We start from the raw sequence: 64463 nt of genomic DNA, 5'->3' as shown, positions 1-64463 counted from the left end.
ATGGGACTCATTTCCGAAACAACCTTATAGACACTTGGGCCAAAGAACATGGTATTGAGTGGGTGTATCACATCCCTTATCATGCACCAGCCTCCGGGAAAGTTGAACGATACAATGGACTGTTAAAGACTACACTGAAAGCAATGGGTGCTGGGACATTCAAAAACTGGGAAACACATTTGGCAAAGGCCACCTGGTTAGTCAATACTAGAGGATCTGCAAACCGAGCTGGACCTGCCCAATCAAACCTGTTACGCACTGTAGAAGGGGATAAAGTTCCTGTAGTGCACGTAAGAAACATGCTGGGTAAGACAGTCTGGGCTACTCCTGCCTCAGGAAAAGGCAAGCCCATTCGTGGGATTGCTTTTGCCCAGGGACCTGGATGCACTTGGTGGGTAATGCAAAAGAATGGGGAGGTCCAGTGTGTACCTCAAGGGGACCTAATACTGGGTGAGAATAGCCCATGAGTTGAATTGTAGTATGTTAATTATCATATAACACTGTATGTCATCACTACCATGGTTGCTATATATCATAGACGAAAATGGTGATTAATTAGAAGGTATTGGAAAGAGTGTAACTTGAGCATGACATAAATGGTATGGAATAAGGGGTGGATATCTGTCCTGGTTTCAGGTAGGACAGAGTTAATTTTCCTCCTAGTAGCTGGCAGGGTGCTATGTTTTGGATTAGGATGAGAAGAGCGCTGATAACATGCTGATGTTTTAATTGTTGTAGAGCAGTGCTTACACCAAGCCCAGGACTTTTCAGCTTCTCGCTCTGTCCTGCTAGCGAGCAGGCTGGGGGTGCAGCAGGAGCTGGGAGGGGACAGACCCAGGACAGCTGACCCAAACTGGCCAAAGGGGTATTCCATACCATCTGACGTCATGCTGAACAATATATAGGGGTGGCTAGCCGGGGTGGGGGGCCGGCTGCTCGGGGATAGGCTGGGCATCGGTCAACGGGTGGTGAGCAATTGCATTGTGCATCACTTATTTCGTACACATTATTACTATTAATACTATTATTATTATTATTGTTATTGTTATTGTTATTCTTTTCCCTGTCTTAATAAACTGTCTTTATCTCAACTCACAGGCTTCACTTTCCCGTTTCTCTCCCCCATCCCGGAGAGGGAGGGGGGAGGGTGAGCAAACGGCTGTGTGGTGTTTGGCTGCCAGCCGGGCTAAAGCACAACAGGTTGGTAAACTTTAATAGATGTGCAGAATGGGGTTTGCAAACATTAACTTACTTATATACGGAATGTATCCTCAAAGACTTGACTTGAAGGGGGTCCTCGGTAACCTGCGTAGCTCATGGAAAAAAACATTTCATTTGCATTTTTAAACCAAGGAAGGGAGATGAGAAGGGGAGGTAGTAAACCATCACACAGACCTGGTGTAATTCCTGTCCAAGCCTTAATAACTCCCATACTCAAAATGTTATTTCTTTTCCTCTTTTATTTTCTTCAGTGTATGGTTTTGGCAGATGAGTTTACAAAGGAAAGGTAAATGGTTTTTAATCACTTAAATAAATGGCACGTGGGCTTTGAAAAGCTGCTCAGTAAGCTGTTCTCTTGGGGCTTCACGTCTGTTATTTACAGTTCCATATTAATGATACAGATTTTTTAAAAATTTCTCAGTCCCTAATGCCATTGTTTAATTCCTGGCTATATACTGAGAAATGGGGTGTTTCTTGACCTTGTAAGGCAGTGAATACTCTTGAGTAATATTTGATGAATGAATTGCCTGCTTGAGAGCTCATCAATCTCCCAGCTTCAGAGCGACTGAAGTTCTCAGCACTGTGAGTGGTTTCATCTCGTCGTGGGAATACAGGGTTTATATTGACTTATGCTGGTTTATCTGTCACCTACTTTCCTGACGTCAATTGCAATTACATTCTCAGATTGGTTTAATAAGGACATTTGGAAAACTCTGTAGTTGTTGATCTACATTCCTTTGCTGAACTTTTTCTCCAGAATCTGAGGAAAGGTGTGGTGTGATGCTGAATGAATTTTCCACGCGTGAGGATGCAGAAGAAACAGGTGTCTGTCTGACAGAATTTGTCAGCTCTAAGCCTGGTAGGATGTAGCCATGTCTGTCAGCAAACAGCATGGCACAGTAGCAATGAAGTTGAACAGGACAGTCGGTACTGCAAACTTGGCATCAGTGCTGTGTGGTTTTGGGGGTGGGGTTACTTCAGCCTAGCTTGAGTGGTTGTGGTGACTGAATGCTGTTTAAACTGCACTCTGAAAGCACAATTTTCAGTTTAATTTCACCCAGCAAAGATCCATTTTGTGCATTGCAAGATCACAATGTGGTGAGAGCCAAAGCACAGTCAAGAAATGCACTTTAAAAGCATTCTGTTCCAGACCTCTAATGTAGATACACCCTGTAGTGCTTCAGATCTGGCCCAACTGACGGATTATTTCCCAACATTTTAGTAAATCTCAGTTTATTCTGTGAGGGAGGGTTGATGAGAACTTGTATTTTTTTTTTTTATCTTCTTAACTTGGTTTGAGATGAGATATATAAACCAGTGTGTACCCCTCCACTTACCACCTTTTTCACTTACACTGTCATCACAGGCTTGCATGATGTGACACAGGCACTACTGGAGATTCCTGGCCTTCTGGAACAGCTGACACAGGACATCTGAGGTATTACTAGGTGTTCCTGTGCAGCAAATCAAACCGAACCCAGTCAATAAACACTTCAGAGCAGCAGCAGAACAGCAGCCACTAGGCTATTAGTCGTATGTTTTAGGGTGAGCTGAATCATATGTTGCTTGTTATTTTTTTTGTCAAGGGAATTAACAGTGCTGGGCAAGGTCTGCTCTGAGCTCCTCATCACTGGAAGGAATAGACAATAATTCTAAGGATGGTGTGTTTCTTATTTGGATATTTCCACACAGGTTTGTCAGTTTAGTTTTTAGCCTCCACAGAGTGACAGGTCTATAGACTATTATTGGGATCTTCCAAATTTTGGGCAAACCAGAGAGATCAGTTAGATCTAACTCTTTTGTAAACCTAATGAGAAGTAGAGGGGTCATAGAGGCCATCAATCTGCAGGAGTTTCCTAATAGCCAAAGAAATGTAAAATGCCTCCTTACTGAGTATTCTCAGTAAGTACTCAAGTACTGAGTCCTTGTACAGGGCTCTAGCAGTGATTACTTAGGTCTTTAGCAGACTTTGATAATGCTCTTAAGACTCTTAAGACAGAGTACTTCAGTTCTCTCACCAGCCTTCAAGACAATAGTAAGCAAAGAAGATACACAGATGTGTGTTGTCATCTTTCCTGCGTTTCCCAGTGCTGCTGGCCCAATACCTATTGGCACAATGCACAATGATCCTAGGAATAATTTCACTCTCAACTGTCCTAAAGCACTTAATTGTTTGACAGTTTTGATGTATTTTGCAAGGACTTAGGTTTGCTTTCAACACTTGCTCTGGCAAGACCCATATATATATACAAAGCAGCTTGCAGCATCATTCTGATAGCCAGGCAGAAGTTGTGCGTAGTGGAAGTAAGTGCTGTGGTCCTACACAACCTGTTTGGGTTTAAAACATTGGCCATCAGTGGAATTGCAAGTCCATTCCCACTGAAAGCAGTAGGAAAATTCTCACTGAAGGAAGGAGCAAAGGAAGAGGAGGAAAGGCCGTGTGGGTTACTGGGACCTACTGGTTGCCTCGGCGTGAACGCTTGTGTGCATTGGCCACTGCTTTGAGGTTCAGGAGGAGTAGGTTCATATTTTGGGGGTGATACATAGGATCTGAGCATCAGCTGCATGTTCCTGCTCGGGCACAGCCTGCACAGAGGAATCCTCAGAGGGCTGCTGGGACTTACACTCACCCTTGGCAATGAGTCGTAGGAAAGCTGAGACAGGAACATGCTGTTTGGCTTTATTTCTCTCATTTCTGATGCACAGCCCCAGCAATGACATCTGGCATGAATTAAGTCAATCCCCTGTAGAGATGCAATTCAAAAAGCTTGTCTTTGTGGAAGATGCCAAAGACAGCTGGCAGATAACTGCTGCTGCAAAGTGGGAAGCCAGAGAGTAGTGTTTAGTAGGTGCCACCAGGCATCTTTTAAATAAGGAGTTGAGCAACCTATTTGTTTATTATTAAAATGGTAACCCAAGAATTGTAAAGTCCAAGGTGCCTGCATATTTATGGCAACATATAAAACATTTTTGTATGGTTAGTAGCAGTTGAAACATGTTTACAGACTCTCTTAACCTTTACAAAGTGTTCATAAACACATCCTGAGTGTGACATGGGCTTTTTGAGGAAGTCATTTCCCTAAAGAGGGAAGAGGACAACAGCATAGGATACTGCTCAGCCACAATATCTCTCCCATGCTGATCAGTGTTTTATTGTTAACATCATACTTAAGATCCTGCTCTTAGTGAAGGCTCTTCTGTATCCCGTTTGCTCTGGGGGAAAATTTCTGCCCTAGGCAACTACTAGGTTGTAGCACGAGCTCCTTTCCAACAACACAAAAGGCATTGAATTAGCCTGATGTTACTTCTCCTCTGTCCCTAGATGGAGCCCTGCTCTTTCAGCAAGTGCCCATGGTGGAGACTGATGGGATGAAAATGATGGAGATATAGGATGAAGATGGTGCAGCCCTGAACCATCCCCAGCAGCACAGCAGGAAAAGTACAACCTCTATGGGAAGGACCTGAAGGACAAAGCCTGGTACCATAACTCTAGACTTATAAGCACCAGGTGCTTAATTTTGCACGATAACTACTTTTATAGTCAGCGGAAAGAAATAGTTATCTCCAGATGGCACTTTATCCGAACTGTAAGGCATGGTTAACCTCTTCCAGCATATGACTGGAAGCATCTGCAAGCCCCCTAGGAGTACGGAGCAGAAATCAGACATATATATACACACCTCCAGCAGCCCCTCCAGGTTTTGACCAAGTCATTGCAAAACTTTCTTCTTCTTTGTCTGTTTAAAATTTCTCATGCTGCAACTTCTGTTGCAGTTCTCTCCCATTCTTTCAGCATGCTTCTCTGAGAAGAGTCTGTTCCTGCCCTCTCTGTAACTACACGTTAGATAGTTGAACAGAGTTATGTCCTCGGCACTTTGCAATTTGACATTTTATGTAAGATTTTATTCATGTCATTTTATGGAACTGAAAGAAAAATTAACAAAGTTTGCAGAAGATAAAAAAGAAAAGTGACAAGAGGGAGGAAATGTGAGATTTGGTGACCTGAATCAGTACGTACACTGAAAATGAATAAACAATGCTGTAGCTTCCAATTTCTTTCTGTTGCTTGCCCTACTATACTTTCCATTTCAGAATAATTTCTACACTGCAGCAGAACCTTTCAAACTCACACGTGGAAAGGTCACCCAAGAGTAGATGGAATGGTAACATTACCTTCCTTCTGGCAAGAGGCAGAAGGAGCTTAACCTTATCCTTCAGCCTGATACTCCCAAGCTTAGCTCAGGATCCCAGCTGTGCCAGCCTACTCAGATACACATTAGCTCATGCACAGATCATCCCTCCACCCCCTTTGTCAAGGAAGTAACTACCTTATCAAACTCTGCTATTAGTCAGCAGATTTGCTGTAGGAGATCTTTACTCTCGGGCTGACCTTTTGGCCAATCATTTCTGATAAAGTTTGCCTAAGACGGGCTTGCATGGAGACAGCCTTGCAATGAAAGGCGTAGCTCTCACACGTTGCAGAGTATCTCATTGTTTAAGTTCTCACATGCAAAGTATGCCTGCCCACACAACATAAAAAGAAAAAAGGTGCAACATGAGTGTATCTTAACCTTAATTAAACAAGCACATTGTTTATTTTTCTAGTGCCATGGTACCTTCTTGCTCATAGTAACAGGTGTTCATGTGAAGCCGTCCAGGCTTGAGGCTGGAGAAAGTACTTCTGTTGGATCCAGAAAATGTTTTTGCACTAGGAAAGGGACAGACTTCACGGGTTGCATGGTGTCCTGGTCCCTGAAGCAAGAGGCACACCTTTCCAAACCAGACTATTGAAGACAAATGTATAGGTTTAGGCCTCAAAAACTGATCTGTCTTTTCTGGTCATTCTTATGAGAAAGACTAGGAATCTCTGCGTTCAGCTACAACACTAGGGCAGCTAGTGCTGATTTTATTGCTGAAGGTGTCCACAGGAAGCACCTTATAGACCTGAAACATGTGGATGGAAATGTCTGGACAGTAGTTATTAAATCATTTATGTAAGCCTATGGTAAGATTTAACCTACAGAAGGATTCATACATCTTTTTGTATAATGTTGCACAATTTTATTGGTTAAGGTTATGTACTTAGCTATCATGACCAAACTCTGTTTGGAGGTAAGTTAATAAAAAACACTCTCCTAATACACGTAATGTATATAATAAAAAATGCTATCCTAACATAGATTCCCATGTTTGCTATAAAACAGAATAGTTCAGCTGGAAGTGACCTTGAAAGATCACCTAGTCCAACTTTGTACCAGCCTTGGGAGACACATTGAAACATAGCCCCACTTTTATAACGTGAGCGCATTTACACTGTTTTACTTGTTACAGATTTATTACCTTGTATATAAAGATTATACACAGCATCACCCTGGTTCTCAAGTACCCCAAAGCCTTTTTTCAATATTCCTGACCAGGGATGCAGAAATAATCCCGAAATGTAGGTTTAGGTCATGAATATTTCCATCAACTCTGTATTTAATGACTCAATTTTGCTCAGTTTTTAAAATCTTAGAAATTATTTTCCTCTTGAATCAAGCTAGTCACAATTTTATGTCTATCAGTACTGAGGAGTGGGTCACTTTCTTGAATTATAGTACTATCTGCATTAAAAAGTGAGCTCTTTAATGGTCAGGCAGAAGGTGACAGACCACCTCCCCATAATCACAAAATGGACATACAGAAGAGATGGATGTCCATTTTCCTGTTTTGAAACACAAGAGTAAGCCTTCCAGATGATAGTCTGAGCTAAAAGTCTTACTGGATGGAGAGCTTCCAACAATGACCTGTATTTAAACCTTAAGTACCTCCTTTTGGTATGTTTGCATGTTTGATAGCAAACAGCACAGTTCTTACTGTGTTGTCAGAATTTAAGAGACTGGGGACTGAATCAAACCTACCAAGACCCAAAATCTCTTTGCAGTCAATGGAGAGGACCAGAAGTGGATCCTGAATCACGCTCATTAATTCATTAATGAGACCCATCATTAGCTGTACAAGAAGGTAGGAATTTCCCAGCCCCAGGCAATAAATTGCCTCAGTGCAAGGTATCTTCCATTCCAAAGGTGAGTGCAATGTGCTCATTCCTACTTCCTTGTGCTCAGTCCTTACTTTTAGAATCTTAATTCTGCTTTGAGTACATTCCCTAGGTACACTGTCTTAAGTCAAAGAGAAGGATTTCGCCCATGTTTTCCATTGCCAAAATAATCAGGTTTTTCCTGTTTATATACAACACCTAATTTACAAGGTGGGTAAAGGTAAAATATTTTAATAATCTTTTAGCTGAGACTGGAATATGCTGATATATATGAAAATTTCTCCCACTTTCTGTAGATTTTAAAAGATTCCTTGGAATTCCTCGAAATTCCTTGTTGGAAACCAGCTCACCTGGGCAGAAATCCAACTGATGAAACAATCCTGATGGCAGAAGTGAAAGCGTCCACATTATCTCCAAATTTTCTTTGCTGCAGGTAATTAAATCAAATAGTAAGACAGTCATATTCATTCCAAGCTTTGTGGAAGAGAAGTTAAAATACTTCGGCAGTTCCTTGCCGGAATGCAGAAGTAATAGAGAGAGGATCAGGAAACACAGTCTACAAAGTAAAGCACAGAGAACATAAAATAATAGTAATAATAAGTAAAAGCGAAGCTGAGAAATGTATGTGAGAAGTGAATTATGGTCCTATGTGTTTAAAAAGAGACAAACAAAACTATTATATAAATTATTTTTTATGTTTGTGGTTCCAGTAAGAGAGGGAGGGTGATTTTCATATTCCCTGTCTTATAAGTGGAATAAGACATAAAAGCAGCAAAATACAAGCAGAAAAAAAAAAAGGCAACAGTTTCACACTAGGACTGCAGAAATCATTGTCATGATTTGTCAAGAATGTCACTGAGGTCATGAACTTGAAAGGATAAAAGTGATATCAAGTGTATAATAATTAGTGCCGTGGAATCTTGGAAGAAATCATGAACTTTCAGGGGTTAAGCAGCTCTCTAGCTCTGAAAGATTAAATTCTGAAAGGCAGATTATCCCAGTTTTTTGGACATGTTTTGTAAAACAAACTCCATTGTTTTACACCTTCTCTTGCTGGAGCACCTCTCCTATGAAGAAAGGCTGAGAGAGCTGGGGATGTTCAGCCTGGAGAATAGAAGGCTCCGGGGAGACCTCATTGCTGCCCTTCAGTACTTAAAGGAATCTTATAAAAAAGTTAGAGAAGGACCCTTTACTTGGGTAGATAATGATAGGACAAGGGGGAATGGTCTTAAACTAAAAGAGAATAGATTTAGACTAGACATTAGGAGGAAATTCTTCACTGTAAGGGTAGTGAGGCACTGGCACAGGTTGCCCAGAGAAGCTGTGGATGCCCCGCCCCTGGAGGTGTTCAAGGCCAGGCTGGATGGGGCCCTGAGCAACCTGATCTAGTGGGTGGCATCCCTGCCTATGGCAGGGGGTTGGAACTAGATGGTCTTTAAGGCCCCCTCCAACCTGAGTCATTCATGATTCTATGACTTGTACCATCTGACTTGTACCTACTTTTCTCTGAGGTTGTATCATCTACTTCTAGGAAACTGCTCCCTCCCAGTTTTGAACCACCACCTGATGAGGCTTATTTCACAAGTCTTGGCTTGTCATTAGAACTTTTCCCACCCTTCTTCTTAGAAGTTGAATTGTTTCCAATTTTAGGCTTTTAAAGCAAGTGAAAGCAACATTGCCACAATTAAAAATTTCCTCCAACCTGACAAGAAGGTCACCACAAGATGAAGAAGCTGTAGCATTAACACAAAGAATCTTCAACAGAAAATGAAGTGAAGTTCCATCTGCAGTCATTTTTCAGCCCCTTTTCCTAGTTGAACTTTTGATTTTTGTTCTAGATTTATATGATATTGAACATGCAACAGGGACAAAAAAATCTCATATTGAGATTACATTTACTGTTGAATGTATCTGTAAGACAGGTGAATGCAGAGGTAGCATTTTACTCATAAATATCATTAAAACACATGTATCTTATAATTTTGAAGATGACACAAAACACCGAACAAAGATTATGTTAAAAGTCAGATAGTTGTAGATTGTATAAATAATGTGTCATTGCTCTTTCATTGAATCTTTCTCTCCTGACGGATCTGCATAGATGAGTCTAAGGAAATGAGAGAATATTTGTCTTTGAAGAGAAACTGAGGTTAAAATATGTATAAAGAATGCTGGGTCTTATGAAAATTCTGGTGATCTCCAGGGAAACACTAACTTCAATAAAAACAAAGCTGTTTTATAACAGAAGAAATTGTCTTTGTTGTCAATAAAATCTGTTTCTCCTTATATGAGTTGTATAAATAAATCTGGTTTTATAAAGACAATGACCAAAGCAAATAAAAAAAATGTCTCACAGGACAAAAGCCACTTTTAAATATTTTCAAGTAATCATTTTTAATCTTTTATTGACAGCTTTTATTGTCCAGCTTGATCAACATCAGATAAAAATAGGATTGAAAGTTCTATCTTACTTCCCAACATCCCCTTTTGAAGACAATAATTCTTTAAACCTAAATTAGGTTATTATCTGTTTAGGTTGTAACAATGCACATAAACTGGGAGTCTTCACAGCACATGCCAGAAACCATACAGAGGACACACACACAAGTTACTATTGAAATAAGTCATTATGATACCTGACTTATTTAAGATAAATATTTCACAATATGGATTAGAGTTACTTTTCAGTTGGCTTTAAAGCCTTGATCTTGCATATCTCATGCTTACATAATAAGCCTTTTGACCATGCTGAGGTACTTAGGTCAGCAGCCAATAAGTGGTAAAGGATCCAAGTAGTAACATTCTATAAACTGACGTGTCTTAAACTTATTTTAAAGTATTACAAATTGATGGCTAAATACCTCTGTAGATTATGCTCCTTTGGGGCATGTGCGTAACTGGTATTTAGGTTTGCCCCTGACATTGCCCAGAGTTGTAAGTCACATAAGGCATCTTTCCCTGCCCACTAGCTTGTAGCCTACCCTCACGTTGTCCTCACTGTCCTCGTTCCTGGGTGCATCACTAAATGTCGCTCTAGGTTCTGTCCAGACCCCCTCAAACAATCAGTCTGTGTTATTTGTCAATGTCTGTGCTGGTCATATTGCTCCAGGAGAGTTCTCTGACTTTGCAGCCCTTGGCATGGTGAAGCTCAAGTCTCTGCAACCAATCTCAGTCCCCAAGGCAGGGTGGCCACACCTAAACTAGTTATTGGAAATGACCTATGAAGCCTATGCTTCCCCACCTGTGGTGCCTGGGAGCCATGTGGGACAGCACTAGTTGGCACAGGTAAATGCTATGTTAGGAAACTTTTGCTATACGGAGAGGCACATGCCAGTGCTGGGGTCTGTGCGCTGGCCTCTCTTCGTCTACTAGCATAAATCTCGTCTCTGGCTCTCCATTTAAGCTCTCTTAGCTAGCACCGCCATGGGCGTAAATCAGGATTAGGATTTCTGTTCTCAGACTTTTCTGTGCTGGTGGTCTGGACAGGTGCCAAACAGCTTGCAGAGATATGCAGGAAGGTGAACATGGGCTTGGCTGACCTTGTACTTGGGAGCTCGGTAAATCTTCCACGACAGAACCAGAGCAGTCACCGAAGGGTTACATTACGAAAAGTTGGCAAGTCTGGGTTTGCGTGACACACGGCTTGTTCTAGCTATTCACGTGGACTCTCATTTTTTATCACGGCTTGTGCTTCACTTTAAGAGCTTGATCGGAAGCAAAGGGAGAATCTGTTTAATTCTCTTAATTCTCTCTTGCTTAATTCTCCCGTGGCATTTAGCTGTATACGCTGTCTTCACCTCTGGCAGGATGCTGCTGGAAGCTGGAAGCAGGTACGGTCCCGCTGGCCAGCTGCAGGGTGACTTGTGAGGATCACAGGCAAGTTCCTTTAGGGAAGTCTTCGGACTTCTCCAAGCTACATCACAATGAAAGGTGTCTGCAGAGCACAGTGGGAACTTGACATGTTGGGGTACAGTACGTGCATTATTTAAAATCTGCCTATGCCCAACCCAAAGTCATTTAAGTTGTACCTGGGATCCATGCCAGCTGCTTCAATACTCACAGGTGTGGCTTACCAAATGTTTTATAAAAGAAACTCGTTTTCTTTTCTACTCTAGAGGTTCATAGAACAGCTATTCTAGTTATAGATGAAAGTAACCTCATAGGCAACAGATATAGATGTCAAAGGAGCTTTAGAAATTACATTATGAAAGGTTGTGCTGAAAGCAAAATAAAAAAGAGAACAATGGACCCCCTCTTCTTAGCCATCAAGCCCTCCTGCTGCCCTTGGCAGCACTGGAGACTGCAGGAAGGACAAGGAAGACTTGCATGCTTTGGTCACTGCTCCTGAACCAACCCTTGCACTCAGGTACCTGCTGGTACCAGAGACCTCAAAAGCAGGAATAGATTAATCTTGATTTAGTGCTGTCATTGCAGACAGGTATGAACTTATGACCTGTACTCAGGAATTTTCTGGAGGGAGCTAACTGGGTTTGACATGGAAGCAATGCAGAAGCATACATTTAAGGCTGTGCTTTATTCACTAGATGATGAACCTGAGAGAGAGAATTAGGCATGAGGAAGAGCCATACAGTTGTATTTTGCTGACACCATCAATCTCTGAAATGCATAAATTTCAAATTTCCAAGAAGCCTCTAGTGAAACTGCATCCTGTGGAAGAGACTGACAGCAATTTTCAGACAGAGAAACCATCACAAAACCATAAATGTGAGGAAAAAATAAAATAGCAGCTTTTGGGGGATTTCCTCCAGATAGCTAGCTAGAGATTTTTGTCCTGAGATTCCCCATCTTGAGGTGCTATGTTGGTACAGTCGTGGCTTTAGACTGATAAATACAATTTTGACAACAGTGTGGGTTTTATGAACAGATCTTCAGATTATCTGTACTAATATCTAATGCAGGTGTAAAGTGATGCCCAACATCCTGTGCAAGCCTACACTAGAGGACCTGATATTTGGTGTCAAAATCCTGTTTCCCATCTGCCAGACCACCTTTTGTCTGTTCATATCCACTGTTAGTTTTGGTCATTTCATATGACATCTAGATAGCAAAGCTGAGGCAGTCATATCTCACTGAAACAGCACAGGAAAATCATAGTTTATTTTATCTCTACCTGGGTATTTGCCACATACACTCAATTTGCAAAATAATGCTATTGCCTTAAGACACGGGTTCAGTTCTGACATAAGCTGCTTATCTATTTTTTTATACCAAGTTATCACTAAGCACTGGCAAACTGTATTTTGAAGTAGCTGGGCATTGTTTTCCCATACTTCGCGCATATTTTCTGGGCCAGATAACACAGAAAATAAAAAACGTGGTTACTGTTAAGTAGTGAGATAGGCCTAGAAACTTTACGGGTTACTTCTAAGTAGTTGCTATTACCCTAAATAAGATCCAGAAAAATCTATAATGTTCTCAATGTTTTGAAGTGTCTTGCTCCTGTATGTAAGGCATTGGGGTAACACACCCCAATAACTCCAAGAGAGGAGCCTGAATAGATGGCCACGAGAAACTCTGCAACTACCCCCATGGTATAGGTGAATCAGCAAACTGCAAAAGAAAGAAAGTCTCGGCCTTGGACGGAACTTTTCAGACACGTACGCCTTTAAGCTCTGTAGTGCCAGTTTTACAGCAATGGGAGAATATTCTCTGTAATTGGGTATGGCTGGAAACTCCCCAGGGGTAGGAGGAGCTCCAGAGATAAACTAGGAAGGGAAGGCGCCTGTGTTCAGCAGAGGCTAAGCTCAGAAGGTAAGTCCTAACTTCAAAACTATTTTCTTTAAGTGCTTAAGGTACTGTTTCTAGTGAAGCTCCTTCCAGATATTTTAGAGCATTTGTTGAGGTAATGTAAATTCTCTGCTCTCTAAAGTTCATGTGCAGCGTAGAGTAAGCTGGGAGCTGCAGGACTGAGAAAGCAGCCCTGTGGTGTAGTTCAGAGCTGAGTAAAGCAGGATATAAACCACAAAGAGAGGGAATACGATCTAAATATGGCATTTAGACAAAAGCAGCAAACATGTACATAGACACATCCATTTGCTTTTGGACCTGAAGTGCTTTGTGGGTTTCCGCTGAAGTGATGCTGAGAGTTTGACTGAATCTACTGTTTCCTGCCAAGCATCAGGCTGACTTTTCAGGAAAACAGGGGGCCCCAGCAAGTCCAGAGTGCTATCTGCACATCTCAAGTGGCATTAGATGCACAGGCATAGCCAACTGAATTGAGCTCTCAGGTCAAGACTCAGCTCCAGATCCAGGCACCGAAATGTAGGTGTCTGTGTGAGCTCCATGTGTGAGGTCCTTTTGTAGTCGGTGGAGACACACTCAGTGGATCTAAAGATTCAGAAGACTACCAGGAAAACAAGTATTTTTTTCTACATCAGAAGTTTAAAACAATTAACGTCCACTTATGGATGATAGTCACTATTTATTTTTTAAAAACTTAGCTGATGACAGATTTTTATTGTCCATTTGTCATTTTTCTTTTCACATAATTTAAATCTTGCATAGAATTTCTTGTTCATGTAAAATGATAAAAATGATTCCTAAGGCTTTGCACTCCCTCTGCTTTTGTCAGGAAAACAACAGATGATTTTCCAAGCTGATTATGTTTCATATACTTGGTGTTGCAGAAACTGTTGTTTTGCTAGTTAAAGGAAAAGTCCTATTTGCTGTAAATTTCTGCACATCACAAGTTGGGGCAATGTGTGCAGAAATGATATGGTTGTGACGTTTTTGATAAGTGTGATAATGAAGAGGCACTAATTCGGTAGCCTTGAACTACAGAGCTAAGTTGCACTGTCATGTAGTAAATGCTATTCACGCAACATGTGCAGAAAATGATGCAGCTGCTGTTTTACAGGTAAAGCACTGCCAGTAGCAGCAGCTGTTTGCATTCTAAAACTGGAGGTGGTCATTTCTCTTTTGTGTATATTTGGATCATGTCAAATTTACCAAAAGTATCCTCTTTTAGTGTAGAGATAGGACTTAATTCTTAACAGAATTGCTCAAGGGAGAGCTCTCAATCTGATTGCTCTTTGAAATCAAGTTTTGGCAAAGTGTGTTCTGAACACGTTTTATTTTAAGAACACTTTAAAAAGTGTAAAAGAAAACTTCACTAGAGCATACTGAAACTGACTGGGGACATGTTATGTGGGGGCAGCGGGACACGTTATGTGGATATAATCATGACAGTGCTACAGACCTGGTATTGCAGCTTCAGCTGTTAGCACTAGGAAAACTGGGACCATTGGTAAAGGCTTCTGTTTGTTGGTTTGTTTGCCTTTTTTTTTTTTTTTTTTTTTTTTTTTTTTTTTTTTTAAATCAAGCACTTTACTCTTTGGTTTCTGAGACATTTGGACATGCTTAAGTTACCCATTTTTAAGCTTTTTTTCTCCTGGTCATTAGAGTATGATACTAACATGTTTGTGAAGGGGAACGCTAGTCCCATTTTTTAGAAATCAGGGCAAGGAAACATGAGCTGCTGAGAGCCTCTCAGAGAGTGGTGCATGTCTCTGGGGCACGCAGTGCTCTGGTGCCCTGGGGGATGCCTGGGAGGCACCTGAAGCCTGCAGCCAGGCTCCAGGTCTGGTTTCAAGGGAGACCATAAGCAACAAGGGAACAGGCTGTGGGCCATTCAAGGGGACCACCAAGGAAGCTCAGCCTGTTTCGTGGAATAAAGGGAAGATTAATGATTCATTTAATCATTATGGTCATAATAATCCTACTTCAAGAAAGAAGTGGATGGCAGGTGAAGCTTCGTAAGGCACTCTGACATCTGGCAAACAAAGCTAGACAAATTCCAGCCTAGCAATAAAACATCTTGTGCTTCTTTTCAGTGGAGCTATGGCAGTGAGGGTAACTGAATAACTTACCCTGGGGATGTGGCAGGATTTTCAGTGATGTTGTATAACTGTCTTGTAATGCAGCAAGCTTCCCGCAGTAGCTCAGGATCCATAGCGCTTGTTTAAGCATGTCTGTGTTTGCATCATAAAAAAAAAAAAAAAAAAGACTTCCTAGTAGCGCTGGGAAAGGCTTTACCAGTCTGCACATCTTTCCTTTCCTAGCATAAGCTGTGTCACATCCCTGGTGCATCTTTCATTTTATATTTTAAATTAGAGGATGGGCAATTCCAGTAGGCATAGTGAAAATAAAAGGCTTTTTTTTTCCCTTTCTTTTTTTTTGTCCCCGAAATAATGATGCTTACACCAGCTTTATGAGACATTTGTTTTCAGCTTAATATTTTTCAGGGATCCAGGAGCTCAGCAGCATGTCAGGGAAGCCCAGGCTCATCTACATTAATGGAAGGGGGCGAATGGAGCCGGTCCGATGGCTGCTGGCAGCGGCTGGCGTGGAGGTTAGTTGACACTTGGCATCTTGTTCCATGCTGATGTTTCCAACTGGACACTGTATGCAACAATTTAACATGCACACAGAGTGTAAGTGACTGCAGGAGGGTGGTGAAATTTATTTGGCCAGTGGCAATGGACCAACCATGATCAGTGGCTGGTATTTGGGATGCAAACTCTGTGGAGCTTACAGTTGAGTCCGCTGAAGTAATCATAATGGGTAAAGATGGGGAATTTTTTAAAGACCCTTAATGAATCTGAGTTTTCCAGTTGTATATTAAAAAAAAAAAAAAAGGTGGTGTTGGCCTCCTTGCTCTGGGGGTGGTGTTGGCTGATTTACCCTGTGCTTCCCTTGGCACTGGCTGCAACCTGTCTTCCTCCTGTAGATGCCTGTGCTCTGTTTCTACATGCGCTTTGGTTATTTCTGCACCTGTGCACAGAGGCAGAAGTGGCCAGGCCCTTCCGCTCCTCCCGGCTGTGGGAACGGGTGGGGAATCCTCAGGGCATCTGCAGCTGAAGACCCAGCTCATCGTGCCCGGCTTGATTGGGTTGTTCTGTTCGTGGTTAAAGTTGCGACAGGGGAGTTTTAGGTTGGATGTTAGGAAGTACTTCTTTACCGAAAGGGTTATTAAGCATTGGAACGGGCTGCCCAGGGAGGTGGTGGAGTCGCCATCCCTGGAGGTCTTTAAAAGACGTTTAGATGTAGAGCTTAGTGATATGGTTTAGTGGAGTACTTAGTGTTAGGTCGGAGGTTGGACTCGATGATCTTGAGGTCTCTTCCAACCTAGAAATCTGTGTCTGTGTCTGTGTCTGGTTATGTGCAGTCACTCACAGAAGAAAGTTTGAAGTACAGCCATGTAACGTTCTTCTCTCTTCTTTTCCAGTTTGAAGAGAACTTTGTGGAAACAAGAGAACAGTTAGAAAAGTTAGTCAAAGGTAAGAATATGATACCTAAGGCATTGTCTGTCAAAAAATTGCTCCAATTTAGCTAAATCTGTGGTTTAAAATTGGTTTACGTAAACCAATGCAAAATTCTAGGTGCGTGCCTAGCACACCAAAATACTAGTTTCGTGTAACCTGCTCTTTGCAGTGCTAAATAACTCCTGTAAGCTAGAAGTTCCAGCTTCTATGACTGTGTTTTTTAGTAATACATTGAGCACGGATAGCAAACATTCATATGTACAACTTGGATTCTTGTATTCCTAAGTACAAATTGGTTATCTGTTCAGTTGGACTGCTAGCATGGGTCCTAGGCAGATCGCACTCTCTGAGGCAGCTCCTGGGACCTGGCCAGGCCCATCTCCAAGATGTACTTTAGCTGTGACCAGCATATTGTGTAGGCAGAGAGAGCTGAATTGAGTGAGTGTGGCTGCTCTGTGCCAGCTGGCCCGAGGTGTTGTAGAGTTAACTAGTAAAGATGGGACGTGTGATCCCATCCGATGTAGGATCTGAACCCTGGGGAGGTGGAAAGGCTTGCATGGCACCAAAATTCGTAGGAAAGAGTTTTCTTTTGTACTAGGTTCTGTGTGAGCACACCAGTGAGAGTCCTTACATTGTATACCCTTGTGCAAACAACAGGGAGGAATTTTGGATGTCTAAGGTAGGGCTTGACATGGCAGTAAGCTGTCAGGCCAGCTGAGCAGGACGTACCTGAGCCACGAAGCTTCCCCCAGACAAAAAGATACAGGAAGCCAGAAGAGAGACCAGCGGGAAGCCTGACATGGTCAAAGCAGCAAGCCAGAAAGGAAACCAGTTCCCAAACACCAGTGCATAGCCCCAGCCACAGCCTTTCAGACTTAGTCAGATGAAACCCAGCAGCAAAGCCTCCTGCAGCCACCCTGGAAGGAGAAGACCTTGGTGCCTGAGTGGGGAAGGAGTGGGGACTGTGAGGGGCACTACAGAGTGCTCCTGTCCCACAGTTTTCCTGCTGACCAAGACATTTTACAGAAACCTCCCAGCACACCAGAGAGGCATCAGGCTGAACTTGCCCAGACATACTAAGACACCTGGAAAAGGACTTGGCTGTGCTCTGGCTGCCTAAGCAGAAAGGGGAAGCTGTGTTTAAAGAAGAGCGACAGCAAAGCTAAAATGAACAAAGCAACCCAACAAAAGTGGTGTCAGTAAGATCAGAATTACAGCTGCAGGTCTATCTGGTTGGGAATCTGGTGATATGGGAGAGCCATGCAGTGTACAGACAGCAGATAGAGCTCTAAATACGATATCTCAGGTAGTGAAAGCCCAAATCTGAATTTCCTTCTCAGGGATACCTAATCCAGATGGGGTGGTATAATCCTGCATATAGTATCCAAGCCTATCCATCGCCAGAGAGGAGAGTTAAGTGGCAATGAAAAGGACAGGGAAATACTATAAAGAAGATCAAGAGCCTCTACATGTATGTATATTGAGCTTAAGAACCTGAGAACATAAAGGAAAAGGCGGGCTTTGGTACAATGAGTTGGAGAAAGACAAATATTAGTCAACCTGATAAAGGACTGCTGGCATGTTGCCAGCTGTGCAAGGCAGGGCTGAACATGAATAACCCTCCACTGCCTCTCCCTCTTTTTTTTTTTTTTTTTTTCCATGCCAATACACCTTTTGCTGGGGCATGCTGTGCTCTGCACCACCGCGCTGTTACGATGGTCCAGGAGTGACTTTGGCCCATGGCAGCTGACGATCTAAGCAGTTCCCCAGCACTGTGAAGGATTCAGCCTGGGACAGAGGCTGTTTCCACCATGCAGTCTGCAGCCAGCCAGCTGCCTTGGAGGCTGAGAGACGTCAGGAGCATCCTCCTGGTCAGACCCATACCCCTGGCCTGACAGCAAGTAGCTTGGCTCAATCTGCTTGGCCACAGGTTGCCCAAGTTGCTACCCCGATGTCAAGAAGCACTGCCGTTCTGTGACAGATTGGTCTAGATGATTTTTTTTTTTTTTGTTCCTGGTTGCTCACAGACAGCACAGTACAATCAGCAAAATGACTGGCAAACTGATTTAAATCCTGCAAAAATATTCTGTGCGGGGCTTATGTGAAGTGGCCTTCATTGCAAGGTTAGGCAGGCAGCCTGCTGCTGGTCATAAGAGAGAAATTCTTTTCTGTAGATAAAAAACAAACCAGGCATTCACTTTTCTCACATTTGCTACATCACACCTTTTGTCAAGGGACAGAAAGTCAGATTTTATTATCCACTTCATGCATCTTTCTGCTGAAAAGTATCCTTGTGTAGCTGCTGTTTTTCCTATTCCATAGTGTTTGCACTAGATGGGGGCCTTCTTACAGGTGATATTTTTTCCTCAGTCTGCAGAAGTGTGTTCTGGATATGATAACATATGATCCACCTGTGAATGTTTCTGAGAAACAAACACAGGCTATTCCTAGCTACAGAGAGAGCATTTAAACTGCAAATAATGTAGAATGAGTGAAGAAGGTTTATTTCTTTGAGGTTAGCAAAGCATTTTAGTAGCTCTGTGGAGAAGAAAGTGGGCAAAAGTGCCTACGAAAATAAACTTGTTTACTATGAAGAAATGTGCAATGAATAGATTAAGGTCAAGCAATTAAAACCAATGATTAACTTTCAGCAGTGCAAAGTGACAGCTGCCTACTCGAATTCAGAGTTTTGATCTGATTTTAACAAGGCAGGGTTGTTCTTTGGATGCCCTGACTGTGTAAATGGAGCAGGGAGTATCTCCAAAGACAGGGAATTAGTCCAGCAGAAAACTGGTGTAGAAAAGACTGGCTTTTCTGTGCCGAACCTTTATGGCAGCTGAGCTCTCGGCACTGCCTCGCTGGAGGATCAGCCAAACCCCTTCCAGCACCAGGAGAAAAGGGGACTACCAGGGCAGGGGCAGTGGTCTTTATGTCCTGCCAAGAAACTGATCTGTATTCAAAATAATTGAACTTTTGAATTTTTTTTGAAGTTCAGATTTAATATGGCTCTTTATTCTCCTCCGATCCCTTGGGCTGCAACTGCTGGCTGAGTCTTTTCCTGCCAGCAGGGCCAGGGTCCAGCAGTGCAGAGGAGCCAGTTCCCATCAGCCAGCGAAGCTCTGGCAGAGCTGCAAAGCGAGGGGCCCAGCTGCACTGTGGTGACCCAGCTACAAAACTCTGATGCCTATTAGCAGCATTTGATCTTTCCCACAATGTTAAATTACTGCATGGAGTTCAATAAGGGCAAGTCGTCAATGATTTACACTCCAAAAGAAATGCATTCTCCTGTACAGCTGGAAGTCCAGGAGGAACTAATAAGCTTTTCCTCAACTTTCTGCCCTAGATGGAGAACTGCTGTTCCAGCAGCTGCCCATGGTGGAGATCGATGGGATGAAGATGGTGCAGACCAGAGCCATCCTCAGCTACATAGCGGGGAAATACAACCTCTATGGGAAGGACCTGAAGGAGAGAGCCTGGTACTGTAACATTTCCTTTCACTTGATGAGCAATCTGTTATTTGATAGCTGCATTACATACAACAGATGTAATCCTGTAAATCCAGTAGAAAGGCGTGAGAAAGGCTAACACAATAAAGAACAGGGTCTCTAGCCTTTGTTAAGTTTTAACCAAAGCTTCTGAAATCCTGTTCAACAGAAATAGGGTTTTAGTCCTTTTAGTTTGTATTTGTATGGGCTGTGAAAATTGGCACTATGGTGGTGGTATACAATTCCTATAATTTGCCTTAGTTAATTAGAAAACTGATGAAATAACTCCCATGCTCTTGTCTATTGTCTTCCTCCGATAGGATCGACATGTATGTGGAAGGAGTAACAGATCTGATGCAAATGGTTATGATGTTACCTTTCTCTCCAGCTGAGGCAAAGGCGAAAAATCTTGCCTCAATTGAAGAGAAGGCAACAAAGAGATACTTCCCAGTCTTTGAAAAGGTAAGTGATGGTGAGGATGTGCATATAAATCTTGTACTTGCAATTATCAAAAAGTTTCCCGAAAATAAGAACATGCTTGTAGTGCAGGCTAGATCCGATCCCTCAGCTTTCTTGGCTCTCACAAAGAAGGGGAAATGCTACAGCAAACTTTCTGTTTGTTATCTTGTGTTGTCAGGGCTGTAGTATTTGAACAGCTACAAAGCAAAGAAAGCAAAATGTTTGCAGCTTACACAGCAAATATTTTCACTGAAGTAAAAGAAAGCATGTATGATTTTTTTTTTCCTTGAGATAAAAGTTCCGTTCTTCTGTTTGTTCATAGCACACCTCTCTGTTATACTTAATATTATTTGGAGCATTTTCATTAGAAGAATGGAAAAATCCCGTGGAAATAAATCAGATAGAGAGACAAAAACACCATGATATTAGGACTCCTTTAGTAAAAAAAAAAAGTCCTAGATTTCTGCACGTCCCACTTTTAGAGACAACAAACCAAACCCATATGACTCAGGCATCTGGCAACATTTTGCACTTTTGTAACATCCATCTAGCTTTGATGGAAAACAATAATAAAGGCTGAACATCCTAGAAGGTCTTATGACTATAATAACTTGCTCCCAAAGGCAGAGATTCTCTTTGGCTAGCTATTGTAATTTTGCATTTTTAAGTTTGCTTCCTGGACATTGGACATAACCTGAAATGAAGTATCTAAATGGCCATTTTATAAATTCTCTGAGTTACTCTTTAATTCCTCCATTATCCCTATTTCTAATGCTATGACTCTTAATAGCCTACTCGAGTCTGTGGTTTTGTCCATTTTCCCTGTACCTTTTGTCATTCATCATTACCAAGTGACCCAAGTTTGTAATTTGTATACTACAAGATTTTTTTCCGACATTGATGAAGTGACTTGGGCTCACAGCCTTGCAGCTAAAAACTGAAATTTCAGTTACAATTGCTGTTCAGCTCTACAGCTGTGCCATGAGACTTAGCTGTCGGGCATCGTATGTCTAGTTCTCATCTGCAATTCATCTTCTCTTGTATTCTACAGGTTTTGAAACAACACGGACAAGACTTTCTTGTGGGCAACCGATTCAGCTGGGCAGATGTTCAGCTAATGGAAGTCATTTTAGCAGTGGAGGAGAAAATACCTGCTGTGCTTTCAGGGTTTCCTCAGCTGCAGGTAATCTTGTCACTGAACATGCCTGAATTCAGGAACCGTGCAGTACCATGACCTCACAACTTTAATTTTGGGACAATCCTGAAGTGATCATCTCTCCATTCTATGTAAATTGATTCTGTGGGCTCTTCAACAGACTATCCCTGTCTACGTTTGTTTAATATGGAACACAGCAGGGAATGGATTTGGTTGATTCATTGTAAGACACTGTGCCCCTGGCTAACCCTGTTAAGGGTTACCTCTTGGAGGGATACTCCCTTTGTTGTATGGCTTCTCAAAAGAATTAATGTCGACCTAAGGGGATCACTGATGTAAGCTGTCCTGTTTTCATTTTCCTGCTTCCTGCCTGTAGATGCTATCTAATATTAGATAACAAATTAAGGCTGTGATATAGATCGACATGTTGGAGTACAGTGCAGTGTGTCATTTTCTGTACTGGCTGGAATTACAAATTTGGGATCCTATTAACCTCACCACTTCTGACTTCTACAGAATGACTAGGAACCCAAGCCCTGGCATTACCCAGCATTTTCTTTCAAAAATCAACTCAATATCATCAAGAATCAATTCTCTGCTTTTGTGCTATATACAAAGTATGAAACCAAGCAGAAGTAAGGCACTTTTGCTGTGAGATTTGACCAGAAATGAGAAGCTTCCAGATATGCAGCACACTGTAGAACTCAGTGAATGGGTGAGCCTGCAGGAGTCATAAAGAATTGAGATACAGTGGAGCCAAATAGTCTGAGATTGGAAAAATCAAATACTGTTCAGTAGTCCACCCGTGTGCCTGTAATCTTGGTAAATAAAGCAGTGCAGGCAATCAGGCAATGCAAATTTGGGTTGACAATTCTATCATTAAGGTCATTCTTTGTGCTTAGAAACTGTTAACCTGAAGGATGCACTCAAAGACTTTGTCGTTAATACCCTTAACAAAAGAAAGAGTGCAGCATCAGACTACAGCAGCTAGATTTTCTGCTTGGAACTGATAAGGAAAAGGTGTCAGGAGAGGGAGGAGAATGGAAAGAAGGGGAATTCTTTTTTTTTCTTTTCCCCAAGTCTCAACCCCAATAGTTTAAGTCTGAATTTTGTGTGACAAAATGAAGTGCTTCAGCCACAAAGTGGGCAGCAACATGTGCCATACTACAACCTGTATGCAGTTTTTTGGGCCTCAGGAATTGTGGCCTCTATCTCCCATCTTTTGGGAAAATATCTTAGCCACCAGGCATGGTCACAGTCCTGCTGAAGCCGTGGCTTAGTTGTAAGGGATTCCTTCACTGTCAGTAGAGAAAAGTTTCTAAAATTGATGTTTACTTACTTTGCAGTTTTTACTTTTCTTGCTCCTTCTTGCATTCCCCTTTATCTTTCCTGTGCTTTTAAGGAATAGGAAATCATGTTTATACATCTGCCAGCAAGAAATGGCTGTCACTTGGTGAAGCTCCTCTCCCTTAGCCCCACTGTTAGAATTGGTTCTCATGTATGTAAGATTTCTCAACTAACCGTGGGATCTCCAGCTGCTACAGTAAGAGGTCTCAGGAAGCTTGACTTGACACAGGCCTCTCTTGTCACCTCAGATGCCCAAGTCTGCCTTAATCACTGTTGTGGCCTCCAAACACTACCCCAGAAGGGAACAGGTCTCCCCAAAGGCCTGTGTCACATCTGCCAGCTCTGTGTAAATAGTTTGTCTACCCTAATGTGCAACGCATAGTGGACATGTCCTCTAGTGGACAACTGAGATGAGCCAAGGATGCGTCCAGCCATTTCACCTCACCCATGCAATCCTAGAAGAGCTGGCACAATGTGACAACAGTGGCCATGCTAGATATAAACAGAGCTCAGATACATCCATAATGTGGTAAACGTGGAAATCATGTTGTTGTTATAACCAGCAAAGAAAAGAAAAAGAGCACGAGCTTGGTTAGTGTTCATGGACCTTTAAAAACAATCCTTGATGCCCTGGATGTTGAATTTTTGCCTTCAGTTTCTTTCAGGCAGCAGAGTTTTAGATATTGTCTGCTCCAACACTGCTTTTGCTGGTAAGAGCAGGCTTTTTGCAGGTCCTTCTCCTCTTAGTCAGAAGGAAACTGCTTAGATCTGCACACTAAATGAATGCTAGGATCTCTTCAATCAGCAGGGGGAAGTAGTTGTCCTGTGTCCTGTGCAAGGAGCACTCTTTGCTGCTGGATTAGTTGGGATTTACCTCTTGCTTTTATTTTTTAGGCCTTTAAAACAAAAATGAGCAACATGCCTACAATTAAGAAGTTCCTGCAGCCTGGCAGCGCAAGGAAGCCTCCACCAGATGAGAATTATGTGGCAACTGTGGTGTCGATTTTTAATCTAAACTGAATGCCTTGTTACCTTCAGCAAGGCCCAGAATACCAGGGAAAACAACAACAAAACCAAACCCCTTAAAGGAAATAGGAAGCTCGGTAAAATAGCATTGTACTTACAACCAATGGTAAAAATAAATAAATAAAACCTGAAATTCTGATTACTCTGACAATGTGACAGCAGATTTGTCTTTATTTGTATCTAATGCTTGGCAAAACATGAAAACAAAGGACTATGGAAGCAAAGAACCATTTATCAGGGTAGGGAAGTTTATTGCTTTGGAAAAAAGACCGATATAGTGTTAGTTTGATAGACTGTAACTTGAATGAAATATTTTCAGTATGAAAATTTTTTCAAAATCAGAACCATTGAAAAGAAGGAAGAGCTGAAGATTCGCTGAATCACTTATCCTTTAAAGAAATAGACTAGCTTCAACAGCAATTTGGGTAACTCCCTATGTTGAATTATTTTTACAGCATTGTGTGAGATTTATAAATTAATACTAGTTTCATCTACTGTTACCAAAGCCAAATCTCTGTGGCATACTCCTTGGGTACTTCCTGTGCCCTGTCACTATCCCACTTACTGTCACAAACAAAGTCAAAATTTCTTCTCCTCTTCCAGAAGCTGCGCTACACCTGCCTGTTCTGGTGCTGTTCAGGCTGACCCTTCCTTGCTTTGAGTGTCCCCTCTTGGCTCTCCTTGAAAATTGCAGACTGCTCTTTTTATGTCATGCTAAAAAAAATTTTAGCCCCTAACTCTAAAACCCATCCCCGCATTCAACTGCCACCAAATCCTGTAACCACCTGTGAGATAAGTGCAGATATATATGAGCAAGTATTCAAGACTTGGAAGAAGGGAGAGGAGAAGTGGGGTCAGGGAGCAGGCAGGTTTCATGGCTAGGGCAACTCAGGTGCATTAAAAATGCGGTAAGGTTGCATAAATTTCCATTATTATTAATCTCCCCTCTTACATGTAACTTCACTAATCATTTATAATCATTTATGAGTTGTGCTCATTATCCTCAAAAGCTATTTAAAGTTTCTTGAAAAGTGACTTTGGTCCAACGTGAGCAATGAAGAATGTCCCACCCAAAAGATTCCCTGGTCTGGTATTAGGGTCAGAAGCTCAGGCTGAAGGGAAGATCGAACCTGCATGGCTTTCACCCTGGATGGCTTCTCCAAATCCTGAGCTATAGGGCCTGACAGTGGCAGCTGTTGCAGGGTAGGGCTGGCATCGGCACCTGGCTCCAAAAAAAGTGGTCATCCTACTTGGTGGTGACTACCTAACCCTCTGGGAATCACAGGAAGGCTCCTTAGAGGAGCCTCCTGGATGCTCAGAGGGCTGGATTTTACAGGGAAGGTACGTGAAATTGTTAGTAGTTAGCAATGCCAGGGGTGCACCTGTGTGGCTGAGGTGCTGTGGTGCACATTGCCATTTCATGCCACCAGACACAGAATCATAGAGTCATCTAGGTTGGAAAAGGCCTTCAGGATCATCAAGTCCAACATCAACATGACCTACCAAGTCCCATCATTAACCAATGACTTTTATTGTCCCTTCAAGAAAGCTAGTGCACTTGGGCCTGTGCCCAGAGACCTCCTCCCCAGTGAACTCCAATTTAAAACAAAAACACTTGGGCTTACAAACACAGCAAAAAAAAACTGCTTTGAGGTGGGGCTTGATGTGACAGGGCAGCACCTGCACAGAGGGAATATCGAGCAGATGTGCCCAGCCTGCAGCCCTGTGGCAGCTCGTGCCGCTGTCCGACGCAGTGGCCTTGGCCAACTTTTAGCCCCAATGAACTCATCAGCCGCACAGAACTAATATAACACCTCTCAGAAATGGGTCTGAGAATGAAAATCTCTCAACAAAATTAAAAAATAAAATATTCAGTAGCAAAACCTGATGTTTAATATCTCTACAACAAAAGTGTAGAAAGAAAGGAAATTACAAAAGATTTGGAAAATGAATCTGATAGAGAGAAAATAGAAGAATGGACTTTGTTTGCAGATGGCTTGTTTTCCTTCCATGCTCTCCCAGCTAGCAGAAACTACACGCTCCCGTCAGAGTGGTGCCACTATGTGTAGCTGTGGTCTCTTCCTCAGCAGAGAGGCAACTCAAAATTTTTGTCTCCTGCAAGCATTGCAGAAATAAGCAGTAACAGAATCACAGCTAAAATCAGTTGTTGAATTAAGCATACACTTCTCTGTGCTGCTGGAGTAATAAAAATCTGTTTCCACTTACCTGCTCCCCATCAGCTCCTCTTTGTGTTAGCAGTAAAACAGAAGGACAATCGCTTCTGTGAGGGTGCAGCAAGACGAAGTGGGGTTTTTAACAGAATATGCTCTGCATTTTGTCAGAGGCAACTTATCTTTTACTGATATGTCTAGTACAATTCTATAGCCCTGGGGCTATGACCTGCAAACACCAAAACTCTTTTTTTTTTTTTTTTTGCAGTATTTCTTCATCTGAGGCCAAGGCTGTGCCTAATTACAGTTATATCTCAAACAGCCAGTGCTAGCAAATTGTGCACTCAGGTGCACCTTTAGGCATAAAGAGAAGTCAAGTAGAATATGTTCTTATGTGAGTTATTCATGTGTGTGTGTAAGGTGGAGCTATCCTGTAAAATTTTATTACTATTGTAAGAAGGATTTAAAAAGATAATAATAATAAAGCAAGTCCCTTAGTGCTGTCAAGCCTATAGGTAAGTTAAGCAAGAGAGTTAATTTTCTGAAAATAAGTGTGCTGGAAAATCTCTAACAAACCCTATTTGCAGCCTAATTCTGTAGGAGATGTGCACTTATAGATAAAATCGCATATCCCACAGAGGCGAGCTGGCTGGCACAGGACATGCATTGGTTTAAAGCAACGTGGGGCAGAGGGCACAAGCAGGTCAAGGAGCCATAAGGACATCACGGGCTCCGCGGAGCAAGGGGCTGGGGGGCACTGTCAGGAGCAGGCAGACAAATGCAGTTACCTGGTGCAGAAGTCTTTCTTTCCATGCCCACTTTGGGTTTCAAAACAGAACTTGTATTTCCCATCAGTTCTCTGCTGTTATACTCCTGACTCCCGAGGGAAGAGCTAGCAGTTAGGTTGGTGACCTCTCTCCCTCTGGGATAGTGGGGACCTGTAGGGCACACAGTGACATGGTTCACCATAGGCCATGAGTGATCTGAGAGCAGAGATGTTTTGTGTCATATTATTGCTTGGAGGAATAGTTGCAAAGGAAATTAACCCCCTTGTCCCCGATTTCAGAGTCATTACTAGCAGTGTTCTGAGAAAACCTTGAATTTCGATAAATATTATGATCCTTTCTGTGATGTCTGGAGGAAAGCTGAGAAGATATGATGAAAGATGATGCTAAGGAGAGGGTTTTCAGGTATTAAATACTCTGGAAATCCTAAAATTGCCTGCCTATCAATGACATGCTACTTTATCTTTTTGAATTCTGACTCTTCCCATGGGGAGAAAACCACATCCACTGAGGAGAAAGGTCCGGAGGTTGGAAATGCGGAGGGGAAAATAGGGAACAATCATAGGTGAGGAGGACAGCTTGGAAGTTGCCAAGAAGACACAATCTAAGACTACAAACTAAGCAGGAGAGGGAAAGGAAGCAAGCTAGAGGGAACTTGAAGAAAATCTCAAAGCAGCGGATGTGCTTCCCAGGAGCTTAGCGTGCTGTTAATGTGCAGAGAGAGCTATAAACGCAACGGTGAGCAAGTAATACCCCGGGGATATCTTGCGGATAATTGCAAGGCTATCTTTTGTAAACAACATATTCCTGGGTTTATAAGATAGTCTGGTTGCGTACCTACCCAGCCTGGTTCAGCGTGTGTAACTCAGCGTGGAGAAATGTTTTATGGGACACAACGTGTGAGTGCGCTGAACACATGCAGCACTGGTTTGGAAAAACAACAATCAAGTGTTTTAAATCATAGAAAACTCCAGAGCTGCCCTTTATATTTGCAGCAAGGCAGGGCTGGGCATATCTCTGCAGGTCTCATTAGTCCCGGCTGAGGCTCCCTTCTCTACAAGCCCTCTTTCCCCTGTTAATACAGTGAGACACAACAGTTTGTATGTGCACCTATTTCCCTTACCTTTTAAATATTGGCTCATAATTTTGAACGTAGCTCCAAACCAAACTAACATAATTCTGACATGTTTTATGTAGAGAGGAAGATCCACAATGTCTGATGGCACAAAATTTTTCTGTGCTTTGTCAGGAAATTGGTATCATGTCTGAAAAAAAATGTGATTATTATATATATTTATTTATGCCTTACTATTATTTTAAAAGAAGGCACCAAATGGAAGCAAGCTGGTGGTCATCAGCAGCAGCTGTGGTGAATATTCACTCCTAAATCATCAGGGTATATTTGAGATTTCCCCTAGCCTTAACTCCTGGATGATCAGTCTGAACCTAGAAGAACATAAGAGATCAGATGCCTTCAGGCATGCAAGATAGAAATCCCTCTACCTTCTGTGTGCGTACTGCTGGCTTTGGTTTGGCTATCAGCTGTGGCTCAAGTGATTGGTGAGGGATACCTCCTACCTGGATGCAGACAAATTTAAAGGAGGCTAGACAGATGGACTAGATGTAAGTGTCTACAAGGTTAGGTGAGATGAAGTTTCACACAAGTTGTCTACACTGTGATCAACTTTCATGCTCAAGTTCATGTTTTCTTACCTTGCATTCTTTTAGTACAGTGGAGTTAAAGCCCATGTAGGAGTAGTCTCTAGATCTTCTGGGATATTTCCTACAGTTCTGGGCTTTGCCAAAGCCAGGCTTGCAAAAGTTTGGGCAGCTACTCTACCTAAGAGTGAGTTGGCATGTGCACAGACTTCACCAGACACACCTCAGTGCATAGGTCTGCACAGAGAAACCTTCAACCTCCTGCGTTATCCCAGGCTCTGGGTGATAAGTCATATTTGTCCAACAAAGCTGGAACACTTTGGAACACACCGCTTAGCGCGTAAAAAAAAAAAAAAATGCTAAAAGCAAATGTCAGCACTCCCAGAAGCCTAGAAGGGAAAGCAGTCCTTTCTCAAGCAAGCAAGCAAAATGTTCTTATGCAGAGTTCTGTTTCATTATAAAATATGAACAAATTATGAGCAAAATGTGGGTGACTTGTGGTGGGCTTCCACTGCTCTCATCTGGGGCTCTCTAAGGCATGGTCAGAGCTGCAGGACACCCTGCAGGGCCGGCAGCTGGTCTCACCAGAGCAGCAGCAGGAGGCTGGTGGATGCCCTGGGACACACACTGTGGTGTGCTCACCTTGACTAGGCACCTCCTAAAAGACAAGACTTTGATGTGGTGACCATTTTGATGACTCTTCCTTCTGTTCTAGCTCTAAATAATTCTGTTCATTTTATTGTCAAGCACGGACCACATTGGTCTAACAGGCACTGGTGGTGGAAATTGGTGGGATGAGGATCATTTTCAGCCATACAGCAGCAAAGTATATCTGCAGGGAGGACCTGAACGAGAGAGACCTGTACTGCAACAACACACTTCTTTGTTTGACTACAGTTATAACCCTCTCTATGTAAAACGAGAAGAATATCCCCGCTCGCAATCAGAGTCAGGGTGATTCAGCAGATTTTCACATAGCACGTCGACCTTGCTTGCACGTGATGCCTACAGCAGTATTAACCAGATAGATTAGACAGCAGGACGGGGCAAGGGAGTTCATGCTGTGTAGACCCTTTGGAATCAACAGAGTTCTCAAAAGGAAACGGGAGTTTGCTCTTCTGATGCCAACCTCTGTTTGCTGCCTCCTCAGTCATCAGCTATATCCTTTTTCACCAGGTCAAATCAGAGAAATATCTTTGACAGAAACCAAAAAAAGAACACTTCTATGTCCAGGAATGAAATTCATCAGGAAAAAAAAATGTCCTGAAGATATATCCCCCATCACTAAAGGAAGAGAAGGAAGGTTATGAAGGATTCAAGCAGAATTAGCTGATACAACATGCATAAAGATATACAAAACTATGAAATCATAAAGAATTTAAATAAAATTTTGATTGCTATCACAGCATCTTTTTAAATCTTGGGAGCTTTTTTGCAGCTCTGATTATTTTTAGCTCGCAGACTGTCAAACAATGAAATTAAGAAGCACAAAATTTCTGTCAGCATAGTTTTCCCAAACAATCATGACCTCTCCTGAGTCTTACATTTGTGCACCATCAGCATTAGTCAGAAATTTATTTCCTGTAGGTGAGAAGTGATTAGACTTAATTGTTTTAATTTGCTTGAGAAATAGGAATTTCCCAACAGCAGAGGTGTCTGTAATTCTCTTTGTAGGAGGGGCTAAAACATTTATAATCACACGGCAAAGCTACTGAGAGCTTAGAGGGGGATTGACTCCGTACAAGGTAAGCTTTGGGGATTTTGGCATGCATGGGGAATTAGTGCACTTGAAACTAAAGTCAGTGAATTGATCTTGTGGATTAAATTCCTGAATGTGCTTTACTAACTTGGTTATGTGCATCAGATATTTAATTATTAACCAACTGCTTTCTGGGTATACAGACTCAAGAAAAAGCAATTTAGATTTCGGATGTGTGAATGAAGTGCTTCCTGTTTTAGAGAAGATGGCACACTCCTTACAAGGGGGATATGTTTTGTTGTACCCATTTGCTTTTTGCTGCTGTTAACGCTCCAGCTTTGTTGTTGACATGGTGTTAATAAACATGACGCGAGTATGAACTGGGCACTGCCTGCAGGTTGGCTGCATTTGCTGTGCACTGGTTCTGAATGGGGTGGATGCCGTGTGTCTGGGGACAGTTGTTGCTTTAAACTCCAGCAAGAGCTGGGGTTGAACTGAGCAGATATTTCACTTTGGGTCTGTCTGTGGTGACAGCCAGTTTGATGTTACCGAGGTAAAAATTAAATTTCATGCCTTCAGATGCTTGCCTGAAGAAATGAGAGGAGTGGGGACTGTTGTGAATGAGACTGAACGCATACATGTGGGGGAAAAATTCCTCCAGTCACTTCATAGTGGAGCCTAACAGCTACTGGAGAAACTAAGGCAATCATTCACCTGATATTGTCTGCCTGATTAAATAGTAAACTGTATCCTGAAATGAGGCCAAAATAAATAGAGCAGTGCATATCGCACTCCCTGCTCTTTGGTCAGAACAGAAGGCTTTGGGCTGGATGCGGTCTATGATTTGCATGGTCTCTGACATGGGCCAGTCACTCAAGGTTCACAGTTCTGCTCCACTCACCTACACATATAAAAGACATCTCAAGGCAAAATGATGCAGTGCAACCTCTCAGTGTATTCTAACTTTTATCTCCTCTGATGATTTGATGACAGACCTGGATCATCAAGCATTGGTTTCCAACAACAACTTTGACCAATGCTTGAGATCGAGTTAGAGACTCAAGAGACTCATTCTGAACCTTCTTCATTTTAGTTCTTACTTCTTTATTCTAGATAGTAGGAGATTTGGCACTTGGAAACATGTCTGGGAAACCAAGGCTGCACTATGTCAATGCACGTGGCCGAATGGAACCAATACGGTGGCTACTGGCGGCTGCCGGAGTTGAGGTTTGTCTATAGTTTTTATACTAAAAGCGGTATATATGCGCTATATATAAGTATATATAAGCATGTGGTAAATATGCATTTTTACTATTCTGTATCAAAAATGGGACTGAGCAGCAGTTTCAGGTTCTGCATTTAGTGCACAGCAGTGACCAAGCAAACGATGACTGCTAGCACACCCTTAGCAGGGGACAAGTTGCTGTTTCACTTCCAAGCATCACGTGCCAAGCCTGCTGTTAGTGCTATAAATGCACCTCCCCTGTAGCCAGTGAGACAAAACATTTAAAATCATAGCAGCAGAACTTGGTTTCTTACTCACTGATTACAGCAGTCGAGCACTTTGACTTCTGAAGGCCTCTAGTTAAATCCCCATGTCCAAATAGCATATATATTATGACTATTACAGCGTTGCTTGCCCCTGAAGTACTGTGTATTATAAAACACCCATTCATTGTTTTTATCTGCAATGATTTCTGGTATCAAACTGGAGAGGGAGTGTGGGGATCTGTGAGTTTTAAGAGCTGTGGTTTTTTTCATCACTGTGATGAGCCGCATGCAGCACCATCTCTTCTCTTCATCCCTCCTTTCATCAGCTTGTGGTAAAGGAACCCTAACATGGACCTACTGTTGCAGTGCAAATTTACCTGTCCCCCTCCCTGCAACATCTCCTGCCAGCACTGAGAACAGAAGAATCACTGTTGCTGTTTGCTCAGAAGACAGGGCTTTGTGCCTTCTGGTCACCTCAGGGTTAGCCAAAATCTTACAGGCACAGAACTATGGATCATGGAGGAGAAGGATGAGGAGAGTATATGGCAAAGGCAAAATATATATATATATATATATATATATATAAACCTGATTTACTTTTTAAAGGAATTTTACCTTTTTTTGAGAAAAAAAAATATATGTATTTTTAAGAAAATTCCCAACAGTGCAGCTTTTTGAACCCTCATTGTCTCACAACAAGCAGAAGCTAAAACGTGCAGTAACAACATAACTTTTCTTCTGTATTCCCTGCAGTTTGAAGAAGCCTTTCTGGAAACAAAGGATGACCTGAAAAAGTTACAGACAAGTAAGTTTCCTTCACTTTTTAATTAGATAATAATGATAATTAGAATTGTTTGTCTTAGGACACCTAAGGAAATTTATGTCTCTTCAAAGGATAATCTAGACTGGATTAAACAGGTGGTATCACAGATGCCCACTGCAGTAAGCATCTCCTCTGGAGCCTGGCCCATGTCCAGGAGGCTTTTGAAGATCTCCAAGGAGGAGACTCCACAGCCTCTCTGGGCAGCCTGTGCCAGTGCTCCGTCACCTGCACAGTAAAGACGTGCTTCCTGATGTTCGGATGGGAGCTCCTGTGTTTCAATTTGTACCCACTGCCTCTTGTCATATGATAATGTATTTTTTGTAATCAGATCATCCTGAAATTCATTAGCATTTTAGGTTGCCTACAAAGCTGTTGTTTTATAATCTGTATGAAACCAGAGTTCCGTATTTCTGAGTTTAACGTGTACTTCTGACATGTTCCTGTTTCCTGAGGCAACTGTTCATCTTGCTATCTTTAGCTTCCATCTTTGTGGGACTGATTCTCATATTTCCTCCAAAGCAAAAGACATGTCTGTGCTCAGCCATTCCAGTTCACTTGGCTTTTCAAAGAAATCTGAGCTTGGGTTGGCATTTGCAGTCCTGCTGTCCTTCAGGAACAACGAATTGATTCCCACCTCTGCCACCTGCCAGCTTTCAAAAAGCACAGCAGTATTTTGAGGCACGAGCATAAAAGAAGATATCTTTAATAGCAAGCTGTTTCTGTGCATGCCTGCCTTGCAGTGGATACAAAGATGGACACAGCTGATCAGTTGGCTGAGTCAAGAAATGTGATCCCATGAAACAAACACTCTGACGTGCTGCTCTGAGCAGTTTCGGGCAGTATTTTGACTTCTTCCTTCCTAGAATGAGACTTCTACAGACTAGTAAGGGACTTACACTGCCTACAATCTCACACCAAGAAGTATTTGGCTCTTGCTGGAATCATATGAAACTCCATTCATTATTCCCTGCTTCAGGCCTGTACAGGTGTTTGTTTTTGTATAAAGTCAATATAGTAGTCAAGAAGATAAATATTAGCATGTATATTAACATTATACATTGACAAACACTTAAATAGTCCAGGTTTCCAAAATACTTAATAGCACATAACAAAAACTGGCTCATTATGGGTCAGATCCTTTAGGCCTTCTACCTGTATTAACCACAAAAATAAATAAATAAATAGATAAAAAATTAATCTGAGTTAGGGCCATGCAGTGCGGGACTTGCCTTTTTCACTGGCTACTGAAAGTTCTGCATTTGGGTCCTTCATCAGAGGTGAATAGACTTCAGGAAGCTGATTGCTATAATAGTCAGTTATTAACATTTCACAAATGGTTTTTGGCTTCATGGTAAGCTTTTTCCACACCATGAGAGTGAGAAGGAGTACCACAAATCAAAAATAACATGGGTTGGTTACTTTCCCACATATCTACTGATGATGCTCATTCAGAGACTAAATATCTGCTTGTCTTGTCCCCTTTTCCCCAGATGGAGACCTGCTATTCCAGCAAGTGCCCATGGTGGAGATTGATGGGATGAAGATGGTGCAGACCAGGGCCATCCTCAGCTACATTGCAGGGAAATACAATCTCTACGGGAAAGACCTGAAGGAGAGAGCACTGTAATGTACCAGTACTACCTTTGTTTGTTAGACTACAGCCCATGCTACTTCTCTGTGTAACACAAGAATATCCCCAATCACGTTTAGACTCAGGGTGATTCAGCAAGTTTTCATGTAGCATGTGTTGAGCGTGACTGTTGGTGATGACTGATTAACCAGATAGTTAAGATAGGCAGGATGGTGCAAGGGAGTTTGTGAAGATCAGAGGTCAATACAGTCATCAGAAAAAAAAAGCAGTCAAGAGTACAGGGGAGCCATGTTTTTACCTCAAATATTTGTAAATGTTTCAAGTTGATCAGCCCAGGTAAACACATTTCAAGATAATTGATAGAAATTGTACAGACTCGCTGTTTAACTGAACATGTCTGATTTGATTTTTAACATGGGTTTAGATGACACATATACCAATTCTGTATTCAGGTTTGAAAAAAGTTAATGCAGTGGAGTATCACCCCTGGTGAAAAATGAAGTACAGCCTTTTAGTTTTTCGGTTATGTGCTACTCAGACTTCTCCTGTGTTTGACTTGACCAACTGGATTTATTCCTTTCCAGAATTGATATGTATGTGGAAGGATTAGCAGATCTGAATGAGTTAATCACAAGCAATTTCTTCCAACCAGCGGATAAAAAGGAAGAACATCTTGCAACTGTTATGGACAAGGCCACAACCAGATACTTCCCGGTCTTTGAGAAGGTACGTGGCAAAGATGTAGCAGCATAATTAATACTATATTCCTGAAACTCTGTCCCTGATCTACACAAACAATTTTTATTCAGGAAAACAGAAAGACAAATTACCACTTAAATATAAATTCCATGGTTTTGATGGGAGTAGGACAAGGCTGGAGACAAGACACCACAGAGGGGACAGAAGATCTTACAAATCTGGGAGATATGCAAAGCCATAACAACCCAGGACACACTGAAATCCCCAGCTGTCCACATCAGTTGTTACAGACAAAAGCCATGATAGCATTGGTTTTTATATGAAATTTCCTTCTGAAGTACAAGACCCTCTGACCGTTAGAGGCACTGTACCACACATACAAAAGAAGCATTAGAGGTCCTTCGGTAAAAAGGGAGGATGGCTAAGCTGGGTGGGTGTTGGAGAACCTGAGGCACACTAACCCCCAGTGCAATATTCACAAAATCAAAACAGAAACAGGTGAGAAGTAAGGGAGCTACCCATAATTTGAAAAAGGCCAAGATTCTCTTACTGTGCCCTATGCTGAATTTGAGCAACTTGCAAATACTGTGCAGTGATGGTTGTTTTCCCTGAAGCCTAGCCTTCAACGCAGCAGCTCTAATTACAAGAGCTACAGAAGTGAAGGCAAGAGGGGTAGACCTGAACTGTCAGAAAAAAAATGAAGAAGAGAAAGGACTGATGTATAATGCCTAGGATGACAGTATGGTCAGATTATATGTTTGTACTATGGATGTTCTTATTGTACTTCCTTGCTTCAAGGATAACTCCATGCAGTGTAGAACCTTACTATGAAGATATATTTAATCACACACAAGTTACATCTGTTTCTGGTCATTGTTCCTTGTTTTTAGGTTTTGAAAGGACACGGACAAGACTTTCTTGTTGGCAACAAGCTTAGCAGAGCAGATGTGCAGTTACTTGAAATTATTTTATTGGTAGAAGAGTCCAAGCCTGATATACTTGCCAAATTTCCTCTCTTGCAGGTAATTAGACAGTTTTCATGGAAGATAAATCAAAGCAGAACCATTGATTTAAACTGGCTGAGAAATATGGGGAGCGGGAGGGTAAGGAAAGGGGAGTTATTTGATTTTTATGTTATTTTTAACAAGTAATTTTATCCAACCAGAAATATTGATAGTTATTGCAGCCTTCTGTCACTAGAGCCACCAGGGCACCTAAAGGGATAATACGATGAAGCATATACTCTTAGACTCATATAATGATAGAATATCTTCCTGAGTTGGAAGGGACCCACAAGGATCATTGAATCCAACTCCTGGCTCCACACAGGAACACCCAAAAATCAGACCATATGCCTGAAGCATTGTCCAAATGCTTCTTGAGCTCCAGCAGGCTCGGTGCCATGACCACTGCTCTGGGGAGCCTGTCCCAGTGCCCGACCACCCACTCGGTGCAGAACCTTTTCCTCACACCCAGCCTGACCCTCCCCTGTCCCAGCTCCATGCCGTTCCCTCGGGTCCTGTCGCTGTCCCCAGAGAGCAGAGCTCAGCGCCTGCCTCTCCGCTCCCCTCGTGAGGGAGCTGAAGGCCACCATGAGGCCTCCCCTCAGCCTGCTCTGCTCTGGGCTGAACAAATTAAGGGACCTCAGCTGTCCCTTATACGTCTTCCCCTCTAGACCCTACACCATCTTTGTTGCCCTCCTTTGGACACTCTTTAATAGTTTTATGTCCTTCTTATACTGTGGTGCCTCAAACAGCACACACTACTCAAGGTGAGGCTACGCAAGTGCAGAGCAGAGCAGGACAATCCCTTCCCTCAGCTGGCTAGCAGTGCTGTGCCTGATGCACCCCAGGACATGGTTGGCCCTTTTGGCTGCCAGGGCACGCTGCTGGCTCATGTTCAGCTTGCCATCGACCAGAACCCTCAGATCCCTTTCTATGGGGCTGCTCTCCAGCCTCTTGTCCCCCTGCCTGTACGTACAGACAGGGTTGCCCCTTCCCAGGTGCAGAATTCAGCACTTGCTCTTGTTAAACTTCATGCAGTTGGAATTGCCCAGCTTTCTAATTTGTCAAGATCTCTCTGCAAGGCCTCTCCACCATTGAGGAAGTCAACAGCTCTTCCTAATTTACTATCATTACTATCACTTGCTTAGTATGCATTCGAGTCCTGCGTCCTGATCATTTATAAAAACATTGAAGAGAAATGGGCCTAAAACAAAGCCCAGGGGAACCCCACTAGTGATTGGCCACCAGCCTCACGTAACCCCATTTACTACAATCCTTTACTATAATCTGCAGGATCAACCTGTGATGTTACTTTTACAGCATGAATAGCATCTAAATGTCTGACAGTTACCATCGTTCTTAAGTATAGTGCTGTTTTCTTTTTGTTTTGTAGAGTTTTAAAGCAAAAACAAGCAATATCCCCAACATAAAGAAATTCCTGCAGCCTGGCAGCCAGAGGAAACTACCCATCCAAGAAAAAGATATACCAAGACTGATGCAAATTTTCCATTGAGCAGCAACCCAAACCCACAGAAACTCTATATCATTGTCTCTGTATTTGCTGAGAATAGAAAAGTAAAATTAATGAAAATAGTGAAAGGTTTTTGATTACTCTTCAGCCTACTGCAGACACTTTCAAAGTGAATCTACAAGAACACACCAGGAAATAAAATCATCAACTGAACTAGGGGCTACACTGTATGAAACAAATTGTCTTAAATACTTAAGAGATTACCTGAAATAAAGTCTCACTCTTTACATTTTAAAAAGTATGTTCAACGAGTTCTTGCTGCTACTTACATACTGAAGGGATCCCTTGTTCTTTCTGGCAACCCTAGAGTTGCTGGAATAGGAAGGGGGCTTAGCCCAAACAGTGGGCAATGTGCCCTTCCTGGAAAAAGCTGAGTGAAGACTGCAGGTTCTGGCTTGATGGAGATGAAATGTTTGGATTCAGCTTTCCTCTGAACTTAATATTCCTTGGCTTGGAGTATGTTGGGATCAGGGGTCCTACTGCATGTCTGTTTTGTCACTAGCTGTTCAAACTCTTGTATGGTAGCTTCACCAATATCTCCTTTAACAGACACAGACACACAGACACAGACACAGACACAGATTTCTAGGTTGGAAGAGACCTCAAGATCATCGAGTCCAACCTCCGACCTAACACTAAGTACTCCACTAAACCATATCACTAAGCTCTACATCTAAACGTCTTTTAAAGACCTCCAGGGATGGTGACTCCACCACCTCCCTGGGCAGCCCGTTCCAATGTTTAATAACCCTTTCGGTAAAGAAGTACTTCCTAACATCCAACCTAAAACTCCCCTGTCGCAACTTTCGCCCATTCCCCCTCGTCCTGTCACCAGGCACGTGGGAGAACAGACCAACCCCCACCTCACTACAGCTTCCTTTAAGGTAACTGTAGAGAGCGATAAGGTCGCCCCTGAGCCTCCTCTTCTCCAGGCTGAACAAGCCCAGCTCCCTCAGCCGCTCCTCGTAAGACTTGTTCTCCAGACCCCTCACCAGCTTGGTCGCCCTTCTCTGGACTCGCTCGAGCACGTCCATGTCCTTCCTGTAGCGAGGGGCCCAACACTGAACACAGTACTCGAGGTGTGGCCTCACCAGAGCCGAGTACAGGGGGACAATCACCTCCCTAGACCTGCTGGCCACACTGCTTCTTATACAGGCCAGGATGCTGTTGGCCTTCTTGGCCACCTGAGCACACTGCTGGCTCATATTCAGCCGACTATCAACCAATACTCCCAGGTCCTTCTCGGCCAGGCAGCTTTCCAGCCACTCATCTCCCAGCCTGTAGCTCTGCTTGGGGTTGTTGTGCCCCAGGTGCAGGACCCGGCACTTGTTGAACTTCATACAGTTGACCTCAGCCCATCGCTCCAGCCTATCCAGATCCTCCTGCAGAGCCTTCCTTCCCTCGGGCAGATCGACACACGCACTTAGCTTGGTGTCATCTGCAAACTTACTGAGGGTGCACTGGACGCCCTCATCCAGATCATCGATAAAGATATTAAAGAGGACCGGCCCCAGTACCGAGCCCTGGGGGACACCACTTGTGACCGGCCTCCAACCAGATTTGACTCCATTCACCACAACTCTCTGGGCCCGGCTATCCAGCCAGTTTCTAACCCAGCGAAGCGTACGCCAGTCCAAGCCCCGAGCAGCCAGTTTCTTGAGGAGAATGTTGTGGGGAACGGTGTCAAAAGCCTTACTGAGGTCAAGGTAAACCACATCCACAGCCCTTCCCTCATCCACCAAGCGCGTCACATTGTCATAGAAGGAGATCAGGTTCGTCAAGCAGGACCTGCCTTTCATAAACCCATGCTGACTGGGCCTGATCGCCTGCTCGCCCTGCAAGTGCCGCGTGATGACCCTCAAGATAATCTGCTCCATGAGCTTTCCTGGCACTGAGGTCAAACTGACAGGCCTATAGTTACCCGGGTCTGCCCTCCGGCCCTTCTTATAGATGGGCGTCACATTGGCTAGCCGCCAGTCAACTGGGACCTCCCCCAATAGCCAGGACTGCCGATAAATGATGGAAAGCGGCTCGGCCAGCTCCTCCGCCAGTTCTTTCAGTACCCTCGGGTGCATCCCATCCGGCCCCATCGACTTGTGCACATCCAAGCTCCTTAGCAGGTCGCCAACCATTTCCTCGTGGATAGTGAGGGCCACATCCTGCTCCCCATCCCCTTCCGCCAGCTCAGGGCACTGGGTATCCAGAGAACAACCGGTATTGCCGCTAAAGACTGAGGCAAAGGCGGCATTAAGCACCTCAGCCTTTTCTTCATCCTTAGTAACTAGGTTTCCCCTCGCATCCAGTAAAGGATGGAGATTCTCCTTAGTCCTCCGTTTCGCATTGATATATTTGTAAAAGGATTTTTTGTTGTCTTTAACGGCAGTAGCCAGGTTGAGCTCCAGATGAGCTTTGGCCTTTCTAATTTTCTCCCTGCACAGCCTCGCTACATCCTTGTAGTCCTCCTCAGCGGCCCGCCCTTTTTTCCAAAGATTATAAACCCTCTTTTTTCTGCTAAGCACAAGCCGCAACTCTCTGTTGAGCCAGGCCGGTCTTCTTCCACGCCGGCTCGTCTTTGGGCACGTGGGGACGGACCGCTCCTGTGCCGTTAAGATTTCCTTCTTGAGGAGCGCCCAGCCTTCCTGGACTCCTCTGCCCTTCAGAACCGCCTCCCAAGGGACTCGGCCAACCAGCGTCCTGAGCAGCTCAAAGTCAGCCCTCCGGAAGTCCAAGACAGCAGTTTTACTGGTCCCCTTCCTGGCCTCGCCAAGAATACAGAACTTTACCATTTCGTGGTCACTCTGTCCAAGACAGTTTCCGACCACCACATCTCCCACCAGTCCTTCTCTGTTTGTGAAGAGAAGGTCTAGCGGGGCACCACCCCTGGTGGGTTCACTGACCAGCTGCGTCAGGAAGCTATCTCCCACGCTCTCCAGAAACCTCCTAGACTGCTTTCTCCGTGCCGTGTTGTGTTTCCAGGATATATCCGGGAAGTTGAAGTCCCCCACGAGGACAAGCGCCGACGATTTTGCAACTTCTGTCAGTTGCCTATAAAACTCCTCATCCGTCTCCTCATCCTGGTTCGGCGGTCTATAACAGACCCCGACCAGGACGCTAGCCTTGCCGGCCTTCCCGCGGATCCTAACCCACAGGGATTCAACCTTATCATTCCCAGCCTGGAGTTCCACAACATCAAAAGATTCTCTAATGTAGAGAGCCACGCCACCACCCCCTCTGTGCTGCCTGTCCCTCCTGAAGAGCCGATAGCCAGGCATTGCAGCACTCCAGTCATGGGAGCGGTCCCACCACGTCTCCGTGATGGCAACCAAGTCGTAGCCTTCCTGCTGCACGATGGCTTCCAGCTCCTCCTGTTTGTTACCCATGCTGCGTGCATTAGTGTAGATGCACTTCAGCTGGGCCATCGCCTTCTTCCCCAGCCTAGCCATTGTTTCCCCCGGCACGGCTCCAACAAGCCTTGTTTGAGCCCCGTCCCCCTTCTCGCCTAGTTTAAAGCTCTCTCTATGAGCCCCGCCAGCTCCTGGCCTAGGATCCGTTAGACAGCCTGCTGCAGCAGCTAAGAGCAGTTTGCACACATTCAGTGGAAAGATGATTGCTTGTAGCCAACTATAAAGTTGAAAAACTGTTATCAATGGAGGAAGGAGGGCTCTGGCTGGTGTCAGAATCACAGAATCATAAAGGCTGGAAAAGACCTCCAATATCTGGTCCAACCATCCCCCTTCCACCACTAAACCATATCCCTACGCTATCAGGACCTTGACATGTAGAACTCTCTGTTGACTGATGTTAATTTATATTAAACTCAGTTATGAGTTGTGCATTGCAATCACTGAAATCCAGGCTAGCAAGAATGTTGAATACATAACAGGCATTCCCCACATCAACCTGTTGTATGCAGCTGCCAACGCCCTAAAAGCGATTACTCTGGCACTGCCAGCCTGAGATTGGCAGCCTCCGGGCAATAAAACTCCTGCTATCTCTCGCCTACTGATTTTCGACAAAAAACACCACATGCCTGGAACCACAGGTTGCCCCACAGGCGTAAATGAGAGCTTCTGCTCCCGGGCAGCAGAAGCATCCCTCCCTCCTCCGGAGCCCATCCCCCTTGGCTGCAGGGGCGGAGTGGCGGGGTCTGGATCAGGCTCAGGATCGCGCTCAGGATTGGGAAAGCGATCGGGGAAGGGATCGGGACCAGTCAGCGCAGCGGAGGCTCGGTGCGTAGGGTAAGGGTGGCGGTGGGCCGGGGGGACCGGGGTGGGGGGACGTGGGCCCAGTTTGGGGTCGGATTCAGAGGCCATGGCGGGGTCGAGGGGTCTGCTGCTCGGTAGGGTGGGCAGAGAGCGTAGAGCTGAGCTGCTGTTTGCGGAGAAGTTTTTAAATCTCCAGGGGTGATTCGCCTTTTGCCTATTGCAAGCGTCTCTTCCAGCTTGGGCGGTGGGAGGAATATTTCTCCAAGCTGAGCTTTTGGCCTGGAGCCCATTAGAAACCCCACAGTGGTAAGCAATTACAGTCTTCTGACAGCCTGCAGAGCGAGTCGGGCACAGTGTTAGGAGGCTGTGCTGTGCGGGAGCTGTGTGCGAGGAACCGGGCCTTGCGAGGAGCTGCCTGGGGACCGCATCCAGTTAGGAAGAAAGTTTAAGATCGGGCAGGTTACGAACATACTTGAAAGTTTGCATATGTGCTTTGCACTGGAAGGCCAGTGCCTGAATTGTTTGGGACAAAATAACTTTATTTAAAAAACAAACAAACAAACAAACCAAAAACAGCGATCGCAGTAGCAGCTGTCACTCTGGCACCTGTCTAGCTAAGGTCTGAGGAAGGTCCCATGCACTAGGACATCTAGAAGGTTTAGGATTTCTCTTCAAGTCCATTATTGTTATTCAAAAAATAATTTACCAACCTTGCTCCTGTTTTGTGACTCATTGCTTCTCAGAGGAATGCTTGTTGCAGAGCAGTAACAGAATCACTGCAGTACTTTGCCACCATATGTAAGTGTTCAGCCTAAACCCCAAAGCTGGGTCCCTAAGCAGTGCAGTTCCTGGAAGATCTAAGATTTTTCCCACCTGCACAAAAGACTCAGCCCTTAGCCAGCCCCTGAAAGGAAACATGATGGGCAAGTACAGCTTATGTTGATACTAGGACTTTTTCCTACTGACATGTCCTCAGCTATTCAGCTTTTTTTTTTTTTTTTTTTTGAGTGGAGCACTGAGCTGACACTGGCAAGCAAGGCTTTGGATGTGTTTTTACCAACTCTTCCTTTGCTTTGGGATCAGGGAACTTTGCTCTTTCTGCTTAAGCAAGCCTATCCGTGCAGTGCATTTCTCACATTTACTTCAAATGCTGGAGGTGGAAGTCCTTGTCCGGTGCTTGTCCAGGCTGTAAGGGGCCCAAGTGCAGCTCTTCTCTCAGATGGAGCTGAGTTGATACAATCACCTTCTTCCTGAGCACTAAGGAATGAAGTATTTTTGAAGTACCAAGGTTTGAGAGCTTTTTACGTGGTGTAGTGTAACTCACATGCTTATGGGAACTAGAAATGTAGTGTAGGGCATGTAGGGAAGGTGGTTGTAATAAGGCACTTCTGTAAATGCCTTGTCTATGCACTCTGTTGCTGTTCAGGTATTAGTTAGGTATCTAGCAGCTGTAGACTGATGAAAACTAAACATAAGACATAATCAAGTCTTCATTATCAAGTACCTTTTTACGTTAAAGGAGAACTTTGCTGGAAGAGACTGAGGTGTCGGGGAATAGAGGTATTGCCAGGGGTGGGTGTAAGCTGAGCAGAGATTTTGAGGAGTGTATTTTGGACTGGGGCACCACAGTTTTGCAAAGCAACGGCTGTTCCTTATAGCGAGTGTTGAAGGTACCACCCAACACAAAGGACTTCAGTGGAGAAGACCAGAGGTGCAGACCCCCCACTCACAGTTATACTGTTTGTTTGTGCATCTTCATTGACACCTTTGGTATTATGGCCAGGGTTTCCACTTTGTGGCTTAGATGGGTGCTGTAAAGTCTGTACACAAGTAATTGAATGTGCCTGTAAAGAGATGAAACTTTGGCTTAATGATGAAACACTCTGCTAATCAGTCTGTGAGTTTGTCCTATTACTAAATCTGTTTTTATCTTCTGGGACTTACTAGTGATAAGAGTACAGTGATAACTTTGTTTTCTGCACCAGATAAGCTCCCCTCGGCTGCCAGGTTCATACTACGGCATGTGTCTGTACCTGGTGTTAGTGAGACTTTGGAGGGACAATGTTTAATCCCCATGCCATTATCTGGTGGCCTTGCTGCTGGGAGTATTGATCAGGCTTTATCTGTCCAATGGAAATCATGTTCTCATTTGTTTGGTTTCAACCTTAAGTTCTCAAAAACAGTAAGATACACATCCCTGTTTGAGTTTAACTGTTATCCATAAGATTGGAACAGGTCTTGAGGTCAGGCCATGTGCCCTATAATGGATATACTGTGATTTGGCTAATGGTCAAAACAACTAGCTAAATATGGATATTAGCAGGCCTGGTGGAATATGTATTGCTGTCATAAGCTCATGCTTGTAAAGGCACAGCAACATATGGGCCTGAAACTTCATAATGAGAGAGGTAAAAGTAAACTGCTATCTTGGGCTTGATGTTCTTGGAAAGCTATCAATTTGACATAGTACATTTTCTAGTCTGATGTGACTTGGATGCTGTCACAAAACCCAACACCTACTGAATAGATTGTATTACTGTGAGGTTATTCTGTCAGGATTCCATGTTGAATCGCTGCATGTTCTCCTGGTAACGTGTCCTAATGTTTTTTTTCCTCCACTAAATCCACAGGAACCTTGGTTGCATCAAGCCTAAATATCTAGGTCTTGATTGCCCTTCTAGTTTCACATTCATCCAACTGTATTTAGTCATTTGGAATGGATCATTTTATATACAAATAAAAATAATAATAAAAAAATAAACCATTTAATATATCTTCTTGAATTTGTCAGAAAGAACAACTCTGAAGTCATGGCGGGGAAACCTAAGCTGCACTATACCTGTGGAAGGGGGAAAATGGAGTCAATCCGATGGCTGTTAGCAGCAGCTGGGGTTGAGGTTTGTACCTTTTTTCAACATTCATTATTTTAATGAAGTGATCTGATTAATCTGTGATTAAAATACGGATTCTGTTTTGGAAAGATTTTCAAAGTACATCTATGCCTAGAGATATGCAGAACATCACTTTGTGATGCAGAATGCTTAGATTCAATGACATACTCTTGTACTGTTGTCCTGGTTTCAGTTAGGACAGAGTTAATTTTCCTCCTAGTAGCTGGCAGGGTGCTATGTTTTGGATTAGGATGAGAAGAGCGCTGATAACATGCTGATGTTTTAATTGTTGTAGAGCAGTGCTTACACCAAGCCAAGGACTTTTCAGCTTCTCGCTCTGTCCTGCTAGCGAGCAGGCTAGGGATGCAGCAGGAGCTGGGAGGGGACAGACCCAGGACAGCTGACCCAAACTGGCCAAAGGGGTATTCCATACCATCTGACGTCATGCTGAACAATATATAGGGGTGGCTAGCTGGGGTGGAGGGGGGGGCCGGCTGCTCGGGGATAGGCTGGGCATCGGTCAGCGGGTGGTGAGCAATTGCATTGTGCATCACTTATTTCGTACACATTATTACTATTAATACTATTATTATTATTATTATTATTATTATTTTTCCTGTCTTAATAAACTGTCTTTATCTCAACTCACAGGCTTCACTTTCCCGTTTCTCTCCCCCACCCCGGAGAGGGAGGGGGGAGGGTGAGCGAACGGCTGTGTGGTGTTTGGCTGCCAGCCAGGCTAAACCACAACAACTGTATTTAAGATATTCTTTGATTTTAATATACAAAAAGAATAATTTATTCATTTTTGAAACATATTTATGCCGTGAAGATCTTAAATCACTGCTACAGTCCAGAACTGTTTATAAATTTTTCTGAATGCAAATTCTGAACTCCCCATGTCTTATGATTGGTCTTCACTGAAGAATCATGTGTACCACATGAAGAACTTCACAATCTCCAAACAAAGTGGTTTTCTTTTGTTGGTCAGGACCTGATGAGGATATATCAGCAAAGCTGCCCTGAAGCCAGTGGAGGGCTATCTTGGATTTACATCAACTGAAAGCTGTCCTAAGGCATCTTAATTTTTGTTTGAATGTAGTGGTTTGAAACTATTTTCTCAGAAACTTTTTATATTCCATTGGAAATAAATGGCATTTTTAATGGTGCTTATTCATTGTGAGAGTTGCTGACAGAGAAGCTGAAGATCACGAGTGCTGAGGAAACAGAGATCTTGCCCTCATTGAATTGTCCTCTTCATTTAAAAAGTAAAAAAAAAAACGAACAAACATATACAACAGCAGGGGGAAAGAGAGGAGTAAATACTGTGTATCAGAGGCATAACTTGTTAAAAATTTCAGAGTCCAGCTACCAGACTCCCTGCCGCTTTCCCATTGTCTTTGGAGTTACACAATGTTGTTTTCTGTCTTTGCTTTTCAGTTTGAGGAACAATTCATAGAAACAAATGAACACCTAGAAAAACTACGCAATGGTGAGTCTGTAAACAGTCCCCTAAACATAAGCTCACACCAGTATAACAAAAGAAGTACTTCTTCTGACTTTGTTAGCCTGAGGTGAGAATTCTGTAAGATCTCCAATACGATGTGACCTGTAACAAGGTTTGAGAGACCAGACCTGGTTGTATTGCAGAAGCTTTAGATCACTCAGCATTAGAAATGTCTTGGTATGCTACAGATAATCTTTCTCAGAATTAACGTAGTACTACAGCTGCATGAGAAGTTTGCTTCTTTTTTTCTCCAGGTGGATCCCTGCTGTTCCAGCAAGTGCCCATGGTGGAGATCGATGGGATGAAGATGGTGCAGACCAGAGCCATCCTCAGCTACATAGCAGGGAAATACAACCTCTATGGGAAGGACCTGAAGGAGAGAGCCTGGTATGGTAACAGTACACACCATCTTCACTAATACTTTTCCACTCTTTTTAACATACATGAAAAAAGTATTGCTTTGAAATGTCTGCATGTAGACATGCAAATAATCTGCTAGCACTTAGTCCCTTCAGATCCAGGGGCTTGGTAAGCAGACTTTATGACTAGAAATGATCGTTTGTTGTCAACATAATGAGAAAGTTATGGCTGCTTTCAGGCTCCTTTGAACTCACAGAGCAGAAGTGGTTTAAGTTGCTGGGCAACTGGAGGACCTTAAGGCAATTGTAATGGCTAAGGTTGCTTTTTTTTTTTTTTTTTTAAGCTAGAAAGCAGCAGGGAAAACTACAGCTGCCTGGAGAAACTGAAGTGCTTTAAAAATAAAAATACAGAAATGCTCAGTGACTTAATGTCCCTGAAAGTTGAACCAATTGTTTCATAGTATTACTTTACCATGTAAACTGTGGATACTTTCCGTCATCAAAAGAACTAATGAAAAACTAAAAGTCATCACTCTTAAATAAATAAATCATGGAGAATAAAGTCCTTAACCTAATTAACTGCCACTGACTGTAAAGGGTTTATTCGGTGAAAATGGAGAAACACCTCCAGAGACTGTGGGGGTTATTATGGACAGTAATATCTCATCCGGAGTACTGTGTTCAGCTCTGGAGCCCCCAGCATAAGAAAGACATGGACCTATTAGAGGTGGTGTGGAGGAGGGCCATGAGGATGATCAGAGGGCTGGATAAGGGGTAATAGCTTTAAAGTAAAAGATGGTAGGTTTAGATTAGATATAAGGAAAAAAACTGTTCACCATGAGGGTGGTGAGGCACTGGTACAGGTTGCCCAGAGAAGCTGTGGATGCCCCGTCCCTGGAGGTGTTCAAGGCCAGGCTGGATGGGGCTTTGGGCAACCTGGTCTGGTGGGAGGTGTCCCTGCCCATGGCAGGGGGGTTGGAACTGGGTGGGCTTTAAGGTCCCTTCCAACCCAAACCATTCTGTGATTCTAACTGGCAATTGGCAGCCATTTGTTGTCTGGATCCTTTTCTGATTAGACCTCAAAACTATTTTTTCCTGTAGAGTGGTTTGCGTATGTGTTCTTTTCTCCCACAGCATAGGTAAATAGGATATCAGTGAAAAACAATGTGAACTCCACTTTACATCAGTTTTACTGTAGTTTATACTGTGTTGCAGACACTGTGAGCCTGTTTATAAAGATCTATGCTTAGGAAGAAAGAAACCTGAGTTGGAATCAAAATGAAAGAACAAGAATATGAACCAGCATCTTACGCTGAATTCACGAATAAGCATAATACTCAGTGATCCATTCAGCATTGTATTTCAGAAAAGTAACTGACATGGAATGTTCAGATGATCAATGCTAAATTAAAATGTTTCAGGATTGATATGTATGTGGAAGGAACTACAGACCTGATGGGAATGATCATGCAGCTCCCTTTGCAGTCAGCCGAGATGAGAGAAAAGAATCTTGCCTTAATCATTGAACAAGCTAAGACCAGATACTTTCCTGTTTATGAAAAGGTAAGCGATGAATCAGCAGGAGTCCACAAAGCAGCCTCCCCATATACTCTGAAGGCAGGTTGTGACACAGCACCTGGTGCTGTGTGATGGAAATAGCATTCAGAGATGGGAAAAGAGGGCCACGAAGTAATACTGGGCTGATCTCAATACTGAGCATCTTTGCTGTCCTTAAGACTCCTCAGAGGGCAAATTCTACTTGTTATGAGGAAGGAGTGGACCTAAATTATTTACACCTAGCTTAGTAACTGGTAGCTTCCAGCATTTTGCACAAATGCCCCATTTAAATACTTGTGCCAGCCTTCAGAAATTACTGCCTGAAAGTGTACAAGCCCTTGATGTTCAAAGTTAAATCTGACTGTGTGTTATAATTAATGACCCAATTCTGTGATCTTTCTCAAACCCGTTGCTTTAATAGAATTCACCTAAAGATTATCATTGTCCTTTCCTGAATCGCTTTTAGGGCATCCTTAGGCATGCAACAAATAGGCTCTGCAAACAGGATGCATCTAGCTTAAAAGCATTAAAGCAATTATCTACTGGCTAGCACACACTAAGGAGATGGCCTCTAATGAGCTACGAGGTAAAGCGTCAGTATGTTTACTGCACTCATGAAGCACATGAAGAGCCCCCTTGGCTAGGCAAGAGCTGGTCAGGAGGGGAAGAATTCTCCACTGCTGCCAGGAACATAGCTTTGGTGTTGCCATTTCCTGCCAACTTGCTGTTTGTTTTGTTGTTTTGTTTTTCCCTTTAAAATCTTTTATTTTTGTCTGTGGGTTTATTAACATTTAACCTTTTTGAATTCACAAGCAATGATTCCCGTCTCACTTTCCTGCTCCTGTTTGCACCCTATACGACTGTGCTGTGCAGACTTTCTCACAGCCCTTTCTCGCAGTGTAGCAGTTTCCTCCAAGTCTGTGCCAAGGGTACACAGCTGCATTGGTTCAGAGCTGGGGTGGATGCCTGGCTCAATCCCTCATTCCCTAGGAGGAATATGGGGAGAGGCTATAGAGGAGATCAGGGACAGATGGGGGTTTCAAGAACAAATTCATCACGGGATCTGCTCCTGAGTGCTAGCTCTGGGAAATCAGAATTATTTTGGAGGGTTGTTTATACAACTTTCTGGAACCCAGAAAAATGCAATTTTTCTAATGTCTTTGCTCCTGCTTGAAAACATCTGGCACCTATTTGGGAAGTTTCTAATTTGTGTCACATGGGACAAACCACATTGTCTGTTACTTCATGTACTATTAAAAACAAACAAACAAAAAACCAGGACTTGGTGCAGTTCTGTGTGCATCTTTATCAGAGCCTTAGGTTGTGCATGCAAAACCCACAGAGGCTGCCCTGTGATGAGACTGCACATCAACTACATAAGCCAGCGCTCCTGTAATCACAGAGATCCATTGCCATACCTGCGGAATGCTGTGCCGGGAGAGACTGATCGCACACAGCAATCTTTCAAAGATTTGAGGTCTGATAACATAAAGAAAAATTAAAAAAAAAAAAAAAAAGGCAAAATGAGATGACATTATTCTCCAAAGCTGTGTCCAGTTGCCACAGGCAACTGTTATGGTATATCTAGTGTGTTTGCTTAGTGGGGGAAAGTCTTTAAAATAATCCTTATTCACTGATGTTAGACACAGCTAGGCTTTGCATGATTTTTAACCTAGCTAATTTCACCAGAATGATTAATAACTTTCCTTCTGTACCGGTTGCTTAAGTAGTACATTGATTCGTTGGTTTGGCAGGCTTTGCAGTCCATCCATTACACAGTCCTGACAGTAAGACCGCTGTAGCTAAGAGCAATGAAGGAATTGGCTCTGGGAGCACAGGCTGATGTCCTAGTCTCAGTGCATGCTCCCTACTGGAGTGTAGCATCAGCGCAGCGTAGGCACAGATGTCTTTTCTTCTGCTTCGAGGGTGGTGGTCTTCAAGAGGAGGGTGAGCTGGAGAGCCGGTAACTGCTTTGAAGCTGTGCAGCAACATTCGCTGCAAATTGTGTGTTACAGCTGCTAGTAGCTTTGGAGGGCTGTGGTTCTGGCATGAGCGGGCTGCCACGAGAGAATTCTTCAGTACAGGATGAAGGGTGCAAAGGCTGCGTTCCTTCGCTCCTGACCTACTTCAGACTGTAAGCAGAAGTCTCACATTTGGCTGAAAACAACCAAGCAACTCCTCCACTCCACAGGCATTCATAGTTTTTTTTCTAAGATTTTGAACTGGGGCATTCACTGGTTTTGAAAATAGCTCATTGTTAGGGTGTAGCAGCAGCAGTTCAGGCTGTGCTGCCAAATTTGAGGCTCTGGAGATTTCCCTGGTTGGTTGCTAAATATTCTGCTGCTTTCTGCGGGGACAGTTCAAGCATCTGGAAATTTAGGTGCTGTTTCTTCTTCTTCTTCTTTTTTTCTTTTTTAATCAAAGTACACTACAGGTGAGCTGTCCTAACTACCTCTTCCAATTACTCCAGTCCTGCTTCTCTTCTATGATTTAAGTCTTTCTTGTGGGACAGCGACCTGGGGTGATAGGTTAGAGTGAGTGATAGGCCCCTACGCACTGAAACATGAGTTCTGGTTCAATTTTTTTTGTCATGAGAATACTTACTACTTTCTCTCTTCATAGGTTCTTGTGTGGATTTGCTGTGCTGTTATGTTTGTAGAAATCTGTCTGTAATAAAACATCTAGCTAAAATTATTGCATCTTTTTTTTATTTTTATTTTTATTTTATATTATTTGTTCATGTTCTGTAGGCCTTAAAAGACCATGGTCATGATTATCTTGTTGGCAACAAATTTAGCTGGGCGGACATCCAGCTGCTGGAAGCCATTCTAATGGTAGAAGAATGTAAGCCAGATATACTGTCTGCGTTCCCTCTGCTACAGGTTAGTGATATCTGATCTCAACACAGAACATAACAAGCAAATTTCACAGCCCAGGTTTGAAAGCTAATTGATGTTTAAATCTTTTGAAGCATTGTGCTATGTTACTGGTAGCTCTCTGATCTACCACTGACTGTAACAAGCTGAACCCACACACAGTGCTGCCCCCAGAGCTGCTGGGGGCTCACCTTTCTCCAGCTCTGCTGCCTCCAGTTGTTCTCAGCTGGGAGGAATTCACTTACCATAAGATCATAGAACCATTAAGGTGGAAAAGACCTCTAAAATCATCTAGTCCAACATTTAATCTAGTACTAAAGTCCACCACTAAACCATGCTACTAAGTTCTGCATCTACATGTCTCCTGAAAACCTCCAGGGATGGTGACTCAATCACTTCCCTGGGCAGCTTATTCTAACACCACACAACGCTTTCAGTAAAGAAAATCCTCCTAATATCCAACCTAATATCCTACCGACTCTAACAATTCAGGCCTGTCACTGCTACTTCCATGTCTTCAAGCATAGCAGTGAGCATCAGGAGGGGAGGTCCATGGCTTATGTCTGCAGTTCCTGTCCTTCTGCTTTTGCTAGCAAAGTTAAATTTGGAAGAAATCATATACAATTACAGAATCTGTTATGTTTCTTCTTTCTTGACTTTTGTGGTGTTTAATATAAATTATATATATATATATACATATGATTGAAAATGCAGAGCGTTGAGCCGGCTATAAATAGCTACTAAATTTCTCTGCTCAAGAGGTATGTCTGAGAAGTAAAAAATCCAAGTCATCTGATTTTTAAGCTATAAAGGATTATAATATCCTTGCTCTCACTGGCTTTCTTGTTTCTTGTTACAGGCTTTTAAAGGAAGAATAAGCAACATTCCAACAATTAAAAAATTCTTGCAGCCTGGCAGCCAGAGGAAGCCACCAGCAGATGACAAGTACATTGCTAATGTGAGGAAAATATTCAATATCTAATCATGTGGCTGCTGATGATAACACAACTGTAGCATATTACCTGAGCTGTGCCTTATAAGTGTAAACTGTGTAGACATATTCTATGGCTGTAGTATTAATCTTTGAAAGAGAAGATGGTTTAGATTGGGATAAAAGGCTGTAGGACCTGTTGATTTCACAAGGTTGCATTTTATTACCACCATTTTTTACTGCAACCAGCTACATGAACTAAAATATGCTAATACTCTGCGTTTGCTTAATTGCAGTATTTCCAAAATTCAACGTCCCCCTGCTCTATCTAATCGCTGTCTGTACTTTCAGAGCTACAGTTTAAAAACTATATAAATAACAAATATAAATTAGAACTCGTGACTTATGGGTGAGAGCGAGAAACTATTTTAATCCTCACATGAATCTCTTAGAAGAGATTTTGTTCACTGAAAGATCAAAGTACATGTGTCTAATTAGTCTGATGTGGTTTTCATCCGTGCTACTTACACCCTTGCTCCTCCTCCTGTTGCTTGGCTGGATGGCCACAGCGAGGAAAATGCTGCTTGACTTCAGTAAGATTTCATTTTCCCCAGTTACTTCTCAAGTACCCGTAAAGAGAACTGCACTGGCTGCTTTCCTGTTCTGTAAAAGAGTTTGTGAATGCTTTAAGCACTGTTGAGATAAAACTTGTTTCAGATTCTTTACCCTAATTTCATAGGAACCATCACTGTCACAAATAGTGCCATAAATTATTCCTTCTATTTGCTTTTATTTTTTTCTCAGTAGGACTCAGACTGGTGAGGCAGAGAAACCGGTGTAGAGACAGTGTTAGCCCAGCAAAGTTACCTCCTCTTCTGACTTGTGTAGGAGCCACACAATGTACCTCAGGTACAAACCTGGAACAACCCCCTCACCTAGTCACTGCCCACATTAGCTCCTAGCATTTTTACATTAAAATCACCTGCTAGCCGACAGCAGCAGTTTGAACTGCTACACCTCTGTTCCGAAGCAATGCAACAGTTACTGAACCACTGCAGGGTCTGACACAGGGCATCACCTCTGCATTCTGTTAGTGCTTGTGATGGTGTACCCTCCCCAACTGCCTGCTTAAGCAGAGCATCTGGCCTAAGCAGATGACAAGTGGCAGTCCTGATGGACGTCTGGTCATGATGGCTGTATTCTGGATTCAGGAGAGACAGAAGACAAATAGCCAAGGGCTAATTTGAGCAATGCATCCCCCTCCCAACCACAGTGCTGGCCAAATTAAGAAGGAAGTCCAAGTCAAGCTCAATTTGGAACAAACTAACACCTGGATGCAAATATGACCAAGAGTCAATCATCTCATCCCATAAACAGTGAGCAATCCGAGAGCCTTTTGAGCTCTCCTGGCACAGCAGGGACATCTCCAAGGGTTACTTCTGCAGATTAAGAAAAGACCCTTACTGCTACAGATAGGTTGGTAAGCAGATTGGGAAAGTTACATGCTAACGCGCTGTTATGTTGCTTTGTGATCAAACTCTACACTGGCTAAGTAGCATAAAGACTTTGTGTAATGCATATAAACCTTTAGACATAAACTGTTGACCAAGTCTGGGACTAGGAGTGGATTCAGCCACACCTCTCTAGGCTCCTTTCCTCTTCAGCTCACGGAATTTAGAAAGCAAGGGGGTCCACTCTGAACCTCCAGACTCAACGGGACGGTCTCCTTGATGTAACGTCGCCTAACCCAGCTCCTCACGTAGTCTCTATGTAGTGTATAATGTCTTTCATTTAGTGTCTTTGAGTAGTAATATAGTGTCTTTTAAAGTGTGCAACTAAGTGTATCATCCAATTATAATCAGGTGTACCTTGCCATCACTGAATCTTTAAGTCGCATAAGCTTTGTTAAATCATTACTTTATATCAATAAATCATATTGCTACATCTCTCTTCCGAGTGAAGTGCACATCATTTCTGCCTGTGACGATGCTCAATCCCCTACGGACACAAATCTCCTTGGGATACAGTACACTTGCTGAGATCACTACTTACTTGGACTGCACAGAAATTTAGGCAAAAGCTTCTGGATTACAGTTGGGCTTGGAGTTTAGCCCCTGTCCCCACAGGGTAACTCTGAGAATGCATAAATGGCTCAACTCTGGAGATGCTGAAAAATATAAAATCCTATTACATTCAGGATCAGAACTAGCAGGCAACTGCAGGATGGTGTCCACCTTTCAGCGCTAGGTTGCCTAAACTATTTCGTAGAGCGTAATCTAAAGTGGGACTCTCTGTATCTACAGTACAAATATCCAAATCAGCATTGGTCACCGAAGCTTGTAATTACAGTACATGGCAGTCCAATTCCCCCGACCTGTCTTAAAGTTCTAATTCAGGATTAAAAAAAAACATCTTTCCTGTCAGGCTGTCATTGCACGTACCAAGGTCCCAAACTGCAATCTGTAATACGCCAGCTCAATCACCTATAAACCTGGCAACACCTAGAGGTGACTGGTACCAGCATTTATTAGCAGAAGATTCAGAGGTGGGGGCTGAGGTTGGTGGTTTTGTTGTGTTTTTTTTTTTTTTTATATATATATTTTTTGGTCAGATATTCCTTAGACATTTGAGCTGCTCACACCTTGTTCCCATCTAGGCCCCTGCCAAGAATAACAAGCTTGGTGTTCTGCTGGATTTGTGCAGCATTAAGATGTGATGTATGTGCTTAGAGATAGGTGGCCTTTACAATATTATAGTAATGTTTATAATATATACTCATTTTTATAGAAGTATACTTCTATAAAAATAAGTATATATACTTATATATAAGTATATATATATTTGTAATGTTATAATAATAGGGACACGAAACCACGTCCCTTAGTGCCACAGTGGCATGTGGTACAGTACATATTTTAAACTGGCAATGAGTACACAGCAGCTCACCAGACTTCCACTGACAAACTGGCTCACCAGCCTGCCTAAGAAACTGAGAGAAGCTTTGAACTTTTTATGTTTTATTTGAACACTGAAAAAAATTTTTACACTTAGAATTAGTGGAAGAAGATACATTTGTTTGAAAGGAATGTGGGTTTTCTAGTGTTAGACAGCACAGGCATACATCTTTATTGATTAGTAACTGACAATACGATTAGGATGGATTACTTAATTACAGAAGTTACAAAATTATGGTTCAGAACAATCAACCTTTTTAGCATAACAATATATTTTTGTGTATGTTCTCTCAGAGATACAGTGCAAGCCTAACATAATTTCCTGGGGTGCTCAGCACCTCTGAAAGCTATCAAACTTACAGGTAAAGATCCCTTGAGTTAACAGATTGCTTAAATGGAAGATCAAAACACATCATCAGCAAAACATTTGTTTTAGTTTTTTAAAAAACTTGCAAAATACCAGCAAGTGCCAATAATTAAATTACAGGTACTGATTTACAGAAAAGATAAATGCAAAATAAGATTTGTGTTCAAACTTGTCTTTCAAGTACGGAGAGCCTGCCTCTTTGTTAGGTGGGTGTGACAGTCATACTTCGATTCTCAAGTTGCTCAATTCTCCTACATCAGCATAAAAACAAGCCTCAGAATCATCAAAAGGCTGTAAAAGAAAGCACGACAAAGCCTGTAAGTATGGCTGTGCATAAACAATGAAAGTCATCATAAAATAAGAGCACATTTATAAATATCTGACACTAGAGCCTCTAGTCAGCAATCTTTCAAAGTGTCTCAGTCTACAGCTCAGTGTCCACTGAAACAGTCTGCCTAGGCTTGAAAAGGGATCCACAACAGAAAATAATATTTTCCAGTTTAAGTCCCGATTCAAAACTTTTGCATCTTGACAATTTGCATCTGAGTTTTTCCTCCCTGTATGCATTGCAAATAAAACAATTAATGGAGTTACATTAAGTCTGGGGACAATGAAGCGACAGTTATTCTTCCTTCAAAAAACAGTTTGTGATTTAGAGTTGAAAAAAATTTACATTATTCACTCATAGGGAAAAAAAAATATTTCAACTTACTCCATAATTTAATTCCAAAATATTAAATACAGAAAATTTAGTTTTTCAGAATGCCAAAAATAAAAAGCAGCAGTAGAGAAATCAGGATGGTTAGAAACATAATTTGCAGTAATACCGACCAAAGTTCAAAGTTGACCAGGCAGCTCAAAAACATCCCAGTTTTAGCGGGTGCTGAGCTTCCAGTACTTCTGAATGCAGTACTTCTACACCAAAGTGGATTTTTTTTTTAAGCTGTTAAGATGTTGTATGACATTTGATGTCTGGCTTTACGCATGTCTATTTGGAAACACTGAGGCTCACCTCAGGTTCTTCGAAAAGCCTTATTGATACGCATTAATATTTAATTGCAGATACCTCCTTTCTCTGCTGAGAAAGTCCGTATCTGATGTATCTGCCTCGTGAGATGAAAGAGCTGTTCACTGGAAACAGGAGCGTGACCTTCAAACTAATTCCACTTAGTTTTCACAGTTTCTGGACAACAGTAACTTCCACTGACACTGGCTTGAACTGGACATTGGGTGAAAACTGTTTGAAAATCAGTGAAATCTTTACATAAAGATCCTCAATAGATGTTTACCTCAGGCATGCTACTAGTCCGGCTGGCATTAATTTCTTGGACCTCTTGAACCTCATTCCCATGATAATGGTCAAAAGAAAAGCTGAAACTGTAAAAGACAAGTCAATATATTTACATTCTCACTTTTCCCAGTGAACTCTTCAGGAACATGGAGATTTATCAAAGGTCATTGTTATGTTTTGATATGAAGTGCAGTCTAATAAAATAGTAGATCAGAGAAATAAGTCTATAAAAACATTCCTGCTATTCCAAAATTCACTAGCAGGACTACCTTCAGCTGCACATAGTGTTTCCAGGTGCAGCAGAATGCTAAATCCTCTGTAGATACTAAGCAAGTCTGTCAGACAGTGAAGTGTATCCCTCCATATCTACAGTCATGGGGATACAAACAAAGTAGGAAGAATCCTCACCATAACACTAACATTTATGCTGAGTTAACAGGTACAGTGTCTCATAAAACCCACCACCCTAGACCAACACAGCTGTTTTTCTTACTAGCTGTTCAAGCAGCTAGAGCATTCAACTTTATCTAATTTCTTTTTAGAATGCCAGCTCTTATTTGCTAAGCCTTACAAACTAGATTTGAAGGTTTGCTTCTTATTTTTGCTACAGATTATGGGTATAACATCTCCTTTGCTACATGGAAGCCTTTCTCTTGTCCTTCTCAGTGACAAGAGGTGGGCAGCCCAAGAAGGCATCGGATGCAGTGTTAGCAGCAGAGGAATAGGTTGCCCAGGGAAGTGGTTGAGTCACCATCCCTGGAGGTCTTTAAAAGACGTTTAGATGTAGAGCTTAGTGATATGGTTTAGTGGAGGACTTGTTAGTGTTAGGTCAGAGGTTGGACTTGGTGATCTTGGAGATCTCTTCCAACCTAGATGATTCTGTGATTCTGTGAACAAACATCATGAAATGAATTATATCATCTTCCTGGAGCTCTTCTACCTAAAAACAGAGGCAGCAATGAACTGCAACTGGGCGTGGGGATTTCAAATTAAGTTAATGACTGCAGAGTGCTACATAAATGAGAAGATTAATAAGAATACATAAAACTGCAAAGATAGCTAGCTTAGTTAAAGAACTGTCACCTGAAATGCTTCCTAGAAGTGGGCAGAGAGGCAGCACAGGCAGCTATGTTTTATCACTTTTGCAGCTGAAGTAATGACAGCTGCATAAATCTCTTCCATTTTTATGGAGCAGTTAAACCATCTTGCTAACTCTCTTCCAGCTCCACTATCTCCTGTGAACAGAGTTGTGCTCACAATAGCCAAGAATCAGTTTTAAACTCATTCCAACGTTATACGACAAGCTCTGCCAGCTACACACATCTTAGAAAACTCTACCAGCTAAGCACGTGCGCTCATTAAGGGCACTCTGCTCCACTATCCCTTTCTCTTATTTTCTGGTCCCATAGTCTTGATCCTCTCAAGAATGTCTGAAGAGTAGACTGTTCCGCAGCATGTGTCTCATCTAGAGCCCTGAGGATATTTACAGTTAATTAGAAGCTACAAAGCATGTCTAGCCTGTAATGTTCTTTCTTCCAGTTACTAATATTTAGCTTTTCAAATGTGCCAGTGACTTTTTTAAGAGGTTAATCTTTTAGACATGATTTTCAGAAGTGCCAGACATTCACTATTTCAGCTGAAATCAAAGAAATTCAATAGATAAAGCCAAATTCAACTCAGTAACTCAGACTCAGAAATTCAATATACCAGATGCAACAAGTTGCATTCTCACTAGCAGTAACTGTTGCATACTGCAGTCCAAATTTCTACACCTACTGCAATGACATAAACTTTCATTAAAGTATTCAAGAAAGCACAGACTTCATTTCACAGGAGTGGAAAAATGCTTGAAAAAAAAATATATAAAACAACTAAAGAGATTTGCTTCCAGTCTGTATGCCACATACTCTTTGCATGTAGGACAAGTTACAAGAACCCTACTATCACGGTCTTGTACTAAAATACTACTTACATTATTGTAGGAGACTCTTGAGTAGGTGAAAGGTATCGTGGATAACTGTAATTTTGCAGGGAGATATTTTTTTAAATGTCCTTACCTTTTAAAGGCTTGGGTACTAGTTTCATTCTACACTGCAATTCAATTTACACTACTGGTTGCTGTGTTCAGAGTGGTCAATTTCTTCCACGCATTTAACTTCCCTCTTGCATTTGTGCTCTAAGTGCTTTGGGCACTTCAGGAGGTTAAGTGTAAGTGAAAACACTCTGATTGTCTTTTAACAGTCTCTGTTCTTTTTACTCTACGTATTAAGAACTTTCTAGTGCAGATTAAGTAAACTCTATCTAATCTGCATTGCTATAACGCCTATTAAATTAGTACTACATATTTCTCCAGTTGAGAGAAAGTCCTCCCGTGCCTACGATTACATGAACTGCTTGCCACTGACAATATTTTAATATTATCTGATGTTCATGAGCAGGTTAGTAGAAATTTTATATTAGTCCTTTCAAAATCAGGGAACTGGGAAACAAGCAACATCTAGTAAATTTTGTTTTCTCTTCCACTAATTCTGTATCCAAATTAACGTTTCATTGACCCATGTAAGTACAATACTGGATGATACTTAAAAGCATGTCGCAATGAACGATTACAAATTTATGTAGGTTGTGTCTTCACTGCAAAAAAGATTTACATGTTTTTTAACTGTGGGATAAGTAATATGTGCAAGATCACGACTGCAAACCGAGAATATCCGATTTTAGGACATCGAGGAGAAGATCAGGTATGCTACGACCACCTTTGCTAAAAACCCAGTTGGTGTGAATGCACTTTGCTAGTAATGCTATTCAACTTTGTTTTAAAATGAAAGTTGTTATAGCTATGGTTGGTTTAAAGCATAAAGCCAGCAGAAACACTCTACTTTAAGTTCTAACTACGGTCAGAAAAAGTGATTGTGGGCTCACACAATCCGGCTTAAATATATCTTAAATGTATTTTTGCATGGGAAACCACAGCCTAAGCCATCAGTACTAAACCCATGAGTGACACAAGCTCCCAATAATTCCTATTGCAAGTTGGTTATGTGAGGTGAATGCCATACCCCTTAGAGACTGCAGTTCCTTGCCTCCATGTGGGTTTCATGGCAAGCTTGCTAGGATGACAATCACTGCATGGCTTGAACCCTGTCTTTCTTGGCAGTGAAGAAAAAAGCCATGTCATCTCCTTGTTTGAGAGCTGAGGAAATGCTGCATCATGCAAGACCGGATCCTGCACCACCTTTACTTCTCTAAACAAATTCTAATCTGTATCTCTAATGAGATAATAATAATGAGATAATAACACAGGTATCTCTAATGAGACATCTCTTCCACGTTTCCCAGCTGGATTTCACAATATGTACAGTGTTACGTAACCATCTAATAAAAGGAGGCACTGCCAGGTGGTAGCGCACGCCTGTTGGTTTTGTGTGAATGACCTGCCTTATCTTGCAAACAGGTCCACATCTAAGCTCTTGAATTCTGCAAGCTAAGCTGAAGTGTCTAACTCTATTTAAAAATTAATGTTTAAACTCAAGCATGGTCACAACTCTCAAAGAGACTTTTACAGGCACTTCAGTGAACTCCTTTTTTTTTTTTTTTTTTTTTACTGTAGTAAAACACTTACACAATGATATCTTCACATTTTTTGGATCACGTGTCACACAGTAAGCTCCATAACCAGCCACAGAACCAAAGGTAAGACCAGCAGCTAAGGAGATTTTACTACCTGCAAGAAAACATTCAAATGTTATTTCTCAATACAATGTCTTGAAGCTCAGTCTGTACACAGTAACTCTTTACACAGCATTATCCAAATATTTTAAAAACAGAGTTGCTTCTGCCACTGTGCAGCCAACTCACCCTGTGCAAATAGACAGGCAATATTTATGTAACCCTTCTTACTCATTCTCTTGCATAGCATTACTGCCAAAGTCTGCTCACCTAGAGGGAGATAACGAGGATCTAGCAATACTTGTAATTTGGGAAGAATAATCTTTGAAGCACAAATCTGAACTAGGATATTTTTTCTACCACACATACCTTCAGAAGCATTTTTGTAATCTCTCTGAGCTATCTGGTGATTTTTACTATATCTTAGAGCACTTCAGAGTCTCTGACAAATTACAGAAAACTCATAATATGTCAATATATATAAATGGTAAACTGAACACCTCATTTACTCACAAGCCTTTCAGTCAGACATCAGTCCTGGACAAAAAAAATGGTATCACTAACATTACATCTAAGTAATAAAGAACTAAATATATATATATATAAAAAAAACAATTAGATGGCAATGAGGAAGAAAATATAGCTTTTTAAATTAACTTGACATCTTCTTACAGTGCCATTATAAAACTGGTTCATAAAGTTTAGAGTTTCAGTAATATACTTTGGTTTCCAAATAGGCATTTTACGTGGTACCACATGATAAAAGTGTAGAATCAGCACAGCTGGCAATATCTTGATTAATCTGATCCCAAAATGATTATAAAGGAAGAATCCAGAACCCCAGATGTTATATACCTCCCAGTCCTGTTATATTGAATATTATTAATCAAGAATCTACACGAAAACAGAAATCATTACCAAGAAAAAAATCATATTTGCCACAAGGACTGACCAACTAGTAAAAAGAGAATAGAACATGTGAATGGGACAGTCAGTGAGTGAAGATTAGAGAAAGGAAAAGGAAAAGGAAAAGGAAAAGGAAAAGGAAAAGGAAAAGGAAAAGGAAAAGGAAAAGGAAAAGGAAAAGGAAAAGGAAAAGGAAAAGGAAAAGGAAAAGGAAAAGGAAAAGGAAAAGGAAAAGGAAAAGGAAAAGGAAAAGGAAAAGGAAAAGGAAAAGGAAAAGGAAGAGTTTTCAAAAAGTCAAGATATAAAACAATGTCTCTAGGACCAAAGCATGCACAAACTATGCAGGGAAACAGTGATCCTGAATCCCAAGAATCATGATGGATAACCAGCTGGATACCAGCTCCTGGTGCAATGTCATGGTGAGTAAGAGTGATGTGCTGCTGGGGCGTGCTCTTTGTAGGACAGCTAACAGGCAGCCAGCCTGGAGCTCAGGCTGCCTGTCCTCAGTACCACTGCGACCTCTGCTGGAATGCTGTGCTCAGCTCAGGAACTACGCCACTAGCTGGACCAGTTCACAGAAAGTACTATAAAATGACTTGAACACAGGAAATGTGTACATGATAATCTAAAGCCTACATATTTACCTTAGAATGAAAATTAACATTGTTAAAAATTCAAGACATAATTCACCACCAGATCAGAGTAAGCAAATATAAGGTTTTCTCCCTGGTGTGCATCTGGAAACCTCTGAATCAATCCAGGATGCCTCTGAAGAAAACAAATTTTAATCAATGATAATCACCTCTGTTTAAGACAGAAATGATTAAAGGAAATGAAAAGGCCCAAAATACACTGAGTGTCAAAATAACATGACAGCAGCTTTTTGCCCTGAAAACAAACTCATTAGTTAGATAAACAGAAAAAAGTGACCATTTATGCTTAAGCTGACCCAAGTAAATCCCATGAGACTCTGTTAATATATAGCAGTGCAGGCTGGATTTAAGATACAGATGTGTTCACTACAACGGTTCCATGCCTTTCACCACTTCTTTTTCACAAAGTGTATAAGAGAGGAAACTCAGACTGCCAAATCTCAATGTACCAGTATTTACCTTTACGAGTATATCCTACAACACCTCCAACAGCCAGCAGTGCAGCATATGCAAATCCAATCCAGTCAATAGCCATGGTCCCAACCCTGGAGAAAAAACATATTGAAACTGAAGACAGACAAGCTCCTTCCTCCTAGTAAAACAATCATTATGTAAAGTGTTCTAAATAACACTACACTCATGTAAGTTGTGTTTGATGATTGTGTTACTACTGTGTCAAAACATTCAAAGGATGAAGGTGTGTCTGTTAGCTGTTGTGTCATCTTTTCACAAACTGATGCTCTTCTTTACAGCTCAGTATCTAGGTATAGCATATTACTATCAGGCTGTTCCCAGACAAAACAAAACAAAACAAAAACGTATGCAAGCAATAAGCTCGACTCTACCCCAAGTGTCAGATTTGTTACACTTGTGTTGCATGGCTGATCTGGACATACACTGAGTGCACAGCTTACTGCTCTCTCAACCAGGATGTACGTAGTGTACTCCAAGCAGAATGTCATGGGCCCTGCAACACCAGCATGAAATAGGAAGTTTTCAGAGCCTACCCAAAGTTTCCAGACAGTTAACACAGGCCATTTGGAGGACGTTTTACATATATATATATATATATATATATATATATATACATGGAAGCTTTATCCTATTTCTGTCGATGCCCCTTTTGTTATACCTTTAGATTTTGACACCTGGTCTGAAGCTGGGCTTCTGTTCTCCAGAAGCACTAAGTCCCTGTACCGCTGACCCCTTTGTTTCCTAAATCACAGAATCATTAAGGTTGGAAAAGCCCTCCAAGATCATCTGGTCCAACCATCACCCTACTACCAATGTCACCCACTAAACCATGTCCCCAGGCACCACATCCAACCTTCCCTTGAACACCCCCAGGGACAGTGACTCCACCACTTCCCTGGGCAACCCACCCCAATGCCTGACTGCTCTTTCTGAGAAGAATTGTCTCCTCATTTCCAACCTGAACCTCCCCTGGCACAACTTGAGGCCATTCCCTCTGGTCCTATCACTGGTTATCTGTGAGAAGAGGCCAACCCCCAGCTCCCCACAGCTTCCTTTCAGGTAGTTGTAGAGAGCAATAAGGTCTCCCCTGAGCCTCCTCTTCCCCAGGCTAAACAACCTCAGCTCCCTCAGCCACTCCTCACAACGCTAAAGCCACGAGGGGCAGTCGCTGGCAGGTGCTGAAGCAGCCCCACAGCCCTCACCCTGCTCCAGCCTCCCTGCTGCTGCCTGGCCCCTGCCCTGCTCCCCAGCCCGGGGACAGGTGCCTGCAGGAGCCGTCCCACCTGGTTTGTGTTGAGCATCTCACAGGTCCTGCAGTAGTGTTAAGAAATAACTCTTTTTCACAGGTGGCACTTAAACCGACCTTCAAACTACTGAAAAACATGATGTGTCACGCACAGAACTAGCTGTACGCATTATCCACAGGAAGGCCCCACTTTTCCCTTCCTTCTCCCACATCAATCTCAGCGCACACTTCTTTCCACCTGAGGAACCGTGTCTGGTGTTAAAACGGCAGCAGGAAAAAGCACACACTCGTCATTTCATGCCGAGCTTTTAATATCAGAACAAGCAAGTCAGAACGAGCCCCGGTCGGCTGCAACCCACCGCGGAAAGAAGACGCAGGGTTGTAGCAGGCCACGACTAGAGCCTGGCCTTCGACCCACCCCCTGCTGCCCCCTCGCTCCCCGTGCCCGCCGGTCCACGGCCCTGCCCCGCTCCCCGCAGCAGCCCTGCCCGGCGCCGGCCCTCGGCCTCCCCAGCTCCAACTTCCGAGCTCCCGCTGGCGGCGGCGGCGGCTCTCCCGCGGCAGCCCCGGAGCCGCTGCGGGGAGGCGAGGAGCCGCCTGCGGGGCAGCCGCCGGCCGCAGCAGGGAGGCGGCGGAGCCCCCTCGCCGCCCGCTCGCCCCCCGGCCGCTCTCCCCATACCTCGTCCCGCCGCCCTCCGCCCTCCCTCCGCTCCGCTCCGCCTTCCCCGCTCCCGGCGGGCGGCGTGAGGCGCTGCAGGGCCCCTCGAGCTCCCTCTTCGCTGCCCCTTCCCCGGTTTTTGCCCTTCGGCGGGGCTCAGCCCGGCCGAGGAGGAGCGAGAGGGCAGGACGGCGCCAGCCGCCATCATGGCGGCGGGGCGGCCATGAGGGGGGAGCGGCGTTTTGAGGGAGCTTGGCCGAAAAGGGGGAAAAAAAAATGTGGGGACAAAGCCCGGGTGGCGGGGAGGGGAGCAGGGCTCTGCGCCCCTCAGCGGCAGCCCCCGGCTCTGCGGGGGTCGTCTGCTGCTTGGTGGAAGTCCTCGACCTGACCTCGGGCTGCTGGGCTGCGTGGGCTCCAGTGGCAGGGAGAAAGATCTGGGGTTTAACTTGGG

General features: G+C 42.8%; 4 protein-coding genes across 9 annotated transcripts; 3 read left to right on the top strand and 1 right to left on the bottom strand.

Moving 5' to 3' along the window:
- The first annotated feature begins 12889 nt into the window (after positions 1-12889).
- On the top strand, positions 12890-24166 carry LOC118246218 (glutathione S-transferase-like). Of its 3 annotated transcripts, none has more exons than XM_035543098.2 (7): positions 12890-13030; positions 15508-15629; positions 16506-16557; positions 19886-20018; positions 20348-20489; positions 21538-21669; positions 23884-24166. In XM_035543098.2, exons 2-7 carry the CDS (start codon positions 15543-15545, stop codon positions 24007-24009), a joined length of 672 nt encoding a protein of 223 aa, XP_035398991.1. In that variant the 5' UTR covers positions 12890-13030; positions 15508-15542; the 3' UTR covers positions 24010-24166. The 3 variants fall into 3 exon arrangements, with proteins under 3 accessions (XP_035398991.1, XP_035398994.1, XP_035398990.1); XM_035543097.2 differs by having other exon boundaries at positions 12917-13030; positions 15523-15629; XM_035543101.2 differs by lacking the exon at positions 21538-21669.
- Positions 24167-29736: 5570 nt separating this feature from the next.
- Positions 29737-37708, top strand: LOC118246217 (glutathione S-transferase-like). 3 transcript variants are annotated; one of them, XM_035543095.2, is made up of 8 exons: positions 29737-29806; positions 30305-30375; positions 31443-31556; positions 32574-32625; positions 34134-34266; positions 34819-34960; positions 35824-35955; positions 37331-37699. In XM_035543095.2, exons 3-8 carry the CDS (start codon positions 31470-31472, stop codon positions 37448-37450), a joined length of 666 nt encoding a protein of 221 aa, XP_035398988.1. In that variant the 5' UTR covers positions 29737-29806; positions 30305-30375; positions 31443-31469; the 3' UTR covers positions 37451-37699. The 3 variants fall into 3 exon arrangements, with proteins under 3 accessions (XP_035398988.1, XP_035398987.1, XP_050565555.1); XM_035543094.2 differs by lacking the exon at positions 29737-29806 and adding an exon at positions 29857-30217; XM_050709598.1 differs by lacking the exon at positions 29737-29806 and having other exon boundaries at positions 29857-30375; positions 37331-37708.
- Positions 37709-41479: 3771 nt separating this feature from the next.
- Positions 41480-53742, top strand: LOC118246216 (glutathione S-transferase). 2 transcript variants are annotated; one of them, XM_035543092.2, is made up of 7 exons: positions 41480-41697; positions 44465-44570; positions 46005-46056; positions 46326-46458; positions 47852-47993; positions 50738-50869; positions 51723-53742. In XM_035543092.2, the coding sequence occupies exons 1-7, from the start codon at positions 41495-41497 to the stop codon at positions 51843-51845; spliced, it is 891 nt and encodes a 296-aa protein (XP_035398985.1). In that variant the 5' UTR covers positions 41480-41494; the 3' UTR covers positions 51846-53742. The 2 variants fall into 2 exon arrangements, with proteins under 2 accessions (XP_035398985.1, XP_035398986.1); XM_035543093.1 differs by having other exon boundaries at positions 41597-41706.
- A 1052-nt stretch (positions 53743-54794) lies between these two features.
- On the bottom strand, positions 54795-64221 carry TMEM14A (transmembrane protein 14A). The gene is made up of 5 exons (XM_035543091.2): positions 64034-64221; positions 62094-62179; positions 60029-60130; positions 56405-56492; positions 54795-55406 (listed from the first exon to the last, which is right to left on the bottom strand). The coding sequence occupies exons 2-5, from the start codon at positions 62167-62169 to the stop codon at positions 55367-55369; spliced, it is 306 nt and encodes a 101-aa protein (XP_035398984.1). The 5' UTR covers positions 62170-62179; positions 64034-64221; the 3' UTR covers positions 54795-55366.
- Between the last annotated feature and the right edge of the window lie 242 nt (positions 64222-64463).

Source organism: Cygnus atratus, chromosome 3, assembly GCF_013377495.2.
Source record: "Cygnus atratus isolate AKBS03 ecotype Queensland, Australia chromosome 3, CAtr_DNAZoo_HiC_assembly, whole genome shotgun sequence".
Classification (NCBI taxonomy): Eukaryota; Metazoa; Chordata; class Aves; order Anseriformes; family Anatidae; genus Cygnus; species Cygnus atratus.
Note: the sequence above shows the minus strand (reverse complement) of the source record. Positions and strands in the feature narration are given on the sequence as shown.

Bases quoted from the DNA above. Each gene is read 5' to 3' on its own strand.
- LOC118246218 (XM_035543098.2), top strand. From the start codon at position 15,543: ATGTCAGGGAAGCCCAGGCTCATCTACATTAATGGAAGGGGGCGAATG. The intron at 20,490-21,537 runs GTAAGTGATGGT...TGTATTCTACAG, and splicing joins ACTTCCCAGTCTTTGAAAAG to GTTTTGAAACAACACGGACA. The intron at 21,670-23,883 runs GTAATCTTGTCA...TTTATTTTTTAG, and splicing joins CAGGGTTTCCTCAGCTGCAG to GCCTTTAAAACAAAAATGAG.
- LOC118246217 (XM_050709598.1), top strand. From the start codon at position 31,470: ATGTCTGGGAAACCAAGGCTGCACTATGTCAATGCACGTGGCCGAATG. The intron at 31,557-32,573 runs GTTTGTCTATAG...TATTCCCTGCAG, and splicing joins TGGCGGCTGCCGGAGTTGAG to TTTGAAGAAGCCTTTCTGGA. The intron at 34,961-35,823 runs GTACGTGGCAAA...CCTTGTTTTTAG, and splicing joins ACTTCCCGGTCTTTGAGAAG to GTTTTGAAAGGACACGGACA.
- LOC118246216 (XM_035543092.2), top strand. From the start codon at position 41,495: ATGCCTGGAACCACAGGTTGCCCCACAGGCGTAAATGAGAGCTTCTGC. The intron at 46,459-47,851 runs GTATGGTAACAG...AAAATGTTTCAG, and splicing joins GACCTGAAGGAGAGAGCCTG to GATTGATATGTATGTGGAAG. The intron at 50,870-51,722 runs GTTAGTGATATC...TTCTTGTTACAG, and splicing joins CTGCGTTCCCTCTGCTACAG to GCTTTTAAAGGAAGAATAAG.
- TMEM14A (XM_035543091.2), bottom strand. From the start codon at position 62,169: ATGGCTATTGACTGGATTGGATTTGCATATGCTGCACTGCTGGCTGTT. The intron at 60,131-62,093 runs GTAAATACTGGT...GTTTTCTTGCAG, and splicing joins TGTAGGATATACTCGTAAAG to GTAGTAAAATCTCCTTAGCT. The intron at 56,493-60,028 runs GTAAGTGTTTTA...TGTCTTTTACAG, and splicing joins AAATGTGAAGATATCATTGT to TTTCAGCTTTTCTTTTGACC.